This window comes from Hippopotamus amphibius, chromosome 15 (genome assembly GCF_030028045.1).
Source record: "Hippopotamus amphibius kiboko isolate mHipAmp2 chromosome 15, mHipAmp2.hap2, whole genome shotgun sequence".
Lineage (NCBI taxonomy): Eukaryota > Metazoa > Chordata > Mammalia > Artiodactyla > Hippopotamidae > Hippopotamus > Hippopotamus amphibius.
The window spans coordinates 8,943,796-9,015,884 of NC_080200.1; the positions used below are offsets into that span (position 1 = coordinate 8,943,796).

The 72,089-nt window shown below is 40.2% G+C and overlaps 1 protein-coding gene, 1 non-coding gene and 1 pseudogene across 7 annotated transcripts; 2 read left to right on the forward strand and 1 right to left on the reverse strand.

Annotated features, from left to right (window-relative positions):
* Positions 1-15,376: 15,376 nt before the first annotated feature.
* On the reverse strand, positions 15,377-15,483 carry LOC130837589 (U6 spliceosomal RNA). The gene has a single exon (XR_009049362.1). It is a non-coding gene; the product is annotated as a U6 spliceosomal RNA (small nuclear RNA).
* A 6,796-nt stretch (positions 15,484-22,279) lies between these two features.
* LOC130837377 (zinc finger protein 91-like) lies at positions 22,280-46,156 on the forward strand. 6 transcript variants are annotated; one of them, XM_057710261.1, is made up of 7 exons: positions 22,280-22,572; positions 24,528-24,585; positions 38,905-38,993; positions 39,950-40,076; positions 40,681-40,761; positions 41,274-41,356; positions 41,845-46,156. In XM_057710261.1, exons 3-7 carry the CDS (start codon positions 38,961-38,963, stop codon positions 44,209-44,211), a joined length of 2,691 nt encoding a protein of 896 aa, XP_057566244.1. In that variant the 5' UTR covers positions 22,280-22,572; positions 24,528-24,585; positions 38,905-38,960; the 3' UTR covers positions 44,212-46,156. The 6 variants fall into 6 exon arrangements, with proteins under 6 accessions (XP_057566244.1, XP_057566245.1, XP_057566243.1 ...); XM_057710262.1 differs by lacking the exon at positions 24,528-24,585 and having other exon boundaries at positions 22,280-22,577; XM_057710260.1 differs by lacking the exon at positions 24,528-24,585.
* Positions 46,157-51,240: 5,084 nt separating this feature from the next.
* Positions 51,241-52,176, forward strand: LOC130836187 (olfactory receptor 7D4-like; annotated as a pseudogene).
* The last annotated feature ends 19,913 nt before the right edge of the window (positions 52,177-72,089 follow it).

Consider the following 72,089-nt stretch of genomic DNA (forward strand, 5'->3'; position numbering starts at 1 on the left):
AAGAGAATGCAAGCCTCAGGGAATAAATAACTTATGGCCTCTTTCACAAGATCTTGCCATGGGCTGTGCAGACATCTGGGTCAAGGAGATAAGGGAAAACCTAAGGTATGCACTCTGGCTTCTGTACCTTGCTCCTGCATAGATAAGCATAGCTATAGGCTCCCAAAAAGCACGGGAACTGGTTTATAAAAGGAGAAACTTTCCTTTGGTTCGGGGCTCAGTCTCTGGATGTGTATCCACTGGGCCTGTACCAGTACAATAAACATTGCTTCCTGTATTGCAAGCCTCGGTGTCCTGCCTACTTCTACCGATCCCTCCAACACGAGGCCAGCACTAAGTGGAGGATGTAGGGTTGAAGGAGGGAGTCAAAGGGCGGGTTTGGTCCTTTCCGGCCAGGAGTAGCTTAAAGAGGCCTGGTTTATGCTGCTAGCATCAATCGAAGCTCATGGGGTCACCAGACTCCACGAAGACTGAGGTGGGAAAAAGTATGGGGAGCAGCTGTGGGATCTTTACATCCACTCTGCTCCCCTCTTCAAAATCCTCCAAAGCAACCCTTGTGACTTCTCAGAAGGAAAAGAATTTCCACTGTTGGAGTGATGTTTGATTCAGCCCCCAATTGCTCATGTCCTCATGAACTTGGCAATTCCAGCCTATTCAGCTGAGCACTGGGTCAAAGCTGGTTCAAGAGGGCCAGCGTTTCCTTTCCTTTTCTTGTCTTTTTAAAAAAAATTTTATTTATTTATTTATTTATTTATTTATTTATTTATTTATTTATTTATTTATGGCTGCATTTGGTCTTCGTTGCTGCACACGGGCTTTCTCTAGTTGTGGAGAGCAGGGGCTACTCTGTTGCAGTGTGCAGGTTTCTCAGTGAGGTGGCTTCTCGTTGCGGAGCATGGGCTTTAGGCATGTGGGCTTCAATAGTTGTGGCACATGGGCTTAGTTGCTCCTTGGCATGTGGAGTCTTCCCAGAGCAGGGCTTGAACCCATGTCCCCTTCATTGACAGGCGGATTCTTAACCACTGCACCACCTAGGAAGTCCCACAATTTCCTTCTTTTTAAGACTGAATAATAATGTATACTACCAGTATACCACATTCATATGTCAATATATTACCATGCCCAAGCTCACTTTGCTCACCACATGAGAGTCCAATAAATTGGGACACGAGTTGTTTGGGCAAGGAATAACAACTTTAACCAGAAAATTAGGAGACTAAGAAGATGGCCGACTGGTGTCTCAGAAAACCATCTTGTCTCAGTCAGAATTTCAGGCTCAGACACACAGGTTGTCTCCACCTTTTGGCTGTTGTGGATAATGCTGCTGTGAATACAGGTGTACAAATGTCAAGTCCCTGCTTTCAGTTTTTTCGGGCATATGCTTGATCATCTGGTAATTTTGTCTGTATCCCCATTCACTCATAAATCCTATGATATCTTGTCAGGTGTTTTAATTCTACATATTCTTGAAAATTCACCCCCCCCCCAAAAAAAATAGTTTAAACCGTGTTAAGGAACACATAAAATTTACCATCTTAACTGTTTTGACTGTACAATTCAGTAGTGTCAAGTATGTGCCCATTGTGCAAAAGCTCTCTAAATTTTCTTTTGGTTTTCAAAAGTGAAACTCTATACATGAAACAATATATGTCCTTATTGTCTCCTCTTTATAGGCCTTGGTAACCACTATGTTACTTTTTGTCTCTGAATTTAATTTCTCTAGGAACCTCATATAAATGAAATGGTGCAGTATTTGCATTTTTGTTTTTAGATGTAAAAAGTCTCTGGTTTCGGTGTCTAAATGTAGTAATAGCAATTACAGCACCCAATGTAGTTTAAACTTTTCTTTTTATCCCTCTTTGCCCCTAAATATTTATATAGAGGTGCCGTCTGGAATATGGTGTAAAGCAGCGGTCCCCAACCTTTGTGGCACCAGGGACTGTTTTTGTGGAAGACAAATTTTCCAGGGGTGTTGCCATAATAATGGCTACTCTGTGCAACAAGGCTGAATAGAAATATGGAGACAGAGATTTTGGAGGAAGAGAGAGATGGCTTTATTTTTCTGCCAGGCAAAAGGGAAGACATACCAGGCTAGCGCCTCAAGGACAGTGTTCCCCCCCCCCACCCCAACTCCTCAGGAGTCAGGGAAGGTTTTATATGTGGGACTCGCAGTCTGGGTAAATGATAAAGATCCAATAGTGAAGGTCTTGCATTCTTTTCCTTAGTGTTATTTCAAAACAGTCATAGCTGGCATCAGGCCACCTGGTAACTGGGGTTGGGCAGTCTGTTAATTGTCTGTTTCCCTCTGGGGCTGGAGACCCCCTTTCTGAAATGCAGAAAAACAAACAAAAAAACTACAGGGGTGATTTATTACAAGGGTCATAGGGAATGCAGTTGCTGGGACATAGTAATAAGGTTAGGGACTGAGAGGCAGGATGTAATTCACACCGAGTTAAGAGTGATAGGTGCTGAGTGTAATTTACATAGTATCAGGGAGAGAGGTTAGCTTTGCAAAGTACAAACTAGCTACTACAGATCAGCGACAGGTAAAGTAAAACATGGAGTGATTAACTCTTTCAGGCCAGGTTATGTTTCTCCTCTAGCCTGTTCACTGTTCTCTTTGTTTTCCTTGCTCTCAAGAGAAAAAAGAACTCACTTTTATTTGCATTGCAACAGGGGTGGGGGGTGGGTGGGTGAGTGATGGTTCAGGCGTAATGCCAGCGTTGCTTCAGGCTGTAAGACAAGTAAAGGGAAGCGGGCAGATGAAGCTTTCTTCATTCCTCAGCCACTCACATCCTGCAGTGCAGCCCAGTTAGGTGCAGGGTTGGGGACCCCAGCTGTAAAGTGTGCAGCGACCTAGGATTTAGTTACTGTGCCGCCACCCCCCCCCCCTTTTTTTTCACTTCATTTGGTGAACATGGGCACATAGTTGGCTGGTCTGTGCCCGTTTTCTCATACACAAAAAGGGGAAAGTAAATGCATCTTTCCTCTGGTGGGAGGTGGCGCTCTCCCCAGCACTTTTACCTCAGGAACCCCTGTCTTATCCTGACTCTGCCATCCCCTCGACAAGTCCCTACCTTCTGCTGCAGTGCCACCTGCAGGCAATTCCACCCTCAGGCAATTCCACCTTGCAGACGCTTGGCTTGGTGTGGGAAGGTCAGGGTACCACTTCAACTCGTCCTTCCTGCTCACTCTAACCCCGGAGCCGGAATCCCCTCTCCTCTCAGAGACCGGAAAGGGAAGTGTGCGCCATCTTGCCACCTAGCAGCTTCTGTGTGCCTACCTACGGTCCTGACCTCTGGTGAACCTCCCCAGGTTCGGAGGTCAGGCGGGGTCAAAGGGCCGCCGTCCTCGTTTTGCCTGGACGCAGGGCAGCACGGTTGCTACTCCATCAGCGGGTCGTGTTTCGGGCCTTATGCGGCGGCAGTTCTTCTGGTAGCTCCGCGCCCAGACTTCCTCCCTCAGCCGCGTTTGTGCCTAGAATCCTGGTGGCTCTGGCAGCTTGGGCCGTGGCCTCTCCTCAGGGTGCTTGTTCCAGAGGGAGGCCAGTCAGCAGGTGCGATCAAGGAGCGTCTGCTGGGCCTTTTCACCCACACTCTCCCTAAGCAACCTCGAGTCCTTTCTCTAGAAGGGGAAGCATCTCTGTCGTTCTCACGGGGACGCAGGCAGTTTGAGCTGCCAGTGAATTTGTTCCGGTTGTGGGCGCCAGTTATGTTTGGTAAGCTGTATTCAGGTGGCAAGATAAGAAACATTCTTAGATCATGAGGGAAGACATGTATCTGATAGCATTAAATGTGTGATTTGCTGAATGCCTATAAATACAAAATTTACGACTTCGGAAATCGGGGCTACTCAGCTGCCCCTTGGAGTGCTGTAAATCTAGAGCTTCAACAGAAAAGATTCTCTAAGGAGAAAGACTATGGAAAGCTCTTTTTGTTAGTACCAGAAAGGGAATTGAATTTGGTATAATTTAGGAAGAGCTCCTGAGAAGTGGAGTTTCTTTATTAGTTTGAAAATATTCAAACCCAAAGACAATATGAAAATCCAGTACGGTGAACCATTATTAAGCTAGATTCTCCAATTATTAAAATTCTGAGACTTTTCTTTCTCTCCCCACATATAGAGGTTTATATGCTGGAAGTAAGCTGTAGACATCGGGACACTTTATACCTAAATCTTGATAATAAGTACATTGTCTTACAAAACCAACAATCCTTTATCCCACCTTAGAAAATAGGTATAACTTCAATAGGATTATATAATAGGTAGCCTGTATTCAAATCGAATTTCTTCAAGTATTTCCAATATAATTGGTGCTATTACAGTTTACATGTTGCATTAGGTTGTTAGATCCCTTTAGTTATTTAATCTAGAACAATCTGCCCATATCTCTTTTCATACTATTTTTAATGAGTCCAGGGTCTTTGTTTTATAGAAAACACAATATTCTGGTATTTCTGATTCTATTCTCAGGATGTTGTTAATGTGCTCCCTGCCTCCCCCAATTCCTGAAAACTAGAAATTGAATTAGAGGCTAGATATTTACTTAGGATATGTTTTGTAGATGATGCTGTGTGCTTCCTGTTGCTTCTCATCAGGATGCAAATGAATGTTGATTATTCCACTATTAGAGCTATGCTATGTTTGATCACTTAGTTTACAGGATGACCACCAGAACTCTTCATTCCTAAAGTTGCATTTTTCCTTCGTTACTAGTAAGAAGGGGGGAGAGGTGGTACTATGCAAGTATGCTGTTTCCTGATATCCTCTAATCTTTTCCTGCATCATATATTGAGAGTTATAAAGTGGTGATTTTCTGGTTCATTCATTTGTTTGACATTCTTCAGCTAGCAGTTTCTTCTAATCTTTTATGCTTTTTAACCCTTCGTTTTGATGATTATTGTATACTCATGGATTCTCTCTCAAGGTAGTGCTATCAATATATTATCATTCTTTTTGATAGTTCAAGTTTATCTAGGCATAGCTCCTTTAAGTTGTCTCCATTTGATGTGATACTATTGATATTTGAATACTTTATTGATTTCTGGCTCAACAGGGTGTTGCAGGTTCATTTTGTACATTCCTGCCCCACATCTGGATTCAGACATTTTCCCAAAGTACCTGGTTCTTTTCAGAAATCAAGATGTTTGCTCCCTGTGCTAAATTCTATTAAAGTATCATTGCTTCATGGTCCTTCTAGAACTAGAAAACTTTTTTTAAAACCATAAGTTTGTTTTCATATTTCCAATTCAAAGTTAATACTGAGTTTTTTCTCTTAGCTCCTCAGTTTATATTTTTCTCTAAATTGTGGTTGCTGCTAACATTGGTGTATTTCTCAAGAAAACATTATATGAGTCAGGTCTGAGATCTTGGGCTAGCTGTCTACCTTTTTTTTTTTTTTGGCTGTGTTGGGTCTCCGTTGCTGCACATGGGCTTTCTCTAGTTGCAGCGAACGGGGGCTACTCTTTTGTTGTGGTGTGCGGGCTCCTCATTGCTGTGGCTTCCCTTGTTGCAGGGCATGGGCTTTATGTGCGTGGGCTTCAGTAGTTGCAGCACATGGACTCAACAGTTGTGGCTCACGGGCTCTAAAGCGCAGGCTCAATTGCAGCCTCAATAGTTGTGGCACATGGGCTTAGTTGCTCCGAGGCATGTGGGATCTTCCTGGAGCAGGGATCAAACCCATGTCCCCTGCACTGGCAGGCAGATTCTTAACCACTGCTCCACCTAGGAAGCCCCTAGCTGTCTACTTCTGATGTCGGCTTCTTCTCATCCTAGTGTGAGTGTAGTTTCTCCTCAGATGAGTGTCCTTGCCTCTAGGTTGGATTTTGGTGCTGGTGCAAGTCTTTCCTTTGATGAAAACATTTTGTCTTCTTGACCGATGTCTGGAAATTGGTTAGTGGGCTGTGATTTTCTGCGATGATGACTCAAGTCAGTTTTTGGATTACCAGACTTGAGACTTCTTTTTACAAATATTAAGGCAATTTCTAGTTTACAGGTAAGCAAACCCTGGGCCCTGAGCCAAATCTGATGCTCCACCTGTTTTTGTAAAAAAAGTTTTATACAAGCATAACCATATTTATTTGTTTTTATATTGTCTATGGCATGTTTTTGTTTTTGTTTTTTTTTTTGTTTTTTTTTTACACAGCAATGGAATGGTTGAGTGAAGCAACAGAAACTGTTTGCCCCAAGATGCCTAAAATTTACTCTGTGGACTTTTAGAGCCAGATTTTGTGACTTCTGGTCTAATAAACTATGTATCTGTTTCATTCTTGGGATGAATTAGCCTGGGGTCAGTTAGCCAGCACTAAAGATCTCTGCAGGCTAAAGCATTCTGATTCCTGGTTCACTCCCATTGCCCTTGATGGTTCACATGCTCCCCTTGTCTTTGGCAATTAACTGCTACCTGCTTGATATCTGCTACTCAGGGTTCTCCTCATTCCATTGAAATCAGGGAAGTCATCTCAATGGTGGTATCCCGAACACTCATCCCTGTCTATAAAGAATACGCACAGAGCTTTTCAAGTTTGGGGTGCTCCACTTACTAATCTCTTTCTCAGTTACGCCATGAAGAGACACTTCTGTACTCTCAACATGGAAGGAAAGATGGGGGCCATACTTCACACATGACAAAGCCAGTGCAGTATTCCTATCTCATTATGATTCACTCCTTCACATTTTGTTGGGAATTTCCTTTTTCAAGATTTTTTTTTGATGTGGACTGTTTCTTTATATATTTATTTATTTAGGTTGTGTTGGGTCTTCGTTTCTGCACTCAGGCTTTCTCTCATTGTGGTGAGTGGATGCTACTGTTCCTTTCAGTGCACATGCTACTCATTAAGGTGGCTTCTCTTGTTGGTGAGCATGGGCTCTACTTGCGCAGGTTCAGTAGTTGCATCACGCAGTCTCAGTAGTTGTGGCTTGCAGGCTCTAGAGCACGGGTTCAGTAGTTGTGGCACAGGGGCTGAGTTGCTCGGAGGTATGTGGGATCTTTCCCGACCATGGATCGAACCCATGTCCTTTGCATTGACAGGTGGATTCTTAAGCACTTGTCCACCAGGCAAGTCCTGTTGGGAAATTCTGACATATCAACTCATTACTGTAGGTCACAACTGAGTCTAAGTTTCAATCCAAGCAAACAAGCTACTAGAGCTACTCCCAGGCCCATGAGGTATATATCAAATCTAGACGAAGAAGTACACCCGTGTCAATGAATTCACCCACTCTATTGTTATGTACACCTTTCTTGGTCTAACAACGTTAGGATCCATTCCCACACAGATTCCCAAGATTCCTTCTGACACATGTTAACAGGATTAGAATGATTTTGTTGTGTAAGCTGTTTGAGCTTGCATTATATCATACATCTGTCACAGAGCTTGCATCATGTGCTATACCTGTTACAGGTGTACAATATAGGGATTCACAATTTTTAAAGGTTATGCTCCATTTATAGTTATTATAAAACACTGACTACATTCCCCGTGTTGTACAACATATCCTTGCAGCTTATTTTATACCTAATAGTGCATACCACTTACTTCCCTACCCTTATAGTTCTCCTCTCCCCTCTCCCCACTGGTAAACACTACTTGTTCTCTATATGTGTTAGTTTCTGTTTTGCTATATTCACAACTAAAAAAAATTTTTTTTCTTGGCTACACCCTGTGCCATGTGGGGCCTCAGTTCCCCTGCTAGGGATCAAACCAGTGCTCCCTGCATTGGAAGGTAGAATCTTAACCATTGGACCACCAGGGAAGTCCTTGTTTCATTTTTTAGATTCCACATATAAGGGATTTCATACAATATTTGTTTTCCTCTTTCTGACTTATTTCATTTAGCATAATGCTATCCAAGTCCATATCATTCATGCTGATATAAATCACAAAATTTCATACTTTTTATTGGCTAAGTATTTATTCCATATATAATGGAATTATATATTTATTATATATTATATATTTATTCCATATATAATATATATAATGGAACTTAAGGAGGAGCATTTCCTTTCCTTACTTGCTTTCCCATGTGAGCACGTGAGATTTTCAGTTATTAAGCAGAGTAAGACTCATTTCCTCAGAAAATAAAGGGCAAGCTACTTCTCTGATATGGGAGGTTCAGAGAATCTTGTCAGTTCAATATTGGGAGTTTCACCTCGGTCCATCTAGATGTCCCCATTCCAGGTTTCAAGTTCTTGTTCTTCCCTAATCATGCCCTAATTTTCACATGAACAACCAGTTGAGACTGTGACTTTAACTCTGGTTGTAGTTTTACCTGTACAATTAAATTTTGTGTTTCATTTTCAGCAGTGTCGTCGCAGTGGCTACAGGAGATACTGTTCTTTCAGAACTGTTTGGAAAGCTTGGCTGGAAGAAGGAAAAGAATTGACCACAGCTGAGAAAGGAGTTTTCCAAGGTGAGTGTTTGTGAAGAACTTAACTGGAAAGTGACAATTTCAGAATCTTTGGTGCTTGAATGTGGAAAATTTTTAGGATTTACTTTTCTCAGAAGGCCAAAGTCATTGGTCTCTGAGGTTTTCCCTAATACTCAGAGGAACACAGCCAGAATGCCAGGTTCCTGATACCTGGAGGATTTGGGGCCAGACCAATGTTGACTGTGAGAAATAAAATATTGCCTGCCTTATCAGTAAACAAAGGATGTCACAGTCATCAGTGATTGCAGCCACCTCCCATGGTGAGCCTGTATGTCTTGAGGGAATTGGGGAAGGAAACAAAGAATATCTGCCATCTAGTGGCTTTCAGACTGCAACCACCAACAATGGTGAGCCCTGAAGGAACTGTCAACTACAATTGGCACTTGCCATCTACCTCTATGAAGATTAAATCATGTGCTGCTGTAGCTGCTGATGCCAATGTCCCCCTGAAAGATGTTCAGGGTGGAGAACTGAAGCGAGGCACTCTGTGCTCTGTGAAAAACTGGCAGAACAGGTCTTTTGATAGATATTTTCAGGAGCCAACTTTCTGAGCCCAATTCTTGTATCTCCTCAGATCTAGAAAAACACTGAAATCTTTCATGGTGATGACTGCTCCTTGTGACCAGCAGTAATGTTCTGTAAACAATATGTGCTTGATTGCATGTTTTTCCCTTTCACCAAAACCACATATACACTGATCTTCCCCCTTGCCTCTTTGGAACACTTTCTCAGAGCTATCTGGGATGCTGCCTCCCAGGCTGCAGTCCTGATTTTGCCCCAAATGAAACTAAACTTGCAAGTCTCATGTTGTGCATTTTTGTTGACAGTTTTGGCGATCATGAAGGGACCCAGAGTGGACTTTTCTCCTTCAGCTGAGCTTTACAAGGAACTGGAACTTTGGTACCAGCAGACGCCCCTTGAGCCCATCCACCTCCTTGGGGAGTCCAGACAAATTTGGGTAATTCTCTCCTGGTTCTTGGATCTCCCATATTGGTTGATGATCCTGAATTTTATTTGGCGGTGTAGCAGGTACCTACCTCCTCCCAGTTGAAAGATACCAGGGAAATACCCACCTAATGGAAAAATACTGGGTGTTGCTTGGTTGAAGGATAAGGAGGTATACCCACCCAGTTGAAAGATACGGGGAGGGGGGGCTGGTTGAAAGATACCAGGGGAATACTACCCAGGGGAAAGATACTGGGTGGGTCTCAGTTGAAATATACTGAGGAATTCCCACCCAGGTGAAAGATCCTGGGGGGCGCCTGGTTTGATGACACCAGGGTATACCCACCTAGGTGAAAGATCCTGGAGGGGAGGGGGCTTGGTTGAAACATACCAGGGCTTACTCAGTTTAAGACACTGAGTGGTCTGTGCTGAGTGCTTAGGTAAGAGACTGATCTGACCCTTTTCTTCAATTCAGCTGCCTTAATAGAATTTGTCTGGAGAAGAGTGAAGATATTACATGAGAGCTTTGCTCTGAAGACAAGGGACAAGGACTCCTCCTGGCCAGTTCAGCTGTCTCAGGCAACTGAGAAATTTACAGGAGTGGTGGAGGCAGAGTCATATCGTGCAGTGGTCCCATAGGGAAATCCACTCATTAATTAAAACACTTGCTGGCCAGCGGTCACAAAATAAGAATTGGCCATTCAGTGATCAAGCACCCACGGTGGTCTTAAACTGCAGAAGAGAGGAACCAAGACACTTAAGAGGGCGAAACGACTCTAGCGTGATGCGTAGAGGGGTTAAGCCCGCAAACAGCACACTGGTGCACCACACAATTTCACTAGTAAATTTTATCCCTGACAAATTCAACTTAAAAATGGGAAATAGAATCCCTCAAACACAGGAATGAGGGGTGTCAGAAAATCAATCTCTGACTATCACCTCAGCTAGGTTTATGTATGTATAAAATTTATACTTGTAAGTACCTACTTAATTGGGAAACATACTAAAGGAGATCTCAACCTAAAATGACCAAATTGTTTTTTTGTTTTTGATATTCCAAAATTGCTATTTTGTGTGCACAGTTAGAAAAAAGCTGGCTTTAATATCAGACTGAGTGGAATTTTTTACTTTGACTGGTATCTAGAAGCTTCTAAACTAAAAAGGTGGCTAGCACTCTGTCTCTGACTCCATCTCTCCCTCTGTTCCTTCCACATATCCTCTTCTATCTGAATTGCCTCTTTTTCTCTCCCAACTCTTCCATCTCCTGCTACTCCCCAGGAGGATTAAAAAAAAGATCAGAAGTGATTAGTTCCCTTTAAAGAGAAACCTATTACGGGGGAGGTGAACCATCATCAGTGGTTATGTACACACCATGGACCCGAGGAGGATTTAGAGCCTTGGCAAAGAATTTCCCGATCCAAGTCAGGATCCATTGGGAATTGCTAAGGAATTTCAGTTGACCATCCAGACCTACAAGCCTGGTTTTTCAGATCTATATCAATTAATACAGCTGTTAGGTTCTGAAAGCAAAGTAAGGGATTGGGAAAAGAAAGCAGGATGAAAACATCCCTTAATGGATTTTGAACCACAGGCTTGCACTGAATACAAGGAATTAGCTCAGAAATTACTCAAACTTATTCCAGAGCTTTTTCCAAAAAAAGTAGACTGGACAGAGATTAAACAACACAAACAAAGATTGGATGAATAAATTCTGGACTATTAGGAAAGGTTTGAGGAAAAAAAGGAAACTTTAAAGCAACGTTCTGGCTTGACACCTGAATCATTCTCTAGCCACCAAAATGATCCTTTGCTTAACTCCACCTTTTTAGAAGGCTTAGAGGAGGATTTGGCTACTCTAGTCAAAAGACACAATCTAGGTTGCTCCGTGTTACATACAAACACCCTTGGTATATTGGGTGACCAATTTTTCAAAACCATAAAGAGAGAGAGAGAGAGAGAGAAGGGGGTCTCTATAAAAATTATGACCTGGTGTACCCCCCCCCCAAAAAAAATAAAAAATAAAAAATAAAAAAAAATAAAAATTATGAACCTTCAATTGCTCCAATTAAGTACACAATACCAGTCGAAGGTTTAATCAATCCCCATTTAATTCCCAACCGGTAGAAAAAGCTATCTTGAAGAAAAAAAAATTCTCTTCAGAATTCTGACCCTAAGGGAATAAGTCCTACTAGGGAGAACCTGATTTTCTCTCCCTGCACCTTGAGAGCAGAGCTCTCAGGAAAAATTATCTTATCTAAACCAGCTCTAATTCCTGAGATTGAAAAGAAAGAAAGAAAGAAAAAAAAAAAAACTCGAAGAAGACTTTTAAAATTGTTCTTATTTCAACTGTTATTTATAAACAAGTGAGTTATATTATGATATCTGGTTCGTGACTAAGTTTAAAAAATGCAGGTACATCTCTTGTTGTTTATATCTGGATATGTATGTCTCAGTACATGTCTTTGTCTTTGGATAATATTGCTGTGGTTAATTTGTAAATGAGCTTTATTTAATTGGCTTAAAGAAAAGTAAGTACTTACAAATTAAAACAATTCTAAATACAAGAGAAATTAAGCTAGATAAATTTCAGGTTCACATAAACAGGGAAACATCCAGTATTACATTAATATCTGGTATTAATGTTTAAGTTTGTTGATCTAATTACTATAGACATGTTTTTAGTCATCCACATTAATACTTTTATTATGTTTAGGTGTAATATAAGCTAAATAAATCTTGTTCTATCTGTTACAAATCTGTCAGCAAGGAAAGTAACTTTATGTGAAGAAACTTTTAAGGAAAAAAAATGTAAATAAGATAAGAGCTTTTAGAGGAACTCTATTAAGAATAATTATGCTTTAGGAATGCTTATCTAAAATAGTCTCTCCAGATTCTGGTAACTTGACAGTCTGAAATTGTGCTAAATTAAGTGATGGAAGCTTATTAAATAGCCAGGTCATTCCCAAATAAGATAAGATACTGAAACATTAATTACTGAACGCTGGATTCCTGTTACAGAGAAACTAAAGATAGTTTGGACTATTAAGGAATATGTTTGGTTCTATGTTCTCTAAAGTAAGCAAATGTTTTTAGAAATTATCACTGGTATTTATGTTCACCAATCTACAGAATGCTGACAGGTTGTGCAATTTTTTTCAGTCAACTTCTGAAACAGTGGAAATTCTTTTTCTCCTGTAGGAAAGTCAGAAAAAAACTCATTGGAGGCTTTCAAATATTAAAACACAGTGAATGACAACATCCCCAGATGAACCCTTCATCAGACCCTGCGTGTCCAACCACCTGAATACAGTGGCTCAGGTCCAGGCTGACACCAGCAGGGGGTGCCAGACCTCCCTAAGCCAGATAGCCAGTTGTCTAGTTTTGTCTAAGTAGGTTTTAACTTTTGATGTGGTATTAACACACAAACAAAAGCAGTTGTCATTGTTAATGATTTTAGTGTTTCTTTAGGTATGAGAAGAGGGAAGAATTAGGGCTCATAAAAATCCTTACCTGAAAATACCTATCTGAAGACCTGTTCTGCCAGTTTTCCCAGAGCACAGAGTGCCTTATTTCTGATTTCCACCCTGATCTCCTTTCAGGGGGTGTTGAAAGTCAGCAGTTGCATCAGCTCCTGATTTAAGTTTTTGCTGAGGCATAGAGCAAGTGCCAGTTTCCAGTCGGCAGGACCCCTTCATGGCCATAAATTTGACCATGATTTTGGGGGCATTTCATGACCATTTTGTCCTATGGTGGTAGGAATGCTCATTCCCAGGTCTAGCAAAGATTCCACTGATACATCACTCAATGTACAGTTACTGTGTTGCAGAAATCGATCCCGTGAGAAATGAAGCACCACACTTGGAGGGTTGGAGAAATCAGGTTTATTGAGCTGGTGGACCCAGAAGAACTAACTCTCCAAAATTCTGGGCCCCATTCCAGGTGAATTTTCTCCTTATATAGGTTAAGACACATAGCTACAGTTGGCATTAATTGATTGGCTACAGTTGGCATTAATTGATTGGCTACAGTTGGCATTAATTGATTGGCTACTCAGTTTCCATAGGTTATAGGTGATTACAGAGCGCGGTAGTTGTTAGGGGTTACATGCAAAGGGTTTTCAAACAAAGGTGAGCAGGGGCAGAAACAGAACATTCCATACTTATCTGATCATCCTTTAGGTTCCAGTTGATTGTTAAAGTATTTTGTCCTCACTTTAGTGCAGCAAGCAGATTTTACGAAGCAGAGCAGGCATAAAGCTGTGTATGAACTCCAGAGTTTCCTCATCAACTGGACTAGGACTTTTTGAGTACCCAAATCCTCTGAACCACCTGTCTAGTCTCTTATGATCCAGGAAAATATTCCCTCTTGTTGCTTCTTCCCTTATCTAGAGTTACACCATTATGATCATTGATCTCATTTTATCAGAGGCTCAGCCACACATTTGGTAATGTAAGAAATAACAATTTTGTAAAACAGGCAAAAAAAAAAAAAAATAGCCAGCTGTATTAGTAAGGCCATAAGTAAGAATTTAAGAAATTTTATTAGGTGCAGCCCAGTATATTCCCAGGTTGTCTGGCTTAGTCTGGTCTGTACCAATCCTTATCTTAAAGGGAAATTATATATTGGCATTGCCCATAAGGTACCCAGCTTAATATCCTAATGTTGCTAGACTGATTATCCTTAGTATGATTTAATTGTTCCAAACATAGAGGAGATTTTAGACTTTTTCAGTATCTTATTTTATTTGGGAATGACCTAGGTATTCAATAAACTTCTGTCACTTAATTTAGTGCAACTCTGGGATTTCAAGTTCTCAGAATCTGGAGAGACTATTTTAGATAGATAATTGTAAAACATAGTCATTCTTAATAGAGTTTACCTAAAAGGTTTTATCTCATTTACATTTTTTTTCCTTAAAAGTTTCTTCATCTCACCACTGCTCACTTTTTAATCTTTGATGGCCAGCCTCAGAACTGTCATGGCACTGGTGGGTATATCACTTACCTTGTGCACGTATTACATGAGTGTATACTGAGCCTTAAGATCTAGTGAAAGTCGACTCGCCCACCATCTTGGACCTATTTGGTTCTAATCAGTCTATATCATGTCCTTGGGCTATCTCATTTCTTTAAAGTTTGTGCCCTGTCCCCTTCCCTCCTGTTTCATTCCCCACTCAGAGATTTTACTCCCATATTCTTATGGAAAGCAGAGGGGTGATGGTCTATCTTCTGTAACTGCTTCAAGGCCGAGTAGGGGCATTGACCCTGCCTGTCAGGGAGTAAAAATCTCTGGGTGTCTGATCTACTCGCCCCAGGGACAGGACAGCACTTTGTTTTAAGTCTGTATGGGATTTGGAATTCTTGCATAGCCATCAACTCTATGTAGAACTGTTGTAATTGCTTCCATAGCCTTTCTATGAACCTCCTTGATGATGAAGCACTTTTTGTAATAGCATCAGGGTACTAAAGTATTTATAAATGACAAAAGCCTTAAAAGGCATGTTTAAACATCTGATTACAGTGTAATCAATAAAGAAACTTGGTCATAGTAACCAGAATTATGAATGATTACATTTTTATGCTCTTTATAGGAATATAATTCCTTTACGCTGTTGTGCCAGTTTTTGCTGTCCAACAAAGTGAATCAGCTGTATTTATACATATATCCCCATATCCCCTCCCTCCTGTGACTCTTTCCCACCCTCCCTATCCCAGCCCTCTAAGTCATCACCCATCATCAAGTTGATCTCCCTGTGTTATGCAGCAGCTTCCCACTAGCCATCTATTTTACATTTGGTAGTATATATATCTCAGTGCTACTCTCTCACTTCATCCCAGCTTCCCCATCACACCCCCCCATCCCGTGTCCTCAAGTCTGTTCTCTACATCTGCATCTTTATTCTTGCCTTGTCACTGGGTTCATAAGTACCATTTTTTTAGATTGCATATGTGTGAGTTAGCATACAGTATTTGTTTTTCTCTTCCTGGATTTCTTCACTAAAAATATGGAATGCTTCATGAATTTGCATGTCATCCTTGTGCAGGGGCCATGCTAATCTTCTCTGTATCCTTCCAATTTTAGTATATATGCTGCTGAAGTGAGCACTGAATGATTACATTTAACTTAACATACCATACAATCCTAGTTAAATATCTCTTGTTAAGATACCTTAGGGACCCTTATTTAAAGTACCCTAAAGTTAGGTGGAAATCAAAAGAAATAAATTTGACATTTGGAAAGTTTGTCAAAAAGTATTAAAACAGTTGGTCAAATAAGATCAGTCACTGTGAGACAATACTTATTCCTTAACCAAAGTAACACAAGATTTCAAAAGCAAATACAAATTACTTAAAGGCAAAGAAATTCACACCATCTGTTTTCAAAAGCAGCATTTCAAGAATACTGGAGGGATAAATGAATTCCAGTCTTGTTCTAGCCCATTCCTAACAAAATGCATTTATGAAACTCAATTCAGTCCAGTCTTAGAAAATCCTGATCATGCATAACTCTTTTTAGTATTTTTTTCACTTTTCTCACCTTTTATTGAAAACACATAACCTACTATTCTTAAAAGATTTCTTTTTCACATTGAGTTACTTTTCTTGTTGACAAATTTGTGACAGATAGAATAAGGTCTTATTTGACCTCTAATAAACCTATGTACAACCAAAATATTATACTTAACATTGATGACACCAACAACACATCTATATTAGTCAAACCATCAAGCTTAAGCCACCTTTAATACCAGATATCAGCTTAGCATTGAATATTTTCCAGATGACATGAACCTGAAGGTCATTCTGGTCAGATTATTTTCTGTTTCTGAGTATATAAGCACTTAGTTTTTTAAAAAGCCAATCAAGTAGAGCTCTTTTATGAATTACTTTTTGGCAATACCATACACCTACAGCACACATATAGATACATATGAACACACAAACAAACAGAGGCCATGTAGTTTCCATTCCAAAATTTCAGTCCTGAGGCAGGTACAACATAAAAATCATCATTTACAAGGGGTTGTATTCAAATTGGGATTCTAGCAGATGGATGAGTGTTTACAGAAAAGACACTTAGAATTTCTGTTTATCCTTGACAAGTCGAGTTCTAAATTAATTTACCCTCCTTTTAAAATTTGCATTAAAAAGATGGCAGACATAATGGTTCCTGAGAAGACCAGATATGACATTTGCATCTCAAGGGTTCAAGCAAGTTCCTCCCAGGATGACTTTGTTTCCCCTTTGTTTAATATTTACATTTGGTGGGCTTTGGATTATTTTTGGAGCCATATGTCTATATTCATTAGATCAACAGCAAACATTAATACCAGGCATTAATTTGATACTTAATATTTCCCAGCTCACATGAACCTGAAATTCATTTACCTTAACTTCTCTTGTACTTAGAATGTATAAGCACCTACTTTTCTTTAAGCCAATTAAATAGAGCTCATTTACAAATTAACCTCAGCAATATTATCCAAAGACAAAGACATATATCGAGACATACATGCATCCAGACAGACACAACGAGAGATCTCATAGCTTCATTTTCCAAGCATAGTCAGAAATTAGATATCATGACATAAAACTAACAGGAAAGGTCAAGTAGAGGGTCATCTAGAAGATCTGATGAAGAAGGAGACAGGGGGGTTGGGGGAATAAGGCAGCAACAGAAAGACATGTGGCATGACTCCCTCAGATCCAGATTCTAAGGGCCATAAAGGTCTAAACATAAGGAACCTCTGAGTCCTTCCCTTGCTTTTGACAAAAGAGGTCAAATTGGAGCACAAACAGTGCAATTGCCATTTTTCTTGGTCTCTTTTTTAAAATGTTTTCAAGTCTCAAAGTTTTGTTTTATTTATTTACTTATTTTTTATTTATTGGCTGCATTAGGTTTTCTTTGCTGGGCATGGGCTTTCTATATTTGCAGAAAGTGGGGGCTACTCTTCATTGTGGTGCACGGGCTTCTTTTTTTTAAAAAAAATTTATTTATTTATTTATTTAATTGGCTGTGTTGGGTCTTTTTTGCTGTGCGTGAGCTTTCTTTAGTTGCGGTGAGCAGAGGCTACTCTTCGTTTTGGTGCTCAGGCTCCTCATTGCTGTGGCTTCTCTTGCTGTGGAGCACGGGCCCTAGATGACTGGGCTTCAGTAGTTGCAGCACATGGGCTCAATAGTTGTGGCTCACGGGCTCTAAATCGCAGGCTCAGTGGTTGTGGCGCATGGGCTTAGTTGCTCCGCGTCATGTGGGATCTTCCTGGAGCAGGGATCGAACCCATGTCCCCTGCACTGGCAGGTGGATTCTTAACCACTGTGCCACCTAGGAAGACCCAGGGAATGGGCTTCTTATCGCGGTGGCTTTCTTTGTTGTGGAGCACGGGCTCTAGGCATGTGAGCTTCAGTAGTTGCAGCACATGGGCTCAGTAGTTGTGGCTCACGGACTCTTGGGGGCAGGCTCAGTAGTTGTGGCACATAGGCTTAGCTGCTCCATGGCATGTGGGATCTTCCTGGACCAGGGCTTGAACACGTGTCCCCTGCAATGGCAGGAGGATTCTTAACCACTGCACCACCAGGGAAGCCCACTTGATACTCTCTTAATAATTTAAAGAGAATGGTAAAATGAGCAAATGAAATTAGCCTGAGTACTGAACATCAGTAATAATTATATTGTTTGTAGGTGATATTTTGGATACAACAAGGTGATAAGGTGGGACAACAACAACATCGATACAGAGATGTCAAGTCCTACTAGGAAGTCTAATTTGTCAGCAGAAATAGTTAGGGAATCTAGCAGAAAAATGCAGTCACATGAGGAACAAAATACACAACACCTCATGCATAACAAATCTCCTGTGTCTAGTTAATTAATAAGTGATTGGACACAGAAAATCTAAGAAGAGCCTAGACTTGTGGCAAAGATTGGAGAAGAGGTGGAGGATCACTGGAAAATAACTCATTGGAGAGAGGGTCTAGATTCCAAAAAAAAAAAAAGAGAGAGAGAAAGAGAGAGAGAGAGACAGAAACAAACTGGACTGGGTTCAGTAGACACTAAAGTACCTGCAAACTATAGACTTCCCATCATAGACGAAATAAGTATGGGACTGTCCCAGCCTCAGTATTCTACAGGTAAAGGCTAGTACCGATCTTCAGTTATGTTTTCCTTCTTACTCCACCAGCCCTTACTGAGACATTGTCTCTGATGCTTATCAGTGAGGCTTTTTGTTCTCAGTGGTCTGTCCGGGGGAATCCTATTTCAGTTTTCACTGAGGCTGGGAGCAGAGAATTATAGGAAAGGGGTAAGAGGGACATGTTCTTTTTTTTTTTTTTTTTTTGGCACACGGGCTTAGTTGCTCCGTGGCATGTGGGATCTTCCTGGAGCTGGGATCGAACCCGTGACCTCTGCATTGTCAGGCGGATTCTTAACCACTGCGCCACCTAGGAAGCCCGAGGGACATGTTCTTATCAGCTGAATGGTGGATTTCTCAGAGTTCGTCATTAACTAAATTGTTCTAGTGATTTTTCTACCCCTCAAAACCTCAGATCTCTTGAGGTACAAATATTAGAGAATGGAAAATTTTCAGGCAACCTTGTCTATATGTAGGCAACAGTGGGGGAAGAAAGTATGTTCTCCAAGGAGAAATTCTTTCTTGTTTTGAGTTACAAGTGACAAGATATCCTCTAAGGAATGTTTAATTTCTACAAGAACCAAACATGGAAGCCTTTGTAGATATTACGGAGGGCTCCATTTATTACCTCTAAATAGAGGGGAAGGGGCAGCAATTATCCAGGTAGATTCACTTGAAGAGTATTGAGGAAATATATGTGGCAAATATAAATGATATGTAAAGTTTGTCAAGGAAGGGGAGGATGGAGATAAAATGTAGCCTAAAGGGAGTAACTAATATGAGAGTGTTAAACCTAAGATTCGACGTAAGCTATGGCAACACACTGAATTTCAAATTGAATGATGAATTTAGTGCAGGCATTTGAATACACAAGAATTTCTAGGTGCATAATTTACAGGATGTATTACACACTCTAAACCACCAACAATCATAATGCACTGTATCTCCAGTTTACAGGACATGGTTCCAGAAATCAAGGGTTGGAAGCAGAAGTGAACCTGTGTAACATCACTCCCAGTAGCCATGTGGGGAGTTTGTGCTCCAGGTCTCCACACTTCTGGCCTCTGCAGGTTTGGAGGCCTTGACACCTAAGAAGACAACACTTCCAGAGACATGGCAAAAGTCCCTTTGAACTTCAAGCTATGCTACTGCCTGACATTTCAGATTCTTCATGTCAATAACAGGAGCCACCTTCCAGGCAGGGGTAATTGACCCTGGTGATCAGTGTCACTGTATGACCATGGCAGTGGGCACTGGTACCCAACTGAGCTCAGTCAGTGGCTGGAAGCAGGAGCAACCTCAGGGCAAACACAGTGGTGGATACAGATGGTGGTCAGTTATGCTCCCACAACAAGAGTTCTGAGTGGTGTGACCTCGGGTGAGGTGCCCTCCTTTAGATGAGGGCAGTTCTCATAGAGAAGGCTCAGGGCTGTCATATGGCTGCACTCCGTATGTTTGGAAAAATAAGCCTTTAATTCTGAGGGGAAAAGAGAGCATTACAGTACAGGATTGGCTACAGTAAGTCCTATCAGCAGTTTGGATTGTGATCTGCAACAGCATCGACAGGGCCCATGGGAGCTTCTTTGTGATGCGTGGAGGTCAGGAGTTTGGAAGGCCTTTCCTTAGGAAGTAAGGGCCAAACCAAGAACTGAAGCATCATGAGTAAGCCTTAGCCAAGCATAATCTTGTCTTTCTGACTTTCTTCTCTATAAAAATCCAATTCTCTCTACCACTACTGCCATTAGAGAGAACAGCAGACCAACACACGCCACTGCCACGTGAAAGTTATTAGTGGCGTGTTTTTCAGACATTAAACTGAAGGTCAAACTAACATTTTTTTCCTTCTGCAAATAAGTTGTACCGGAGATGTAATACTATAGGTGACATGAACAGATGCACATGTGAAATTGTTCTAGATGGTTATTATTTCCATTATGTTAAAATAGTTTTTGTAACTAGTCTTTAGTTTTTTATTGGTACTTATTTAAAAATGAAGTTTTACCATTTGTTTAAATGTTGTTTTGTTTCTCCCAAAAATATATACACTGTATGAAATTTGGGTCTTTATTTTGTACAAATGTAGGCCCTATGAGTTAATAAATATTTAAAGGTACAAGTCAGTCAGTCACAGCATTGCTATTACTAGCACTGGAAATAAAGTAGTTGCAGCTTCTAGGGCAAAAAAAGGAGAAAAAAAGAAAAAAGAGAAAATGAACTTGAGCACAGAAATGTTTCAGTCTTTATTATTTCTAGTCTTTCCCTGATTCTAAATATCAGCTATATGAATTGAACATTTGCAAGTATAAGAAACTTGAATAATGTATATAATCTACCTGTTCATTTTGGAATGTCTTGTTTTCCATATACATTTTTTTAATTAAAGAATTTTATTGAGATATAATGTATATACAATAAACTGCATATATTTAAAGTGTAAAATTTGATGCTTTTTATTAGTAATGTATATATGGCAATCCCAGTCTCCCAATGGAACCCCACACCAAGTGGAAGAAGTTAACTACATGATGACCAGAGTGTAGCCATGACATAAACTGCCACAATTCTGAGAACTGCCATCAAAGGAAATGGGAAGAAACCTACCCTGGAACTGAAGATTAACTGTATTTAAAACAATCAAGATGACTTTGGTTTGACCAGCACATGACCAATTTCAAGAAGACTGTCAGAGCTGACTGTACTGTTTCTGCATGTAGCCCCCTCTCTTCTATATAAAAGCTCTTGCCACCTGATTGTCATGGGGGTGGGGGGAGTTGACCTTTAGATAGTTGTCTGCCCTCCACCCCAGTTGTTGGCATTCAGAGTAAAACAAACTTTCCTTTCCACCAACCTTGCCTCATCATTGCTTTTTGCGCAGCAAGCAGCCCGACCCAACCCTGCTAGGACCTTAATATTGAACTTCCAGCCTCCAAGATTGTGAGAAAATAAATTTTTATTGTTAAAGTCGCCCAGTCTGGTATTTTGTTATTGCAGAAAGTAATACAGGCAGCAATTCAAAATCCTCTTTCCTCATGTTTTACTTGAGTCATGTCTGCTATAACTATTTCAATGGAAGCAGTGGCAAGCTTTGCCCAGCTCCAGTTGGACAGCACCTTGCCACAGTCTCATGCCAAATACCTCCTGATTTCTGCTCTGAAGCTTCTCTGATACCCACACTATGGGACATTTGAGGGAATCTGGTCTATATTCAGAAATGTGCAAGTCAGAAACATGGTGATGCCAATCTCTCTAGGACCACCTCTGGCCCATACAAAGCATGAGCTGATGTCTCTTCATCTATTGAGTGGAAAGTTCTGAGACACATATGATGTATCTCAGAAGGGTTTGGTGGGATTTAGCACCACTCATCAATAAAGGAATTAAAATTAAAAAAGGGGGGAGGGGGAAATAAAGGTTAAATACGGCACTGAACGGAGGAGATAGACCATCTTATATATTGACAGGCTTATCAATATGCAAGAATCATTCTAAGGGCCACACGAAGTAGACAGTCAGGCAGAAAAAGTTTTGAGGAGCATCTTGAGGGATGAATACCCACCTCCAATCTCTCCTTCTGACCTCTAATTCCCTCCCTGGCCTTAAGCCACCTCCAACTCCGCTTCCTGTTAGGGACCAACCACGCCCTCTGCCCGTAGCCCCACCCACAGGCCTGGTTCCAGGCTCAACTTCCACCAGTAGGCGAGTTTCTGCTTCCGGATCCCGCACGCAACCTATCCCACCGCCCCTCAACTGAAACGTGGGGAAGAACTACAGGTTCCCTTCTGCAAATGTTCAACTTGGGTGACCGCCCACCCTCGGAGCCCGGCCCCCACGGCCGAGGTAGGAAGCGGAAGTGGCGTCTTGGGTCCGCGCCTGGAGGAGAGAGTCGCCTAGGTCATAGTGCGTTGCAGCGTGTCCTTGGTGAGGGCCCCGTTAAGGGAGAGTCTCAGATGCACGGAGAGCCTTTCAGGACAAGTTTGCCAGGCTTTTGAGGCACTTCCTTGGACAGGTCTGGCCCGTCCTCTCATGTCAGCCCGGACCTGAGCCCCCCACCTTCAGCGAGGTCCTAGGTACGGTAAGAGGGGGTCTGCGAGATTTTTGTCGTTCACTGTGCTTCCCTATTTGAAAGCCTTTGTGACTTCAGTCCATGAGGATGTGAATATCCGCTGTTCCAGACAGGCTGCTCAGGCCCCTGTGCCTTCTGGTTATTACGAATGTTTTTATCATGCTGTGTTATGCCGTGTTCCTGTGATTATGAGGGTGTCTGTTCTGGTCGGAGCACCAGGTGGGAAAGAATTTCCAGACAGACAGAATGCAAGGAAGATAGCGTTTATTGGAGAGAAGGGCCGCTGTAAGAACAGCAGGCCGACTTCCTGGTAGCCAGGGAAAGTCGACCCTGTGTATGCCTTGCTTGCCTGTTTATATTGCCGGGGAACCTGCGGTTATCTACTGATTAGGCAGAGTATGTTTACTTTTAGTATGCTGAGTGGGAGAAAAATGGGGCAAATATCTTTTCTTGTATGGGATTGGCAAGGGACATTGCATGCTGTTTGTGAAGGTTTTGGGACATTGCAATTGTTGCATTTTACAGAGTGATAGGAATCCTATAACTCTTTGTTCTGGCAATATTGTCCCTTTGAGTTTATCATGTTCTTTGCTCTTGGAGCACACCACAGTGTCCACTTGAAAATGTAAAAGTTGTGAGGTGAGTTTATTGAGTGTCTTACTGAGGACTGTTGCCCAGGAGTTAGCCTCTGAGATAGCTCTAAGAAATTGTTCTGAAGAGATAAGGGGGGAATGTTAGTATATATGTGATTTTTGAGAAGGGTATGTATAATTGTCCATGGCAAAGTAATCAGTTGATCTAAGAAAGAATTGGAAAATTTTATTTGAGCCAAATTTGAGAATTATAAGCCTGGGAGAGCATCTCAGAATGGTCTGAGAAGGGTTTTGCCTGTTAGAAGTCAAGACTCAGTTTACATAAGTTTTTTGAGACAGAGGGCTGTACATTATTTCTTCTTTTTTTAAAAATTTATTTATTTATTTATTTTATTGGCTGTGTTGGGTCTTTTTTGCTGTGCGCGGGCTTTCTTTTTAGTTGTGGTGAGTGGGGGCTACTCTTCGGTTGTGGTGCGTGGGCTCCTTATTGCCGTGGCTTCTCTTGTTACGGAGCATGGGCTCTAGGCGCGTGGGCTTCAGTAGTTGCAGCACATGGGCTCAATAGTTGTGGCTCACGGGCTCTAAAGCGCAGGCTCAGTAGTTGTGGCACACGGGCTTAGTTGCTCCGTGGCATGTGGGATCTTCCTGGAGCAGGGATCGAACCCGTGTCCCCTGCATTGGCAGGCGGATTCTCAACCACTGCGCCACCTAGGAATCCCTGTACATTATTTCTTTTTCCTGCTGAGTCTCGCAGCCTGTGGGATCTTAGTTCCCTACGCAGGTATCAGACCCACATACCCTGCAGTGTAAGTGCGTAGTCTTAACCCCTGAGTGCCAGGGAACTCCATAAATGATGTATTATTGACAGTTTATGTAATCCAGATTGAAGTGCCATCTGCCATACCATCGGGATGGGTCATGTGATCCTTTACAAGCTCAAAGATTGTTATCTTTTAAGGAGTAGTCTTGATGTTGGAGAATGTTGCTGTTTATGGTTGAGCAGGTATTCCTGTGGATGGGGGAGGTTTGGTCACTGCATAATGCAGGTACAGAATACACAGTGTGGGCAGAGGGGATGCCAAAGAGCAGAGAAGAGTTTTTTATGCTAAATTTTTCTTGTCTTGCCAAAAGTATGAATTTTATTTCACATAATTAAGCATCTTGGCACAAGTTTGCTACTAGTCAGGAGGAAGAGATATTTTAGTCAGTGGCTTTAGTGCGTTTCTAAGTATAGGAAGATGCAAGAATTGGGGTTCATAAAATTTTCTTCTGAAAATACCTAACTATCTGAATACATGTTGGTTCTGCTAGTTTTCCCAGAGCACAGAATGCCTCATTTCTGACCTGTGCTGTGAATTCCTTTTAGGATGTGTGAAGGTCAGCCGCTACACTGGTCCCTGAGTCAATCCTAGTAGAACCAGATGGTGAGCAACATGTTTGTCTGGCAACGGAAAGTTGGTTCACGGGGCCTCCTTTTTCCTTATGCAACATTTCATTTGAGAATTTGTCTTCATCTTTGCATGTTCTTTATTTTTGAATAGTATATACCGGTAGAAAGATGAGATGCTTTCTTGGGTATCAGTGGTGTGCTAATTTCTGTATATAAGTATGAATGTATGTAGACCATAAGTGTTTCATATCAACAAAAGCAAGTATACTTAGCCATCTTGTCATCTGAACGTAGACTGGCACATGCCCACAGAGTTCAAACAGGAGAAAAAGGAGAAAAAGATGGGAGGATTTAGTACATTGGTTCTAGAATAATTGAGATTACCATTAACAGGATGTCTGGACTACATGTGTCTCCCCGCACCCTATTTTTTTTTTCCGTACAATCTTTAACCTACAGAAGATCTGAACATGTGGTACAATGAATGTTCACTGTAGTAGATTCACTTATTTTTATTTAGCATTTTGCTTGTTTGCTCTCTCAAATAAATAAATGCACTGTATGGTGAACTGTTTGAGAGTCAGTAAGTTGAAAATTAATTGCATACGTGATATTTGAGCTTTAAATACTAAGTATTGCATCTTTTAAAGATAAGGATATTGTCCTACTAAAGGCACAATACTGTTTTGCCCACAAAAATTAGAGATAATAGTGTAATCTATTGCCTACTGCATGTAAAAACTAAACTTTTCCATGTTGTTCCAAAATATGATTTTGGTTGTTTTTGGATTTATGACCCAGTCAAGGTTTATATGTAGTGATTGTTTATGTATTTTAGTCTTTTTCATACTAGATCAGTTCATATTGTGTGTCCAATATATTGACTTTTTGAAGAGTCACAACCATTCTTTGAGAAAGTCACACATTTCAGTAGTTCAGGTTTTATTTTCAGGCTGTGTTTAAATGTTTCCTCCATGTCTTGTATCAATATTTCTTGTGAAATGGCAATTGGATCCAGAGCAGAGGTTGGCAGACCTTTTGTCTGAAAAGGTCCAGGTAGGTGTGGAATTACTCAGCTTTGCCTTTGTACTGGGTGAGCCTCCATGGGCAAAGCTGTGTTCCAGAGAAACTTTACTTACAGAAATAAAGGCCTGTGACCAAAATGTGCCAACTCCTGGTGTATAGGAGTTCAACATATGTTCAGGATATATTGAGGGTGATGTGTCCATCAAATTGCATTCTGTCAGGAAGATATAAATGTATGCTATCCTTTGATTTGTAATGAGAAGATTGATTCCTTGCTTATGATAGTGATTACTAGAGCAGTCTGTTTTAAATATACAGTTTTCTCTTTGAGGAAAAAAATCGAGTATGGGATGATACTTTGATACCCAAAATATCTTGTTCCTCAACAATGTAACAATTGACTTAGCATCTGTTAATAACTTGCAGTGAGTAAACTGGTGTATATATTGTGTCACATTTGTGGGGGTGTATTTCCAGGGTGAGCTTCCCAGGTTGTTCTTGTAGGTCAAAGAGAAATATACTTTTGCTGGATATTATCAATTCCCTTCCATAGATCTTTTTCCATTTTTCAGTTGCTGATCCAGTTTTTAAAAGCATATCAAGAATTTCTTATGAAGAAACATAAGGAGACAATTTTATTTAAACTTCATGGCATTTGTTTTCAAAAAGAACATCGTATCCACTTTTCATCTTGAGTAAAAATAACAGAAATCTTTTCCCAGAAGTACAGTGTTTTGGTTTCTATTATATTGTGGCCAGACATTTTATGTGAGCCTGATTTTTTTGTTATGTTGTAATTCTGTTTTTGGTTTCCTCTTTTTGTGTGTACTGTACTGGAACATTTTTGTGGGGAATGGCAAATTGTCTGGCAATCCAGAAATGGTTGTTGAATTCCTTTAATGAGTCAGGCTGTGTGCCAGGGACAGGAAAACAATGGTCATCAAAAGAGATGTAATATTGCCACCATGGGTCTTACTTTGTCTATCTAGGAATTCAGATTGAAGATGAAAACTGGCAGTTTTTTAATATGAACATGAGTGTCTTACTCTGAGGTGTTACTGTGTACTGGGAGGGATTGATATTTAGGTTGTGAAATAAAGCATGAGTAGGATTTATGTAGTGAGGTCATTGAGCTAGAGTGAGGATTTGTAGATTGCGGAGCAAATCACAGGAGACAGGCACTTCATGAGTAAAATATTGCATAGTTGGTAGCTTACTGTTTTTATTTTTTAAATGGAGAAGGTGCTTTGGCAGAAGAAGAAGGGAGAATGGTGGAAGTTAGAGTGGAGAGCATGGAGAGGACTGGGAATGAGATACTCTAGATAGTATTCAAAGTCCAAGGAAACTTCTGAAACATTTTAAGCAGGGAAGTGATTTGATGTCAATTACAACTGAAATAGAATCCAATAACTCCTACTTTGGGAAAGGAATTTTGGAAGGATGAGAGTGAAGGCATGCAGTCAAGATAGAATCTTATGTTAATTAAGTTTTAAAACACAATCATGGTAATACAGATGTCACAATTGTTACAGAAAGAAAATGATGAAATGATTTGAGAGTTTTTGTAGAAGGAGAAAGTGAAAGAATCCGGGCATTTCCTTCCATGTGTTTATTTCCTAGAGGATATACCCCTCAATTCATGCATGCTTGATTAGCGCTTAGTGAAAATATTCAACCTAGGGCTGTTCTTAGGGAACTTGTAATCTATTGGAGGAGGCAACCATCTATCCAAGAAAATAAATGTATTGTTAAGATTTATTAAGTGCTGGAGCTAAAGTAGAGGACCATATTATTTTCTCTGTCTTTATGTGGGAGCAGTTGAAGATAAGAAAAGAGTGATATTTAAGTGATAAAAAGACAAGCATAGGAGTTAACCATGTTGGATGTGAGGGGACTAGGAGGTAGGAAAAGAGTTCTATATTTGGTTGATTACATTTCTGGAGTGAGAGAGGGGAGTGTATCAAGGGTTACTCCCAGATTTGACCGTATAGACATTTTACTTGGTTGGGAAAAATGCTGAGGGAGAATCTAATCTTCAGTGTACAACTGACAGGAGAAGCAAGTAGTGCCTTTCTAAATGCTGTGGATTAGGAGAAAATAAGAGAAAATATGAATGATTTAATTTTATACACAACAAATTCATTCAACAATTTAATAAGAATCAGTGGCTGAGCACTGAAAAATTTCTCTGTGAAAATTCACTTTGTTATTATAATCAGAGCAAGTGCTTATCTTCATAAACATATAGTGGTTTTGAGGTACATTTTCCTACTCCAGAGAGGCCTCTGATTTCCTAAAGGTTCATCCAGAGTAACCAGTCCTGGTTGACTCCTTATAGACACTGATGGATCTAGGCGACTAGGATCACTCCATAGGTAAATGAGGAGCAGATTCCCCTGGCAACGTGGGTTGCCAGAAAGCACTGAAGTGTTCATGTGATTTGGCAATTTCCATATTACCCTGTGTATTTGCCACTTCTTGGTTGCAGTGTACTAGTTGTGACATAGTCAAGTCATTGATGAAGGTTCTGAAGATAAAGTTGGTGAGAATGTGGCGAGTTCCTTGGAAAAGAATTTAAAATTTGCATATATGCCTGCACATGTGTATCAAGATAAAAGTAAAAACTTTTCATTCCAGTATTATCTGAAAGAATCCTAAGTGGGAAACATTTCAAATGTGGATTAACCGAAGAATGGTCAAATTGTGGTATACTTATACTATTTGAAATCTCTGAAGCAAATGGAAGGAAGAAATCAAAGGTTGATGCAACTGTGTGGACAGTCTTCACAAACATAATGTTGAATGAAAGAGGCCAGGCATAAAAGGGATCATAACCCTAATAGAGACATGAAAAGATGCTCAATATCACTAATTATTAGAGAAATGCAAATCAAAACTACAATGAGGTACCACCTCAAACAAGTCAGAATGGCCATCATTAAAAAGTCTACAAGTAGCAAATGCTGGAGAGGGTGTGGAGAAAAGGGAACCCTCCTATGCTGTTGGTGAGAATGTAAATTGGTGCAGCCACTATGGAAAACATTATGGAGGTTCCTCAAAAAACTAAAAATAGAGTTGCCGTATGATCCTGCATCCCACCTCCTGCACATATATCCAACAAGACACATGCACACCTCTGTTCATAACAATAGTATTTACAATAGCCAAGACATGGGAACAGCCTAAGTGTCCATTGACAGATGAATGGTTAAAGAACATGTGTGAGATATATGTATGTGTGTGTATATATATATATATATATAGTGAAATGTTAGCCAAAAAATAGAATGAAACAGTGCCATTGCAACAACATGCATCAACCTAGATATTATCATACTAAGTGAAGTAATTCAGAGAGACAAATACCATATGATATCACTTATATGTGGAATCTATAATATGACACAAATGAATTTTTTTGTGAAACAGAAACAGACTCACAGACATAGAAAACAGATTTGTGGTTACCATGAGATGGAGTGGGAGGGGGAGGGATGGATTGGGAGTTTGGTATTAGCAGCTGCAAACTATTATATATAGAATGGGTAAACAACTAGGTCATACTGCATAGCACAGAGAGCTGTATTCAATATCCTGGAAGGCAGCATAGTGGAAAAGAAAAAAAGAAAAAGAGCATGGCCGTCTGATGCAGACCTCATTAGGGAAGGTGTATTATCTATTGCTGCCTAACATGTTAAAACAAATTTGGAGCCTTAAAACAACACACATTTATTATCTCACAGTTTCTTTGGGTCAGGAGTCCAGATATAACTTAGGGAGGTACTCTTCTCAGGATCTCTCTCCACACTACAGTGAAAGCATTTGTTGAATTGCTTTTTCATCATGCTTAATTAGGGAAACTTAACTAGAACTTAACCAGGGAAGGCAATTGTTCTATAGTCACTTGGGTATCTTGCAAAATTCATTTCCTTACTGCTGTAGAATAACTTTCTGGTGCCAGCTTGAGGCTACCCTTGGCTCATAGAGGCCACAAAACGTTTCTACCCACATGGTCACATACTTCATTAAGCCAGTTAGCAGAGGGTCTAACCTCAGAGAGGTCCTGGATCCTCTCTAGAAGACTTCTGCCTGGGGAAGTCAGCCCTGTAGTATAGTTTCTATATTGGTTACTGATATCAACCTCATTCAGTGTAGGGTACCACTGAGTCCAAATTTCAGCCATTCAACAAAGCAAGCTGTTAGAACCATCTCCAAGGCCATGGGCTAACATATTAATGCAGACTAACAAGTGCACCATGTCAGTTAATCGGCTTTTTAAGATTATATTCCCATCTTCTTTGTCTAAGAACCTTAGAATCTATTCCTATACATGTTCCTTGTTTTCTTCTGACACATATTTGCAGAGTGGATTTCTTTTGTATGTAAGCTATTTTCTCCTGCCGTATGGTGCATATCTGTCCCTTTGGATTTTGCACTACTTGTGAGTCTAGAGAGAACAGCAGTTGATTGTGGTCAGTCTTGAGAATGAGCATTCCTTCCAAGGCATCTGCTCCAAGTGAGATTATCAAGTAGAGAAAGGCTAGTTTCCTCAAAAACCTAAAGACGAGCTACTTCCATGATAAAGGAGGCTCAGGATGTTTTGGGGTTTCAGGATTTTGTGTTTCATCTGAGTCCATGTAGATGTCCCCATGCCAGTTTTCCTGTCTCATTCTTCCCTGATTAGTACCCTCGTTTTCACAGGAAAAAGTTCATGAGACTGACTCTGTTGAATAATTAAAGCTTGCATATGACTTTTAGCAATATCTTCCTTGTGGTACCACATGAAATGAGTTTTTAACCTGTCATAGAATCTCTCTGGTCTCAGAATGTGACTTGAGCTTCAAGGTAGCAGATCTGAACTTGTCATTTCCTGAGCAACTATACTTAAAAGCATCCATCTCTCACCACATGCATTTTAATCATCACTATTGTTGTACCATTAAGTGTAGCATTTGCCTAGTCTCCCAAGGCAAGAGCTGTACCATAATCACCATAGGGGATAGCTTGACAATTCTAATTCTGTGAATGTCTTTTCCAGTGGCAAGATATTGAGCTCTATGCTTAAGTCCAAGGGCTCCACCAAACACATTCCAAATCTTATCTTTACTAGTTTGTCTGCAGGGATCAGTGTACTCACTTCTGTATGAGTTTGTATGAACTTAGGAGGCAGAAATCACACTTAAAGTGGAGAATTGTGATACAAAGATGTAAAGAGAATTCTAACTCATATCCTAGAGTTCATGGAGAGTACCTAAGGAAGGCCAAACTCTAGGGCAGTTATCTCCCCAAGATTGGACTTCAGACCTTGCTGCAGAAGGGGGCATGGCAGGCCGTTTAGTGGTGAAGAAGTTTTCTAGGTTGCCAGGGCCAGAGCTAGTCAACAGTCTCTGAGTAAGGAAGAAGCATTCCTCTGGGATGCAGAAGAGCCATGACTGATAAGAAGATGTAGCGAGGGAATCGGAGTGCCACTGGCAGTGCAAGACCTAGAGCACTAATTGTCCATACAAGGAGGCCGTGGGAAACAAGCTAGGTGTGAGTGCTGAGAAGAAGATGATGTTCCTCCCACTCTTACATTTTATTTTATTTATTTTTGTATTTTTTGCCAAGCTGTGGCTTGAGAGATCTTAGTTCCCAGAGTAGGGATTGAATGAACCTGGGCCTTGGCTGTCAAAGTGCCAACTCCTAACCACTGGACTGCCAAGGAACTTCCTACCCATACATTCTTAGAGTAATTAAATACATTTCTGAAAACTGAAATATGTATTGTGTTGTGTACAGTTATTTAGCTATAATCTAGGTGTGCTTAAAGACAGATATGAAGGATCTCTGGTGTTTTTCGATGACCAACCACTGAGTGACTTCAGTGGGCCTGACTGTGTGCTATTCTTTGTACTGTCAGACATTGACATCCAAAACAGACAGAGTATTACCCATGATGTGCAAAACCCAACAAACAAAAACTCTCCAACAAAATCTGATCCTAAAGTCAGGCAACATTGTCAAAAACCATTGCTGCAAATACTAAGGTCATCATATAAAAGATTCTGTTTCTCCAAAAGTTCAAAAATAAAAAGTATATCCCCTCAGTAATATTGTTGCAAATATCTCAAACACTGATCAACAGGAGATGTAGACAAATCCACGGTTCTATTGGGAGACTTTAATAAGTTTTGCACATACTGTTTTACTAAACATTAGAGGATAATCAAATAGTATATACATTTGAAAATAATGTGGAAACTGCCTAATATACACATATTGCATTGTGTATCTAGTAACTGAGTGAAACAAGAAAGTGCTTGTCTGGGATTGAGGGGGGAGGAATGGACTGGAAGGGGCAAGAAAGCTTTTCAGGGAGATTACTATGTTCAGTACCTTGTATAGAAAGGTGATCCCATGAGTATATGCAATTGTCAAAACTTACCCACCAAATACTTGAGATCTATTTGTATTTGATTGGACATTAATTATATCCAATTATAATAAATGGAAAGTGCCATATTCTATTAGAAACCACCTGACCAAAGACATTTTGGGCTCATTCAGACCAGGGATCTGTAGTGTGAGACCTCTAGTAGTAAGTACATTTATCCTAGGAATCTAAGCACACATTTTTTTAACGACCATTATGTTTTGAATTTTATTCTTTTCAACTGTAGAATAAGGACTGTGGAGGTAGTGAGGATGAATTTGTTTCATTGATAGTTATATCTGTGGAACTTTCATTGTTTGTCATCATTTGAATACCATTTTGTACATTAGCATTTGGTCTGTTGGTCTTTGTTTGATCGATATTTAAGAAAAAGAAATTAACCCTAAACACAGAATGTTATAAGAGAGAGGAACACAAAGGAAGTCTGTGGAAGAAATGAATAAACATAAAAATGAATTTGGTAGAAAGTAGAACTGATGAATAGTTTGAAAAGATTCAAAAAATAGACAGATGTTGGACAATGTATGATAGGACATTGCTCTTTTCTCGAGGCCAGGGTAGAGCACAGACCTGTTTGTTTCCAGCCAAAACCTGTGGGGGCTTCTCAATTCTTTAACATATTCTGAGTTCTTTTATAGAAGCTTTGAAATATTTTTTTTCTTTTTGAGTCAGATGTGAAAGAACCAATGATTATTTTCCTTTTGTTTCATTATTTTGCCTATGGATCAACAGAATATATGTGCTTTCTTTCTCCCTCTCTCTCTGTGTGTGTGTGTGTGTTATTTTCTTACCTTCTTGTTTTCCCATATCAGTGATGTCTTGATGCATCAGTTATTATTGCTTATATTCTCCAGTAGGAATGTTTAATTATAATGCCTAGACATTTTCTTTGTACAGTACTGTTAATAACTTCCTGGTTATTTACTAAAAGAATAAAGATCCCTACTGGCGGCCCAAAGCTTCAAACTTCTCCTGCACCTATGAAGGGAAGCTTAAGTGTGTAGACTGAATAATATATTTCACTTTTCAGGGCTTCCCTGGTGGTCCAGTGGTTAAGACTCCATGCTTCCAACGCAGGGGGCGCAGGTTTGATCCCTGGTCAGAAAACTGAGATCCCATATGTCGTGCCGTGCGGCCTAAAAAAGAAAAAAAAAAAAAAAAAGGTATCGTCTTCCTTACATGTTTGGTGGATTTCTCCTGTGAAGATGTCTGGCCTGGACTTTTGCTTTTTTGGGAGTTTTTGATTTGGTTTCAACACTAGTAATTGGTCTGTTTAGATTATCTATTCATTCCTGATTCAGTTTTGGAAGGTTGCATGATTCTAGGAATATATTTCTTCTAGGTTGTCCAATAGTGTTCTCTCCTTTTTCCCCTACAGTATTTCTTATGATTATTTGTACCTCTGTGATATTAGTTGTAATTTCTCCTCTTTCATTTCTTACTTTGTTTATTTGGGTCCCCTTTTTTCTCAATGAGCTGGACTAAAGCCTTATCAACATTATTTATCTTTTCAAAAGACTTGCTCTTGGTTTCACTCATCTTTTCTAGTTTGGCAGGGGTTGGGGGCACGATCTATTTTATTTCTTTCCTCTCTGATGTTTATTTCCTTCCTTCTGCTAACTTTGGGCTTTCTTTGTTCTTCTTTTTCTAATTCCTCTGGATGTTAAATTAGGTTGTTTATTTGAGATTTTTCTTGTTTCTTGAGGTAGGCCTATACCGTTATAAAGTTCCCTCATAACTGTTTTTGGCTGCGTCCTATAAGTTTGGGGCCATTTTCTTTCTATTTTCATTTGTCCTGAGGTGTTTTCTGGTTTCCTCTTTGAGTTCATCATTGACCCATTGGTTTTGTAGTAGCATGTTGTTTGGTCTCCACATGTTTGTTCCTTTCCCATTTTTCTTTCTGTAATTGATTTTTAGTTTCATACCATTGTGGTCAGAATAAATGCTTTATATAATTTCTATTCTCTTAAATTTGTTGAGCTTACATGTCATCTCTCGGAGAATGTTCCATGTGCACTTGAAAAGAATGTTTATTTTGCTGTTTGGGGATGGACTGTCCTATAGGTATTATAAAGTCCATCTGTCCTAATGTGTCATTTTTAAAAAAATAATATTTATTTATTTTATTTATTTACTTGGCTGTGCAGGGTCTTAGTGGCGGCACTCAGGATCTTTAGTTGTGGCATGTGAGATCTTTAGTTGCGGCACATGGGATCTTTTAGTTGTGTCACGCAGAATCTTTTTTAGTTGTGGCATGCAGAATCTAGTTCCATGACCAGAGATCGAACCTGGGCCCCCTGCATTGGGAGCATGGAGTCTTAGCCACTGGACCACCAGGGAAATCCCTGGCCTAATGTGCCCTTTTTTTTTTTTCCATTAGTAGTGCTGGGTCTTAGTGTGGCAGGTGGATTCCTTAGTTGTGGCTTGTGGGATCCTTAGTTGTGGTTCACCTACTACTTAATTATGGCTGGCCAGCTCCTTACTTGTGGCTTGCTGGCCCCTTAGTTGTGGCATGTGAACTCTCAGTTGCAGCATGCATGTGGGATCTAGTTCTCTGACCAGGGGTTGAACCTGGGCCCCATGCATTGAGAGCTCAGAGTCTTGTTGCCATGAAATCTGTCTAGGGGTGCGGATTTGTGATCTCCGGAAGAACAGAATTTCTCCTGGGATCAGTAACAAGCCACTGCTCAGGTTTAAGTAGCAGAGTAACAGTTTATTAAGGAGAGAAAGTACAATAGCTTCTGGCACAGACACAAGAAAGGGGTGGAGAGACCCACTATGGAGTCGTACATGTGTCTTATATACCCTAAAATGAGATGAGTTAATAATAACCCCCACCTAGTTACCTCTAACAGTAGGACTTTACAACAGCAATGGATTGATTACTAAAAACACTGACTTTAGCCCAAGGATTAAGGATTGATCATTCCCCAGAAGGGTCATAATATTCATCAGAGTTTAGGAATTTCTTAACTCAGTGATTTGTGATGTCCCAAATAATCATTACCCTAGCTTGCAATCAAGATTATAAAAGGGCATTGTAAGAATCAATCTTAGGGCTTCCTAGGTGGCGCAGTGGTTAAGAATCTGCCTGCCAATGCAGGGGACGCGGGTTTGATCCCTGTTCCAGGAAGATGCCACATGCCGCAGAGCAACTAAGCCTGTGAGCCACAACTATTGAGCCTGCACTTTAGAGCCCGTGAGCCACAACTGTTGAGTCCATGTGCTGCAACTACTGAAGCCCACGCACCTAGAGCCCATGTTCCACAACAAGGGAAGCCACGGCAATGAGGAGTCCGTGCACCACAATGAAGAGTAGCCCCCGCTCACCGCAACTAAAAAAAGAAAGCCTGCGCACAGCAAAAAAAGACCCAATACAGCCAATAAAATCAATCAATCAATCAATCAATCTTAAAGAATGAAGGAGCTTTAAATCACATTCTCAAGTTTTTCTGTCCTTCCCCGGGCCGGTCAGGCCCTGAAGCTCTCAGTCTTAACTACTGTGCCACTGTGGAACTGCTAATGTGTCTTTTAAGACCACTGTTTTCTTATTGATTTTCTGTCTGGATGATCTGTCTGCTGATATAAGTTGGTTATAAAAATTCCCTATTATTATTGTATTATTGTCAATCTCTCCCTTTATGTCTGTATTTGCTTTATTTATTTAGATTCTCCATATATGTTTTACATCTTCCTGTACTGATGCCTTTATCATTACACAATGCCCTTTGTTTTTTCTTTTAGATTTTGTTTTAAAGTCTACGTTGTTTGCTATGAGTATTGCTACTCCAGATTTATTTGTTTGTTTGCATTTGCATGGAATTTCTTTTCCCATCCTTAAATTTCAGTCTCTGTGTGTTTAGCTTTACTAATCCTAGTTACCATGGGGTTCATATGTTGACCTGTAACTAGATCTACTTGTTTTAAACCAATAGTGATTTAATTTCAAGCACATTTGAAAAGATCTACATTATTTCCTCCCTTCTTTGGCAGTTTTTGTTTTTGATGGCATATTTCATGTTTATCCCTTAACTGATTGTTGTAATTATTAGTTCTGCTTAATCTTTGTACTAGCTTACTTAAACGGTTGGTCCACAGCCTTTACTATATATTTACCTTTACTAGCGGGACTTTCCTTTCCTATGCATTCTTTCTTCTTCTTGTAGCCTTTTCTTTTCCACTTAGAGAAGACCCTTTAATATTTCTCTTAGGGTTGTTTTAGTATTGATGACCTCTTTTAGATTTTGCTTTCTTGAGAACTTCTTTATCTCTCCTTCAGTTTTGAATGATCACCTTGCTGGATAGAGTATCTTCGGTTGTAGGTGTCTCCCTTTCAGCACTTTCTATGTATCATGCCCTTCTGTCCTGCAAAGTTTTCATAGAAAACTCAGCTGATAGCCTTAAGGGGGTCCCTTGCATATGACTGCTTTTCTCTTGCTGCCTTTAGAATTCTCTCTATAACTTTTGCATTTTAATTGTGATATATTTTCATGTGGATCTCTTTGGGTTCATCTTGTTTGGGACTCTGTGCTTTCTGTACCTGGATGTGTATTTCCTTGTTGACGTTCAGGAAGATGTCAGCCATAATTTCATCAAAAAAAATTTTGACCCCTTTCTGTCTCTTCTGCTTCTGGAAATACTATCATCAGAATGTTAGAATGCTTCTTGTCCAGAGGTTCCTTAAACTGTCCTGATTTTTTTTTTTTTTTTTTTGTCCATGCCACTTGGCTTTCAGGGCCTTAGTTCCTTGCCTGGGAATCAAACCCAGGCCCACATTAGTGAAAGCACTGAGTCCTAATCACTGGACTGCCAGGGAATTCCCAAACTGTCCTTATTTTTTAATTTTGTTTTTCTTTTTGTTTTTTTGATTGGATGATTTCTGTTATTCATCTTCCACATCACTTACGCATTCTCCTATATCACCTAATCTTCTGTTAATCCCTTCTAGTGTGTTTTTAATTTCAGGTATTGTATTCTTCATTTCTGACTGGTTCTTTTTTTTCTAATTAATTAATTTATTTTATTGGCTGTGTTGGGTCTTTTTTGCTGTGCGCGGGCTTTCTTTTTAGTTGCAGTGAGTGGGGGCTACTCTTCGTTGTGGTGCGTGGGCTGCTCATTGCCATGGCTTCTCTTGTTGTGGAGCTTGGGCTCTAGGTGTGTGGGCTTCAGAAGTTGCAGCACATGGGCTCAATAGTTGTGGCTCATGGGCTCTAAAGCACAGGCTCCATAGTTGTAGTGCATGGGTTTAGTTGCTCTGTGGCATGTGGGATCTTCCTGGAGCAGGGATCAAACCCGTGTCCCCTGCATTGGCAGGCAGATTCTCAACCACTGCGCCACCTAGGAAGCCCCGGTTCTTTTTTATACTTTCTAGTTCTTTGTTACATATCGCACTGTGTTCTTCAATTCTTTTCCCAAGTTCAGTTAGCATTCTTGTTACTAATGCTTTAAACTCTTTATTTGGTATATTACTTTTCTCTGTTTAATTGGTTGTTTCATCAAAGGTTTTTTTCTTGTTCTTTTGTTTAAAACAAATTCCTCTGTCTTCTCATTTTGTTTACCTTTCTCTGACTCTGTGAAATTAAGTGAAACAATTACCTACCCCCTCTTGGAAGGTGTGTCCTTGTGTGGGATGGTCCCTATGCTGTCTGTGTGTGCCCCATAGCTTTGTTGGGAGAGCTGGATCTGAAGTGAGCACAGGTTATGTCTTTCCTCAGGGTGTGCTGGCAGGTATCAACTTGTTGGGAAGTGAGGCTGGAGATAGAGGGGCTAGAGCCAGAGCCATGTGTGAGCTTCTTCTATGCTCTGTGGCTATCACTGCCCTGTTGACAGGGGCAGGGGCAGGTCCCAAGGGGCTGGAAGAAGAATGCCTGAGTATTGGGTCTGAGTTGGTTCCATTCCCTCCAAGTGTGCACTCTCCCTCTTCCCAGAAATGGTACCTCTGCCCCAGAGGGAGCAACGCTGGAGCAGGAGGGCTGTTGTGGGCCAGGTGCACACTGAGACTGTCTAGCAAGCCAGTGGGAGGTCCAGATAGCTCACCATCCGCTGCCTTCATGAGTGCCAGCAGTGGCCTCCCTCACTCCATTAAGATGCAGTGCTTGGTCCAATTCTGCTACATCCCCCTGGTGAGCACTCTCCTCGGCAATACAGACTTTTCCCTAGTGGGAAACTGGCCAGAGCTCCAGGCAGTTTCAATCTGCTTCCTCCACCTTGTTCCTGGGAGTAAGCAAACTGCACACTCATCACAAGTGGAGTCTTGGATTCTTACAACTCTCCTGTAAGTCCCACTTGTTTTCAAACCAGCTAAGGGGACTTACCTTCTGGTGTCCAATTTGTGTTTCAAACTTTTGAGCCCATGGTATTCCTCCTCCTCTTTTGTGCCCCTGCTTGTGGAGGGAGATTCCCAACCTGATCGCTTCTCCCCACTTTCCTATATGACTCTGTGTGGATCTTTTTTTTCACAGCCTTGATTGTGGAAGAGTCTTTCTGCCAGTCTTCAGTTTGCTTTTTTTGTTTTCAGTCAGACTTGATCCACATATTCACAGGTAAATGTTTCTTTCTTTCTTTTTTTCTTTCTTTTGGCTGCTCCATAAGCATGTGGGATCTTAGTTCCCAGACCAGGGATTGAACCCACAGCCCCTACAGTGAAATTACCGAGTCCTAACCACTGGACAGCCAAGGAAGTCCCCACATGTAGACAGATTTATTTTTGATGTGTTCCTGAGGGGGAGGTAAGCTCAGCGTTCTCCTACTTCACCATCTTTGCTCTCTGTGTGAGATTTCCTGAGTGTGCAGGAATACTCGGGAATTTTGAGCAAGAGTGGAGTGACTTCCAGGCAGTGAATGTGGGAATTATGGTCACCTCTGGGTTCTCATGCCTTCTTTGTTTTCTCCTAGGTGTTCTTTCTAAGGATTCTTTCTGCCTTCCTGAGGAAAAGATAGATGTATAAAAGATGGTAGTTGAGTGTTTGACAAATTGTCCTCAGGTAAGAAGAAAGTGTATCCTTCTACAAAATGACATACTGTGTCCACTGGATGGACACATTTCCTTCTAGGTAGATCTGTCTCCAGAGCTTCTTAAAGAAATAAAGCTTGTCTGAGTCCCTGTTGAATGTTTTCACAAATTGGAAGCTCTCATGTTGATGAGGGGTTACCCTGATAATATCAGTATTTCAGTAATTACCTCCTGATATAGTGTTATGATTGCAACTGTGTGTTTCTTTTTGTTTTTGTTTTTTTGTTTTTTCCAATTGCATCAAGTCTAAGGTGCTGCATGTGGGATCTTTGTTGTGACATGTGGGATGTTTCATTACAGTGGGTGGGACCTTTCATTGCTGTGCGTGGGCTCTTTGCTGCATTGCGTGGGCTTCTCTCTAGTTGTGGTGTGTGGGATTTTCTCTTCTCTAGTTGTGGCACACCAACTCTAGGGCACGTGAGCTCTGTAGTTGTGGTACGTGGGCTCTGTAGTTTGCAGCACATGGTCTGTATTTGATGTGCGTGGGCTTAGTACTTGTGGCACACAGGCTTAGTTGCCCCCAGGCATGTAGGATCTTAGTTCCCTGACCAGGGATTGAACCTGCTTCCCTGCATTGCAGGACAGATTCTTTACCTTGGACCACTGGGGAAGCCCTGTGACTGCATGGTTTTTATTTTGCCTGTTGTTCTAACATGGTAAGGAATGAGAGTGTGTATTTCTCAGTCAGCTTATTTATTCGTCAGCTTGTACAAGTGTCTGTAATTTGCTTAGGGTTGTGTTACTGGTTCCATATCGATCATGAGTGAGTGTAGATAGGAAGAAGAGAACCTAAGACTGTTGTGTCCTGGGGGAAATGATGAGAGACTTTGAAACCCTCTATTAATATTGGGTCTCCCATCCTCATTCCTCATGGAACATTGGTGGAGGTCTTACTTTACTGAAGCTACTATGTGTGTAATGGTTTAGGGCTCAGTGACCTTCACTGATGTGGCTGTGGACTTCACCCAGGAAGAGTGGACTTTACTGGACCCCTTTCAGAGAAAGTTATACAGAGATGTGATGCTGGAGAACTACAGCAACCTGACCACAGCAGGTACAGCTGCCATCCTCTTATGGAACAGACATGTGCTGTACCTTCTATGTTCCAGAATGTGTGATGTCAATCTGAACACAATGGAAAATAGCAGACACTAGTCTCTACATGAATGAGTTTTAATCCAGCGTGGTTTCTCTAACTGTGGTTTTAGAACTATCAGCGTTACCATCACTCTGTTAGAAATGTGCATTCTCAAGAGTTCACCTTTGTCAGAGTGAATGAAACTCTGGAATTTGTGCTCAGGCATCTGAGTTTTAACAAACACTGGACGTAATTCTGATAGACACCAAAACTTGGCAACCACTAGTTTAGTGGATTCTCCATGAGAACAAACATCTCTGTTAGCACTTACATTATTTCCCATTTTAAGAAAAGTCAAAGTGCTTTGTAAATGTACATACAGGTCTGAACATATGTTTCACAGGCCAGAGATATAGTCTCTTCGAGACACAGAGAGAGGGGATACTTGCCTTTTTATCTCTTTCGAAATAGTTTTACCACATTCATTCTAGTGACCTGATTAGATATAGGACCTGATTCTTGGGAAGGTTTTTTATGTTTGGCAAGACTTTTCCATTAGTATATCTTTCCTCATGAACAGGCTATCAGGCGTTGAAACCCTCTCTGATCTCTTGGTTGGAAAAAGAAGAGTTGAGGACTGTGGAGAGAGGAGTCTTCCAAGGTGAGTGATTGTAAAGAACTTCCCATGTCAATAAAGTTTCAGTGTGTTTTGAATATATAAGGAGGAAACTTGTTAAGATGTGCTTTCCCTCTGAAGGCTGAGGTCATTGGTCTCTAATGCTCTGTGAATTCTTCAGCTTCTCATATGTACTTCCTTTTCATTTACTCAGAATTTCCTATGATCTCACAAAATAACCTTTTGTTTCTTTTTGTTTAGTTTTATCATTTTGATGTATGCTTTTTGTCCAGAACTTTCCTGATAGTATTCTGTCTCTTTTCTTCATATTTAATTTTTATAGACTCGTCTTTTAAATCAAGTACTGAATTTTGACTCTATATGTATATATATATAAAATTGCTTAATTTTTGACCTACTCAAACTCCTCAAATCTGTCTTGCCTTTTAAAAGATGTGTTTAAGTTGTAAACACATACAAATGAGTCTTGTTTTCAACTCCTTTACCATATACTTCTTTTTGCAAAGTCTGAAATTTGTTATTCTCTTTTACTTTAGAATGGGAAATGCAACTTAAAAGCAAAGAGTCACCAATTCAGCAGGATATTTTGGGGCAAGAAACATCAAATAGGATAGAAATGGTAAGATCAGGAAGTTTCCAAAGAAATATTACTTAGTTTCCACATTCAGATAATGGGGTTTTCATTAGAGCATGAGCACAAGTGTTAGATATTTGAGATAAGTGGCATTCACCCTGGAGATAGCAATGTCTGTCAGAGAATTCTGATTATGATAAATTTTGGGATATCCAATCCCTAGTTTGAAACTTGTTGCTTTAAAATTCTCACAAGGCATCATTTGCACTTATATAATTAGACATTGAGTATTCAAAACAATTCAATGAAACTGTATAGAACTCTTTTAAGATTAGCATATATGGCACATGATTCTGGCAGAAGGATTTCATCCTTTAACTTGAAAGAAATCAACAGGGCAGGAAGTATACGAATATAATGGAGATGGTAAAAATCATCATCCTCATTTTAATGATGTTTCTGTTTTGAGATGGGTACTGTCAGTTAATGAGTCTGAGAAATCTTTGAATCATCATCCATCCATTTCTCCACAGGTAAGGAGTGACAACGGACGGGAACTCTATGACTGTGAGCAATATGGGAAAGACTTCAGTGACCACTTGTGCCTTAGGACACAGAAGAGAACTCAAAGTGGAGGACAGACTTTTGAAGATAACCAGTATGGAAAAAGCTTCCTTACCCTACACAACAAATCCTTTACTAGAGAAAAAAGTTCCATTTTTAATCACGGTGGAAAAGCCTTCAGGCTGACTCCGGATATTGTATACCGGAAATCTAGCATACAAGAGAAAGCCTTAGAATGCAGAGACAGTGAAAGAGCCTTTGTTAATGAGTCTTACCTTCAGGCACAAGTGAGAACTCAGAATAAAGAAAAACCCTGTGAACAGAAGGAATGTGGGAGAGCTATTCAGTCAACAAGCCTTCATGCACATGTACCAACTCACACTGCTAACAAATGTTATAGATATGAGGAATCTGGAAAAGTCCCTGCTGCCTCCCTAAGCCTTAGTAGACATATAAAAACACACACTGGAGAGAAGCCTTTTAAATGTGACATATGTGGGAAAACCTTTAGATTGTCTTCATACCTTCTTCTTCATAGTCGAATTCACACTGGAATAAGACCCTACAAATGTAAGGAATGTGGGAAAGCCTTTGGATGGTCCTCACACCTTCGTGTTCACAGTCAAATTCACTCTGGAATAAAACCCTACAAATGTAAGGAATGTGGGAAAGCCTTTCGATTGTCCTCACAGCTTCGTGTTCACAGTCAAATTCACACTGGAATAAAACCCTACAAATGTAAGGAATGTGGGAAAGCCTTTCGATTGTCCTCACAGCTTCATGTTCACAGTCAAATTCACACTGGAATAAAACCCTACAATTGTAAGGAATGTGGGAAAGCCTTTCGATTGTCCTCACATCTTCGTGATCACAGTCAAATTCACACTGGAATAAAACCCTACAAATGTAAGGAATGTGGGAAAGCCTTCAGGTCGTCCTCATACCTTCGTGTTCACAGTCTAATTCACACTGGAATAAAACCCTACAAATGTAAGGAATGTGGGAAAGCCTTTAGATGGTCCTCACACTTTGGTGTTCACAGTCGAATTCACACTGGAATAAAACCTTACAAATGTAAGGAATGTGGAAAAGACTTCAAAGGTTCTGAGCTCTTTAATATTCATATGCGAACCCACACTGGAGAGCAACCGTATAAATGTAAGGAATGTGGGAAGACCTTCACTGGATCCTCAGGTCTTTGTCAACATAGGAAAACTCACACTGCAGAGAAGCCTTTTAAATGTGACACATGTGGGAAAACCTTTGCTCGATCCTCAGGCCTTACTCAACATAGGAAAACTCACACTGGTCAAAAGCCTTTTAAATGTGACACGTGTGGGAAAAACTTCACTTATTCCTCAAACCTTAATCAACATATGAAAACTCACACTGGAGAAAAGCCTTTTAAGTGTGACACATGTGGGAAGAGGTTCACTCAATCCTCAAGCCTTACTCAACATGTGAAAACTCACACTGGAGAAAAGCCTTTTAAGTGTGACACATGTGGGAAAAGCTTCACTCAATCCTCAGGCCTTCCTCGACATATTAAAACTCACACTGGAGAAAAGCCTTTTAAGTGTGACACATGTGGGAAAAGCTTCACTCAATCCTCAGGCCTTACTCAACATATTAAAACTCACACTGGAGAGAAGCCTTTTAAATGTGACACGTGTGGAAAAGCCTTCACTCGTTCCTCAGGCCTTGCTCGACATAAGAAAATTCACACTGGAGAAAATGTTTTTAAGTGTGACACATGTGGGAAAACCTTCGCTCAACCCTCAAGCCTTAGTCAACATATGAAAACTCACACTGGAGAAAAACCTTTTAAGTGTGACACATGTGGGAGACGTTTCACTCACTCCTCAGGCCGTAGTCAACATAGGAAAACTCACATGGGAGAGAAGCCTTTTAAGTGTGACACATGTGGGAAAAGCTTCCTTCACTCCTCAGGCCTAACTCAACATATTAGAATTCACACTGGAGAGAAGCCTTTTAAGTGTGACACATGTGGGAAAAGCTTCACTGGATCTTCAGGCCTTAGTCGACATATAAAAACTCACACTGGAGAGAAGCCTTTTAAGTGTGACACATGTGGAAAAAATTTCACTCAATCCTCAGGCCTTAGTCAACATATGAGAATTCACACTGGCGAGAAGCCTTTTAAATGTGACACATGTGGAAAAACCTTCACTCGATCCTCAGGCCTTATTGAACATATGAATATTCACACTGGAGAGAAGCCTTTTAAGTGTCACACATGTGGAAAAACCTTCACTCAACTCTCAGGCCTTACTAAACATACAAAAACTCACAGTGGAAAGAAGCCTTTTAAGTGAGACATATGGAAAAACCTTTGCTTCTTCATCCCATTTTATTAGACATTTACAGTCTCATACTCGGTAGCAGACTATTAAATGTGACAAATGTGGGAAAGCCTTTGCAAATTCCTCATATCTTACTAGACATTTTAGCACTCATACTGTAGAGGAGCCTTTTAAGTATGACAAATGTGGAAAAACTCACTTGATCCTCAAGCCTTACTGAATATTTGAAAACTCACAGAGGAGAGAAGCCTTTTGAGTGTAATATATGTGGGAAAACATTTCCCACTTTGTCACATGTTATCATCCACAAGCAAATCCACACTGTAGAGAAACCCCATAAATGTAAGGAATATGGGAAAGCATTTCATTATTCCTCAAATCTTTCTAAAAATAAAAAAAAAAATGTTATTTATATATTTTGGCCACACTGTGCAGCATGTGGAATGTTAGTTCTCTGATCAGAGATTGAACCTAGGCCCTCGGCAGTGAGAGCAGGAAGCCATAACAACTGGACCACCAGGGAATTCCTTTTCTAAGCATTTTATTTTTTTATACATTGTTATTGGAGTAAAGTTGGTTTACAAAGTTGTGTTAGTTTCTGCTGTACAACAAAGTGAATCAGCTATATGTATACATATATCCCCATATCCCCTCTCTCTTGAGCCTCCTTCCCACGTCCCCTATCCCACCCCTCTATATTATCACAGAGCAGTGAGCTGATCTCCCTGTGCCATGCAGCAGCTTCCCACTAGCTATCTCTTTTACATTAGTAGTGTATATGTGTGTCAGTGCAACTCTCTCACTATGTTCCAGCCTCCGCTTCCCTTACTATGTCTACAAGTCCGTTCTCTATGTCTGTGTCTTTATTCCTGCCCTACCACTAGGTTCCTCAGTACCATTTTTGTAGATTTCATATGTGTGCATTAGCACATAGTATTTCTTTTTCTCTTTGTGACTTATTTCACTCTGTATGACAGACTCTAGGTCCACCCACCTCACTATAAATAACTCAGTTTCATTCCTTTTCATGGCTGAGTAGTATTCCATTGTATATATGTGCCACGTCTTTATCAATTCATTTGTCGATTGACATTTAGGTTGCTTCCATGTCCTGGTTATTGTAAATAGTGTTGTAATAAACATTGTGGTACATGTATCTTTTTGAATTTTGGTTTTCTCAGGATATATGCCCAGTAGTGGGATTGCTGGGTCATATGGTAGTTCTATTTTTAGTTTTTTAGGAGTCTCCATAGTGTTCTTCTTAGTGGTTGTATCAATTTACATTCCGACTGACAGTGCAGAAGGGTTCCATTTTCTCCACACCCTCTCCAGCATGTATTGTTTCTAAATTTTTTGATGATGACCTTAGATAGATCCTAATTGTCTGAAATAAGACCCAAGGTTCCTACCGAATTTGATGCAGTTGCCTGAGTCTGCAACCTTTTGGCCCTGTTGAGATAACTACTGCAGGTTGAGCTTATTCTGCTGTTTGGCTTCCTAGTGATAGTGTCATCAGTAAGTGCTGAACATGATACATCAAGCAAGTTGAGTCCCAGCTTTTGTTAGTGAGTGATAAAGTGGCATATTCACATGGAAATTCTCCAAAAGCCAAGATAATGTAAGCTGTATATGCTACAACATGGATGAACCTGAAAAACATTTTAAGTGAAAATAATCTGTTAATAAAAGATTGTATGATTTCATTTACATGAAAGTCTAGAAAGTAGAAATCTATAGACAGAAAATAGATTTGTAATTGCTTAGATGCTAAAAGAGGAAGGAAATGGGGGGGGGGGGGTTTGACAGCCACAGGCTGCTTTAGAACCAAAGAAGAGATTCTAAACTTGTGATGGTTATACAGGCCTGTGAATATGTCAATACTAAAGAACATTGAATTGTATGAATTAAAAGGGTGTATTGTATGGTAGGTAAATTATATCTCAATAAAGCAGTTCCAAAAAACACACAAAAGAGAAAGTCATGATTGTATCTATACCATCAGTAGTTATCAGCATAAGTTTAAAGTTTATGAAGCATCTAGTGTGGTAAATTCAACAAACATTAGCTACCATTATATTTTTACCATTAAATATTAAAACTTAATACAAAAGTATAATAATCAAAGGGTATGATGTAGAAATAAGTAAATATATTACTAGGAAGAGGAGTAGTAGCAAATATACAGGAATTCCTAAATACAGGAATGTGTTGTTTCATAAAGTTGGAATTTCAAATCAGAAGGTTAAGTATAGTTTACCAATAAGCATTTCCTACAACAATTGGCCTTCTGGAAGGAAAAAAAGAATTGGATCTGTTACCCCATGCCACATGCCAAAATACATTCTATGAAGATTAAAGATTTCAATGTATATTATTTTATTTGCCCGTGCCAGATGGCTTGTGGGATCTTAGTCACATGACCAGGGAACAAGCCTCACCCTCAGCAGTGAAAGCACAGTGTTCTAACCACTGGACATCCAGGGTATTCCCTATATCAATGTATTTGGAAATGATACATTTAAGAAGAAAATTATCCAGTCTGTATATTATCTAGGATTTGAAGTGTCTTTAATGCAAGGCAGGAAACCCAGAAATTATTTTTTTAAAAAACTCCTTTTATTATTAAAAATTTAAAATATTTTATAGAGAAACAAATGAGATGATAATGTAGTAAAATAGATGTCTAAAACACATCTGATAATTCTCATGAACAGTTCCTGGTAAAATGTGTTAATCAAAATTTTAAAAGACCTGTATTAATTCCACAATGGCCACCCACTGAGAAACACAGCAAATATGATTACCTGAGAAACTTTAGAGCCTTTCCTGTGTGAGTGAAGAATGCCTGGTATCAGTGCTATTTAACAACGTAGTATGGGATGCCCTGAACAGTATGGTAAGTCCAGAAAATTAAATACTTTTTTGAAGATGGAAAAGAAAGGATTTACAGCAAAAATGTCTTTCAAATAGCAAAGGAATCAATGATTAATTTAGCATGGTGTCCAATGTACAAAATAGGGGGATATAAAGACCTAAAGATGAGATTGAATTAAAGAGAGGACATTCTTTCATTTGCTGGTATTACCATGTGGGGTAAGGCTGAAAAGATACTTCATTTATTTATGCCATAGCCCACAGCAGCATGTAGGATCTTAGTTCCCCCACCAAGGATGAAAACTGTGCCCCTTGCAGTGGAAATGGGAAGTCCCAACCACTTGACAACCAGGGAATTCCCAGAAAAGCTTTTGATAAGTATCCCACTCCCAACCATGACCTGGTGTTTCTAGCTTTGCTGAGGCCTCAGTCCTGTCTCCTGGGCCTGTTTCTGTCTCTAGCCCGGGGCGCTTAGTTTACCCCAGGCCCCATCCTCACCTATGAGGGAATTAACTAGAATTTCTCCTTTTGTGGTCAAACTTGGCTGACAGCCCACGCCCTGAAACCGTGCTCCTTTCGACTCCAGGTAAGAAGGGGAAGTGGTGTCACTTGTCGGCCATGATTATTTTTGGCCACTGCCCTGTGAATCTTGAGGACTTAGTCGTGGCCCTGACCAGCTCCATTTGAGTGAGGCCAGTGCTAAGTGGAGGATGCAGGATTGAAGCAGGGAGTCACAGGGTGGGTTTGGTCTGGTCCGGCCAGGGGCAGCTTAAAGAGGCTTGGTTTACACCACTAGTGTCCATCGCAGCTTGTGGGATCATCAGACTCCGTGAAGATTAAGGTTGGAAAATTCCATAGGGAGCATCTGAAGGATCTTTTCATCTTCTGTGTGCCCCTCTTCAAAATCCTCCAAAGCAACCCTTGTGACTTTTCTCCAAAAGGAAAGGATTTCCACTGTTGGAGTGATGTTGATTCAGCCCCCAATTCCTCATGTCCTCATGAACTTGGCAATTCAGGCCTATTCATTTGAGCACTGGGTCAAAGCTGGTTCAAGAGGGCCACTATTTCCTTTTCTTAACAGCATTTTGTCTGAGAGTTTGGGTTTGTCTTTGCATGGCTTCCATTTATTTATTTATTTACTGGCCATGCATGTGGATTCCCCAACCAGGAGTCTAACCCACATCTCCTGCAGTGGAAGCCTGGAGTCATAACCACTGGACCACAAGGGAAGTACTAGCTTTCACATATTTTTGAGACAATATGTTCCAGTAGAAAGATAATTGCAAAAAGCAAACAAAAAACAGAAAAAAACTAAACCAAAAAAGAAAGATACCTTGACAGACAACAAGTTTTTCTGTGAAAGAAAAACAAGAACACACCTCTCTCTTCATCTGAATTTCCTAGGCCAGTACGTCACCATGGAGCTTCAAATAGGGGCCTCCAGGAGAAAAGAATGGAGGCTTTAGTAGCCTGGATCTAGAGTAATTGAATTTATCATTCACAGGATGTTTGGACTAAGTGTATTTTCCCTGCATTTTTCTTTCAGAAAAATCTCAAACCTAAGAAAAATTGGCTATCTGGTACACACATGGTCTGATGTGTACATTTAATATCAGTAATAAAACCCTGAGCACTTTGAGATCTTTTTATTTATGAGCAGGTTTTTATGATAGGGGTTCTGCCAGAGGCATGCCAGCCTAACTGGATGTGAATTTCTTTCACACTAGATTTCTGGTCTGAGAGGCTCCATTAAAGAAAACTAATATTCCCATTCATCTTTTTTTTTTAAATTGTAGAATAAACTTAGTGTACAAATTGCCATTTTTAAGTTTACCTTTCAATGGGATATGCACTTACATAGTTGTGCAACCATCATGACCATCAACCCCCAGAGAACTTTTATCTTCCCAGATTGGAACTATACTCATTAAATCTAATTTTCCATCTGCTCTCCTGTTAATCTTTGTGAACAAACATTCTAATTGTCTGACTCTAGGAAGCAGAATGTAAGCAGAATCACACAGCAACTGTCTTTTTTGTTTCTGCCTTATTCAGCATAATGTCTTCAAAGTTCATCCGTGTTGCAGGATGTGTCACAATTTCCTTTTTTAAAAATAAATTTATTTATTTATTTTATTTGTTTATTGGCTGTGTTGGGTCTTTTTTTGCTGTGCGCAGGCTTTCTTTGGTTGCGGTGAGTGGGGGCTACTCTTTGTTGTGGTGCACCGGCTCCTCACTGCCATGGCTTCTCTTGTTGCGGAGCATGGGCTCTAGGCACGTGGGCTTCAGTAGTTGCAGCACATGGGCTCAATAGTTGTGGCTTATGGGCTCTGAAGCGCAGGCTCAATAGTTGTGGTGTACAGGCTTAGATGCTCCGCAGCATGTGGTATCTTCCTGGGGCAGGGATCGAACCCGTGTCCCCTGCATTAGAAGGTGGATTCTTAACCACTGTGCCACCTAGGAAGCCTCAGAGAGGCTTTTTCTACCCACCTTCCCAGACTAAGTTGGTCCCCAGTTATTTTCTCTCAATTAAATGCATTCTTGGAAGCTGCTTACCCGAGCCTGCCCACTTCCCCTCCTGAGAGTGTTCTATCGCTTAATAAATCCTTGCTTTGCTTATATAAAGGAGTATTAATTGCATTTTCTAGGCTTAATAATGCTGAGCTTGTTTCTGTCATCAAGAATGTAAACATTATATTTATCTTAAATGTGCCTTTTCTCTTTTTTAAGGATTTTTTAAATTTATTTTGTAGAAGCTTTGAATATTTTAAATCAAATCTATCAATCATTTCTTTTACAATTAACTGTGCTGATTTATAATACAACACAATCTGACACTTCCATTGGATTTAATTTTGTGATTTTGTGATTTTCTTTACCCTTCTCAGGTATGTAGTCCACATGGATTTCCCTCTTCTTGGCAGAATCCACCTGGCAGATGGTATCTGAAAGAGGGAGCCATAGGGATCATCATTAACTAAAAGTGCCACATTGAGGCCAAACAGGTAACAGACTGGCTGCCTCTGTATAAGGGGAATAATGCTTAATGACAGTTACAAAAGACAGATTTATTTTTTTGTTAAGAAGCTCACATTTATCATGTGTTGTATGTCACAACAACCACACTAGAATAACTGCATGCATCATTTCATTTAATTCACTCATCAGTCTTACAATACTGGGAATATTTATTACATCCATTGTAGAGGTGAGGTATCTATAGCTAAGAAAGGTTACATAATTTCGCCAAGGTCAAAGTTATGTAGTTACATAAGTTACAAAGTTATATAAGTTGATGAACCAAAATTCTCTTCTACGGATTCTAAGTCAAGATTCCATTATCCGAAAGGCATCTTTATATCATACTTTGGGAAAGTTGTGTATCAAAAATAATTGTCATAAAGGTAATAGGTTAGTAATAATAATACTGGCATCTTACTGTGCACAAAGGCATTTTTAATTCCTCACAAAGAAGTTAATAGCAGTAAGTACATTTTTAGAAAACAAAATAATAAGGCATTTCAGGCCCTTGAGAGAGAACTATCACAACAAGAAGCAGCATGTCATAGAATTAATTTTATCTGAGTGGGAATCCCTGTCTTAATACCTAATATTGAGCTATTTGAATGAAGGAAGTATGGAGATCAAAAAGAAAAGATATTAAATAAATGTCTTCATTCATTTTGCAAGCATCATATCATAAAAGAAATCAATTTATATCCACAGCTTCATATAGAGTTAGAAACAATGAGTAAAAAACAAAGTCCTACTGTATACCATGGGAACTATACTCAATATCTTGAGATAAATAATAATGGAAAAGAATATAAATATGTATACATATATATGTATAACTGATTTGCTTTACTGTACAGAAGAAATTAACATGACATTATGTATCAACTATACTTCAATAAAAAAAAACAGAACCAGTGAGTAGATGATAAAATTTTTTTCTGCTGAATTTTAAAACAGCTAAATAAATATATTTAAAATGAAAAATTTCTACCATTTGGTTACGTCAATCACTGTCATTGGAAGGACTAATAGACAATGAAGGATATCGACTTAAACGTGGAATCATAGAGGTGATGACAAGCTCAGGGGCTACTTGGCTATTATCTGAACACTGCTACTGCCTCCTTCCCCAGCAGACACATCAGCTACATGGGAGCAGGAAACCACACAGTGGTACTGCAGTTCTTCCTTCTGGGCCTCTTAGACGATCCTGAACTGCAGCTCCTCCTCTTTGGCGTGTTACTGTCCATGTACCTGTCACTGTGCTCGAGAACCTTCTCATCATCCTGGCTATCAACTCTGACCTCCCTCCACACTCCCATGTACTTCCTCCTCATCAGCCTGTCCTTTGTTGACATCTGTTTTGTCTCCACAACTATCCTGAAGACTCTAGTACACATCCAGGCACACAGCAAAGACATCTCATACATAGGATGCCTCACTCAAGTGTATTTTTTAATGATTTTTGCTGTAATGGATGGTTTCCTCCTGATTGTGATGGCCTGTGACTGACTTGTCACCATCTGCCACCCCCTACACTACATGGTCATCATGAACCCTCTCCTTTGTTGCCTCCTGGTTCTAATGTGTTGGTTCATCATTTCCTGGGTTGCCCTGCTTCATATTTTACTGTTGAGGCAGCTGACCTTCTGCATTGGCACTGAAATTCCACATTTCTTCTGTGAACTGGTTCAGAATCTCAAGGTGGCCTGCTCCGACACCCTCATCAATAACATCTTCTTGCTTGTGTCGGCTGCCCTGCTGGGTGTATTTTCCCTCACTGGAATCATCTTCTCTTACTCTCGAATTGTCTCCTCTTTAATGAGAATCTCCTCTGCTGTGAGAATATATAAAGCATTTTACACCTGTGGGTCTCACCTCTTTGTTGTATCCTTGTTCTATGGGACAGGTGTAGGGGTCTATCTCACTTCTGCTGTGACCCATTCTCCCCAGAGAAGCTCCATCGCCTCCATAATGTACACCATGGTCATCCCCACGCTGAACCCCTTCATCTACAGCCTGAGGAACAAGGATATGAAGGGGACCCTGGGAAGGCTCCTCAGCCGAGGTGCCCCTTGTCTGTGATGGGCCACTGGCCTCAGAACTAAGTGGACATTGTGGGCTCCAAAGACAAATTTTGTGAATTTAAATCTCCTGATTCTTTTCTCCCTTAAAAGACATGCTTTATTTCTTCCATTCTCAAAGCACCTATGACTTGCTTTTATTTCTCTTTGTATTAGTTTCTGCTCAACAACATCCTCAGTAATTCCTTTTGACACTTCCTTCCTATTTGCAGCACATACATTTCCATTTTGGGTTGGGTTTCTTACAGCCATTCTGGTGATTTCCAACAGTAGATTTGAAGTACTTATACTAAATGTGGCATGGTTTCCCCTCAAATCCTCTCACATGTTCATGTTCGTCATGTTAATTTGTATGTTTGCTTTTCTCTGGAAGAAATAGAATGAAAGTCATACAATAGTCATAACCAAAGTGCTTCATATATCAAGGCTTTTCTTGTTTTCTGTGTATGTTTTATGTTATCTTGACAACATTGTCAAAAGGTATTTTCTCTAATTTATCTCATTTTTCAAACAGATTGGGAATGGGATGGAATCTACCCTGGAAACTTGACACTGTGCCCACATTTCTAACTTTGTTATAAACATTTTCCTGAAAACTGAGATTTTCAGCTTCAAGAGTGGGAATCTAGTTTTGAAATTTAGTTTTTTCACATGATTCACAGTAATATATTGCATAGGATAACTCTGATATATTGCTTCAGCCTTTGCCTTCTTCCTTCCTCCCTCTCTCCCTTCCTTTCCTCTTTCTTTTCTTTTGCTGGACCTTTATTTCCCATCATTGCAATTTTAAGATACATCCCAATATCTTAAACATCTAATAATGAATACAATAGAATAAAACTTGTTTTCTCTCATGGCTTATTTGGGGAGAGGGTACTCTTTGGAGGTGCCAGCAAGTGTGGTAGTTATGCACTTGTGGAAGGTATTCAGAATGTAGTCCACTTTTTGAGAAGAATATTGATAGAACTGAGTCTGCAGTGAAGGATGGAGTGGTAGGTGCTGTTAGCATTTCTCTTACATTCCTTGGGATCCCTTCACCATTCCTACTGCACACCAGCCTGACTGTCAGCACCAGGTGGAACCTACTTTTCCCAATGTGTCATGGCAGACCTGAGGGAGAATTATGCCCCACCAGGGACAGTTCTTGATGGACAGGTGTGGGGTATACCATCTTCTTCATCCGTTAGCTGGGATCATTCTGAAGTTTGGATTTTGTGCCATTTTTCAGAATTTCCCTACAGGATGAAAACTCTGCTCACTCCTGTGGGAGCTGACATAGAGTAAGCCTTACTGGATGTATTTTCTTCCCTGTATCTCTTCTCTCTAAGCCATGTTCCACGGTCCTTGCGCCTTCCAATAGTGTGCTTACACATGAATCCTTGGCTTGGCATCTGCTTCTGGTGAACCAAAGCTGAGACATGTGATAAAGACTGTGAAGAATGCCCAAACAATACACTGAATGGAACTAAGGACTCTGGGGCAAAAACAACAAAAATAAAAACAAAACAAGTTTTGGGTATATACTAAGATCTTCAGATTACTGGGAAATCATAAATTATTAGTGAGGGAAAATATTTTCAGTGTGGCTTTAGTTCTATTTGATTCCAGTAAGTTTAACCCAGTGTATTTATTATCTACTTCATAAAAACTCAACTAGAGAACAAAGAGGTAAACATGATTGCAATACAGAGTGGTAACCATAATAATATTGGTGTGTAATAAAGCATGCTGAAAACAAAGGTAAAACTTTTCAACTCACCTGGAGTAAGTCCAGGAAAAAAATCTTTAAAAAATTTATTTAACAAATTTATTGAGGGATTATTTATATATCCTGAAATTCAGCCATTGAAAACATGTTATCAGTAGTTTTGCTGGGAATTCCCTGGTGGTGCAGTGGTTAAGAAACAGCCTGCCATATGCATAACTAATAAGAAAAAAGATATCAAATCATACACTTTAAATACATGCAGTTTATTGTATATCAATTATATCTCAATAAAAGTTCTTTAAAAAAAGAAAAAAAAAAAAAGAATCTGACTGCCAATGCAGGGGACATGGGTTCGATCCCTGGGCTGGGAAGATCCCACATGCTGCGGAGCAACTAAGCCCCTGCACCACAACTACTGATCCTGCTCTCTAGAGCCCTTGAGCCGCAACTATTGAGCCCATGTGCTACAACTATTGAAGCCCACGCACGCACCTAGAGCCCATGTTCCACAGCAAGAGAAGACACCACAATGAGAAGCCTATGCACTGCAATGAAGAGTAGCCCCCAAAGCCCATGCATAACAATAAAGACCCAACTCAGCCAATAAATAAATAAATAAATTTATAAAAAATAGTTTTGCTAAATTCATAGAGTTAGGAAAACTTCAGCACAATCCATAGAACATTTCTATCACCCTAGAAAATTCCCTTGTGCCCATTTGCAGGTAATATCAACTGCCACCTCAGTCCTAGGCAACGACTTACCTGCTTCTGTCTCTATAAACTGGCCCTTTCTAACTTATACAAATGGAATCATACAATATATGATCTTTTATATCTGGCTTATTTTAGTTAGCATAATGATTTTTCAGGGTTATTCATGTGGAAAACATACATGGGTATTTTGTTGCTTGTAATTGCAGAATGGTATTCTAATGTATGGATGTACCACATTTGTTTTTCCATTTGCCACTGGATGAATATTTGGATATTACCAGTTTGGCGTTAATATGAATAATGCTATTATGAATGTTTGCATGTATGTCTCTGTGCTAAACTGTGCTTTTATTTCTTTGGGGTAGATATCTCAGAGTAATTAGTGGGTCTTATGGCAAATTTATGTTTAATGTCCAAAAAACTGCCAAACTGGTTTTTAAAGTGGCTGTGCTATTTTACAGTGTTGCCAGCAATGAATGAAGGTCTCAGTTTTTCCACATTTTCACCAATACTTGAGATATGGGAAAATACCTAATGGGAGGAGATAGTTGAGCTTGGAGCAACAAATATCCAGTAGAAATTTAACTGGGTAATGGGTTTGGGTAGGAAACAGAGAGGATAGGAAATTGGGGACTAGAGGAAGAAGAAAGCACATACACAGTTGCATGGGGAAATTCAAGAGAAATGCATTTCAGGAGACTATGTGGAACTTATGACTGAGTTATTAGAAGTAAGTACAGCTATGTAGAAGGAAGCCAGACTATTGAGAGTCTAGTTTGCCATATTAAGGATTCTAAAAGCAATTGAGTACCAGCATCATGCTGTAATCACGGGCATAATAAAGAATTGAGGACTGCTATGAGTGGGAGAAACGGGAAGCAGAGTGAAGAGTTATGAGGCTTTTGAAGTAATTCAGGGAAAGATGATGGGACCTGACTGAGCCAGTGGCAATCAGATTTTGGAAGAGAGTGTATTAGTTTCCTGATGCTGCCGTAGCAAATTGCCTTAAGTCTAGTGGCTTAAGATGACACAAATTTATTATCTTACAATTCATGAGATCAGAATTCTACAAAGTATCAGCAAGTTTGCTTTACTGCTGGAGGCATTGGAGGGGAATTTTTTGCTGTTTCCGAATTCTAGAGACCCCCTGCAGTGCTTGACTGGTGATCCTTCCATCTTCAAAGTAAACAATTAGCACCTTGAAATTTCTCTCTTGCCCCAGTGCCTTCCTCTTATAAGGACACTTGCGATTGATTATATTGAGCCTTTAGCTGAGGGCAGTTCTCAGTGAGAGGGCTCAGGGCAGTCATATGGCTGTACTGCCTGCACCTGGAAAAATAAGCCTTTAATTCTGAGGGGAGAGGTGGGCAACACAGAACAGGATTTGCTACAGTCCATCCCATTGGCTGTTTAGACTGTGATCTGCAACAAAATGGACAATGTCCCATGGGAGCTTATCTGTGTTGCATAGGGGTCAGGAATTTGGAAGGGCACTTCTTAGGAAGTGAGGGCCAAACCAAGAACTGAAGCATCATGACTAAGGTTCAGCCAAGCATAATCTTGTCTTTCTGACCTGCCTCTCTATAAAAATCCAACTCTCTCTACCACTGCTGCCATTAACACAGAATACCAGACTAACACATGCCACTGCCAAGTGGAAGTTATTAGTGGGATGTTTCTCAGACACATTAAACTGAACATTTCCAAGGTTAAACTAACATTTTTTTCTTCCCCAAACGAGTTGTATCTGAGAGATAATACCATAGATGCCGTGCACTGATCCACATGTGGAATTGTGCTAGATGGTTAAGTATTATTTCCATTATGTTAAAATAGTTTTCCTGACCAGTCTTTACTTTTTTATTGGCACTTATCTCAAAGTCTAGTTTTACCATTTGTTTATAGGTTGTTTTGTTTCTCCCAACAAGAATGCACACTGTATGAAATTTGGGCCTCCATTTTGTACAAAACTTCATACCAGTACCTATAAGATAGCAGTCAATAAATGTTTAAAGGCATAAGTCAGCCACACCATTTCTATTACTAGAATTAGAAATAAACTAGTTCCAGCTTCTGGGGGAAAAGAAAAAAAAAAAAAAAAGAAAGAAAAAGAAATGAACTTGGGAGCATAGAAATGTTCAGGTTTTTCTCTTTTTCCTAGTCTTTGCCTGATACTAAACATCACCTATGCAAATTGGACATTTATAACTCAGAAATTTATATAATGGATGTAATCCATTTGTTACTTTTTGAATGTCTTGTTTTCTGTATACCTTTTAATGACATGTAAATTTTAGGTAATTTTTCTCTTTAAGAAATGTTCCAGATCTAATAATGGTGTAACTAATGGAATATAAAAGGATACAAAACTATAGTCAAGAAAGCATCAGGTTCCTCTTCTTCAGCATGTTTCTCACATGATTAAGAAAAGGGAATGGGGCTTCCCTGGTGGTGCAGTGGTTAAGAATCCACCTGCCAATGCAGGGGACATGGGTTTGATCCCTGGGCCAGGAAGATCCCACATACTGTGGAGCAACTAAGCTCATGCACCACAACCACTGAGCCTGAGCTCTAGAGCCTGTGAGACAAAACTACTGAAGCCTGCACACCATGCTCCACAACAAGAGAAGCCACGCCAATGAGAAACCCGTGCACTAAAGAGAAAAGTAGCCCCCACCCGCCACAACTTGCCACAACCATGACCCAATGCAGCCAAAAATAAATAAATAAATAAATAAATATAATAATAAAATAAATCTTAAAAAAAAAGGGAAGAGTTACAGAAGGGTATATTACACACATCTTGGGTGGATTGAGTTATGTTCACTCAAAATTCCTATGCTGGTACATGTTTCTTTTTGGATTATGGTTTTTTGTACCATAATATTCATTGCAGCACAGTTTATAATAGCCAGGATGTGGAGGCAACCTAAACGCCCATCAACAGATGAATGGATAAAGAAGATGTGGCACACATATACAAAGGAATATTACTTAGTCATGAAAAAGAATGAAATTGAGTTATTTGTAATGAGGTGGCTAGACTTAGAGTCTGTCATACAGAGCAAAGTAAGCCAGAAAGAGAAAAACAAATACCATATGCTAACTTACATATATGGAATCTAAAAAAAAAAGAAAAAAAGTACTGTTGAACCCAGTGACAGGGCAAGAATAAAGATGCAGATGTAGAAAACGGACCTGGGGACATGGGGTGAGGGTGGGGCAAAGGGGAAGCTGGGACAAAGTGAGAGAGTAGCATAGACATATATACACTACCAAATGTAAAATAGATAGCTCATGGGAAGTTCCTGTATAGCATAAGGAGATAAACTCAATGACGGGTGATGATTTAGAGAGCCATGATTGGGAGGGTGGCTCCTTACCTCAAAAACTGGCACAGCAGTGTAAAGCAATTATATTCCAATAAAGAGCTTTAAAAAAAAAATTCCTGTGCTGATGTCCTAATCCCAGTGCCTCAGATTGTGACTCTATTCAGAGAAAGTGCCTTTAAAGAGATAATTGATTTAAAATGAGGTCATTAGGGTGGGCCTTAATCCAATCTCACTGGTGTCCTTATAAGAAGAGGAGATTAGGAAACAGAGAGAGTACAGGAAACACTTGCACAGATGGATGACCATGTGCAGAGGCAGCAAAAGGGCATCTTCAATCCAAGGAGACAGGCCTCAGAGGAAACCAAGCCTTCTAGGACATTGATCTTAAACTTCCAGCCTCCAGGATTGTGAGAAAATACATTTATATTGCTGAAGTCATCCAGTTTAGGATTTTGTTTTGGTAGCCCCAGCAAACTAATACTGGCACCAATGTAAAAATCCTCTTGTCCCATCTTTTACTCAGGCCACGTCTGCTGTAATTATTTCAATGGAAGCAATGACAAGTTTTGCCCAGCTCCAGTTGGACAGCACCTTGCCACAGGCCCATGCCAAATACCTCCTACTTCCTGCCCTGAAGCTTCTCTGATACCACACTATGGGACATCTGAGGGAATATGGTCTATATTCAGAAGTGTACAACTCAGAAATGTGGGGATGCCAATCCCTCCTGGATCACCCCTGGCCAGTAGCAGATATGAAGTGATGTCTTTTCATCTACTGAGTGGAAAGTTCTGAGACACATATCATGGTGTACCTCAGAAGGGTTTGGTGGGATTGAGCAACAGTTACCCATAAAGGAATAAAAATGATGATGATTACTTGGATTGGTTTGGCTTTCCTTCCTTATCAGGAAAATAAAAATAGGATATATATATATATATATATATATATATATATATATATATATATTTCTCCACTCAAATATATATATATTTCTTCACCCAAGAGAAATGAAAATATATATGCACAAAAGGACATACATGAATTTTCATTGCAGGATTACTCATGTTATGCACAAAGTGGAATCAACCCAAAGTTCATCAATTGATGAATAAATAAAATGACACATTCATAATATGGAATATCATTCTGCAATACAAAGAGATGATATATGCAACATCATATGCAAACCTTGAAAATACAAGTGAAAAAATTATTAATAAAATACATTGTTATATTTACATGAAATGTCTAGGGAAGAGAAATCTATAGACACAGAAAGTAGAATCGTGGCAGCTTGGATTTTATGGGTGTATGAAAATGGGAGTATAACAACTAAAGAGTACTTTATAATGGAATCAAAATTCCATTATATTTTGACTGCTAAATAGTCAAATAACAAAACTATTGTAATCAAAATAGTCTGATACAGGCATAAGTAAATACTGCTGGCAAAGAAGTTTCTAAACCTGGTATAAGTACATATACAAATTTGTTGTGTAATAAATGTGGAATTTCAAGTAAGTATGTCAAGGATAGTTTATTAACAAGTTATACTACAATAAATGGACATTTTTCTGGAGGAAAAACAATTGGATCCACTGTCTCACATCGCATACCAAAAAGCATTCTTTGAGGACTAAAGATTGAGATGTCATTAAAGAGAATTCCCTGGTGGTCCAGTGGTTAGGTCTTGGTGCTTTCATTGCTGGGGCCTGGGTTCAATCCCTGGTTGGGGAAGTAATACCCTGGAAGCAGCATCGTGCAGCCAAAAAAATTAATAAATAAAATAAAATCATTAAAAATAAAAAATTTTAGAAGAAAATTGGGAAATCTGTATGTAATGTAGAGTTTGAAGAGAATTTTTAAGGCAAGGCAGTAAACCCAGAAGTTTAAAAAAAAATCCTCTGGCAACATAAAAATTGAATATTTTCTATGGAACAAATGAAACATTAATGATGCAAATGAATTATCAATTTAATAGATGCATAAGACAGATTTGATAATGTATACGAAAAATTTTGGTAAAATGTGCCCAGAAATAGTATTTTTAAAGACCTTTATGAGCTCCTTTGCAGCCACCCATTGAAATATACAGGAAAGTGATTACTGAGAAAATTCAGAGCTTTCTTGAATGAGTGAAGAATGTCTGGTATGACTGCCGTTTCTCAACTTACTATTGGAGGCCTGGATAGGAAGTTGGCAAAAATAAAAAAAAGAAATACATACTTTAAGAACATAAAGTTTCCAGAAAAATGTCACTACTTTGAATATGCAAAGGAATCAATGATTAGAGTTTAACATGCTGTCCAAAAAAAAAAAAAAAAGCCGAAATAAAGGTTAAATAGAAGATTGATTGGAGGACCTAGCCCATCTCATGGATTGGATGGTTTACCAACATGGGAGAATCCTATTCTAAGGGCTCCTGCAAGTTGAGGACAGTCAGGTAGATAAGCTTTTGAGGAGCATCCTATTGTGTGAGTACCCACCTCCAGCCTCGCAGTTCAGACCTCGAAACCTGGAACTGTGCCTCCTCCCACCTCCAAAACCACTTCCAGGTATGGCCCCACCCTCCTGGTAGCCCTGCCCACAGCCCTAGTTCTAGCCTCAGCCTCGTTTGCTGGGCCTGTTTCTGCTTCCATTTGGCACTCTGAGGCAACCCCATGGCCCCCAGCACCAACGTGGGGAGAAACTATAATTTCCCTTCTGACAGTGGTAGAGCTTGGCTGGCTGCCTGAGTCCCGTAGCCCCACCCCCTATGGCTAGGCAGAATGCGGAAGTGTCGGTAACTGGTCTGGGCGGGTCTTTTTGTCCCCGGGCTCTGGGCCTGATGGAGCAAGTCAAGCTGGTCATCATGAGGTTTAGCCCGTCCTATGTGAGGACCCCTTCGAAGAGCAAGTTAAAGGAGTGTTCAGGATAGGCCTCCGGGTGGGAGGGTCGTCTTAGGGAGGCCTGGCCCCACTTCTGGCGTCTGCTGTGACCTGAGCAACTGTATTCAGGTGGTTGGACATGCAGGGTCTGACTAAGGGCGCATTGGAGTGGGGGAGGGGGGTAGGTTGTCATTCATTGTGCTTTAGTATTTGGATAGCCTCCAATGAGTTTTTTTTCTGACTTTTCTCCAGGAGGAAAAGAATTTCTGCTGTTCCAGTTGTTGACTGAAAAAAATTGCATAAACTGAAAACTGAGCGTTATGTTTTATTCTGTGGATATTCTTAGGACTTAAAGCTCACTAGGCAGCATATCAGGTAACCCTGAGAAAACTGCTCTGAGGAGGCAAGGCATGGGGAGCCATAGATACAGGAGTTTTGCAACAAAGGGGAAGTAATCTGAACTTCAAAAGATTATTGTTGGTCGATAGTTGGAAGATGGCAGAGGAGTAAGACTTGGAGATCACCTTCCTCCCCACAAATACATCAAGAATACATCTACATGTGGAAAAGTTCCTACAGAACACCTTCCAAATGCTGGCAGGGAACCTCAGACTTCCAAAAAGGCAAGGAAATCCCCAAGTAACAGGGAAGCACAAAAGAAAAAAGGGGAAAAAAGAGACAAAGGAATCTCGGGAAGACATGCCCTTCTGGGAGGGAGCTGTGAAGAGGGAAAAGCTCCCACACACTAGGAAGCCCCGTCACTAGCGGGGACAGATGGGGGAGCTTTGGAGCCCCTGGAGGAGACAGCAACAATAGGTGCATGGCCGGCAGAGCAGAAAGATTCCTGCATGGAGGATCCATGTCAAGCAGGACTCCCCAGCCTGAGACACTAGTCTGCTCACTTGCAGTGGTGGATGGGGCCTGGGCACCAAGGCTTGGGCTTCAGAGAACAGACACCAAGGAGATAACTGGGGTTGGCTGTGTGAAAGCAGCCTGGGGGGGCTAGTGCACCACAGCTAGCTGGGAGGGAGTCTGGGGAAAAGCCTGGGCCTGATGGAGAGGCAGAAGAACTTTGTCTCGGGGTGCTCAAGATGAGCTTCCTGCTCCATGAGCTCACAGGCTTCAGAGCAGTGCCTAAGCGAGCACCACCGTGAGCTGTGCCTGCTAAATCAAAACACAGAACCTGCCAATGCAGACACCAAGGGTCCTGTGTGCAAGGCAGGTCATTGGCCACACCCTCTCAGCAGCAGGTGCAGCCCACCACCTCGAAGCATCCTGCATTCAGGACCAACATCCCTGGGAGAACACATGGCACACCTCAGGCTCATGCCGACCTCTGCTGTTGCAAGCACTCCTGCCAATTTCAATTAGACTTCCACATCCCTCCCTCTCCCTGGCCTGAATTTGCAAGTCAGCCCCAATCACCCTCTTATGCCCCCTTTTGCCTGGGCAAGGTACTGACTCGAGAATAGCCCACATGCAGAGACTGTACCAAAACCAAAACTGATCCCTGTGCTCTGTAGAACCAAAGAAGAGAAAGGGAAGCAGCCTCAGGAGGAGCAGATTTAATACCCTCAATTGGCTTGATAGTCCAAGCATCTGTGGATTACCTGAATAGACAAGTGTTTCTATAATAGAGGCTGTAGACTTAGGGGGCACCTGTGGACTGTGGGGGCATGCAGACTAACCAGATCACAGTCTAAGCTCTCCACAGTCCCCACAGCAGGTGCAGAACCTACCTAGAAGTATTGGAGGACTTCCCGGTTTGTTTGACTGGTTTCTGGTTTTATGTATTTGTTAGTATAATTTTTACTGTATGTATTTGTATGTGGGTTTGTTTATTGGTTTGATTACTCTTCTTTGTTTTCTCTCTTTTTCTTTTTATTTATTTCTCTTCTCTTTCTCCTCTTTTAGCAAGTGCAAGTGTGTACATCTCTTTGTGTGATTTTGACTGCTTAGTGTTGCTATTACCACCTGTCTTGGGGTTTTGTCTGTTCTTTTCCTTTCTTCCTTTTTCTTTCTTTTCTCTTCTTCCTCCTTTTTCTCTGTGCTGTTCAGCTTCCAGGTTCTTGGTGCCTGGCCAGGGGTCAGACCTGGACCTCTGAGGCAGGAGAGCTGGGTCTAGGACATTGGACCACCGGAGAACCTCTGACCCCATGGAATAGTAATCAGTAAGAGCTCTCCCAGAGGCCTCATTCTCAACACCAAGATCCAACTCCACCCAAAGGCCAGCAAGCTTCAGTGTTGGGTACTTCAAGCCAAACAACTAGTAGGACAAGAACATAACCCCACCCATTAGCAGAAAGACTGCCTATAGTCATACTAAGCTCACACACACACCAAAACACACAACAGACATGGCCCTGCACATCAATAGGATAAGATCTAGCTCCACACACAAGAACACAGGCACCAGTCCCCCCCACCAGGAAGACTACACAAGCCACTGGACCAACCTCCCCACTGGGGAAAGACAACAGAAGTAAGAAGAACTGTGACCCTGCAGCCTGAGGAAAGATGATCCCAAACACAGTAAGTGAAACAAAATGAGAAAACAGAAAAATGCAGCAGATGAAGGAACAAGGTAAAAACCCACAAGACCAAACAAATGAAGATGCGATAGGCATTCTACCTGAAAAAGAATTCAGAATAATGATAGTAAAGATGATCCAAGATCTCAGAAAAAGTATGGAGGCAAAAATGGAGCAAATGAAAGAAACGTTTAACAAGGAGCTAGGACTAAAGAGCAAGCAAAAAGTAACTGAACTTAAAAATACTCTAGAAGGAATGCAGAGCAGAATAACTGAGACAGAAGAATGGATAAATGACCTGGAAGATAGAATGGTGCAAATGACTGACATGGAGAAGAATAAAGAAAAAAAGGATGAAAAGAATTGGGGACAGTCTCAGAGACCTCTGAGGCAACATTAAATGTGCCAATATTTGAATTATAGGGGTCCCAGAAGAAGATAAAAAGAAAGGATCTGAGAAAATATTTGAAGAGATTATAGGGGAAAACTTCCCTAACATAGGAAAAGAAATAGTCAATCAAGTCCAGGAAGCACAGAGGGTACCATACAGGACAAACCCAAGGAGAAATACACCAAGACACATTAATCAAACTATCAAAAGTTAAATACAAGAAAAAAATATTAAAATTAGCAAGGGAAAAGCAACAAATAACATACAAGGGAACCTCCATAAGGCTAACAGCTGATCTTTCAGCAGAAACTCTACAGGTCAGAAGGGAGTGGCAGGATATACTTAAAGTGATGAAAGGGAAAAATCTACAACGAAGATTACTCTACCCAGCAAGGATCTCATTCAGATTTGAAGGAGAAATTAAAAGCTTTACAGACAAGCAAAAACTAAGAGAATTCAGCACCACCAAACTGTAACAGTGGCCTCCCCAGATGGGACCTAACCTGAAGAATGGTGGGCCCCTCTCCCAAGCAAGCAACCATTATTGAGCAACTGTCAACCAGCGACCATTAGTGGTCCTGCTCAGCCATTGATCAGTGCCACAGAGGGCCCCTCCCCCTTCCCCTCCTATGTATAAGAGGAGCTCAAATTTGGACTGAGGAAAGATGGCTTTTTGAGGTGTTAGTTTGCCATCTTCTTGGTCTGCTGGCTTTCTAAATAAAGTCATATTTCTTGCCTAAGCACCACATCTCCAATTCATTGGCCTGTCTTGCAGTGAGCAGAGCGAGCTTAGACTCAGTAACAAGACCAGCTTTACAAGAAATGCTAAAGGAACTTCTCTAGGCAGGAAACACAAGAGGAGGAAAAGACTTATAAAAGCAAACCCAAAACAATTAAGAAAATGGTAATAGAAACATACGTATTGATAATTACCTTAAATGTGAATGGATTAAATTCTCCAACCATGAGACACACACTGGCTGACTGGATACAAAAGCAAGACCATATATATGTTGTCTACAAGAGACACACTTCAGAACTAGGGACACATACAAACTGAGAGTGAGGGGATGGAAAAAGATATCCCATGCAAATGGAAATCAAAAGAAAGCTGGAGTAGCAATACTCATATCAAACAAAATAGACTTTAAATTAAAGACTATTACAAGAGACAAGGAAGGACACTATATAATGATAAAGGGCTTAATCCAAGAAGAAGATATGACAATTGTAAATATCTATGCACCCAACATAGGAGCACCCCAATACATAAGGCGAATGCTAACAGCCATAAAAGAGGAAATCGATAGTAACACAATAATAGTAGGGGACTTTAACAGCCACTTACACCAATGGACAGATCATCCAAACAGAAATTAAATAAAGAACACAAGCTCTAAATGAGACATTAAACCAGATGGAATTAATTGATATTTATAGGATTTTCCATCCAAAAACAACAGAATACAATTTCTTCTCGAGTGCACATGGAACGTCTCCAGGATAGATCACATCTTGGGTCACAAATCAAGCCTCAATAAATTTAAGAAAATTGAAAGCATATCAAACATATTTTCTGACCACAACACTACGAGACTAGATGCCAATTACAGGAAGAAAAAAAAAGTAAAATATACAAACACATGGAGGCTAAACAACATGCTACTAAATAACCAAAAAAAATCACTGAAGAAATCTCAGAGGAAATCAAAAAATACCTAGAAACAAATGACAATGAAAACATGATGACTCAAAGCCTATGGGATGCAGCAAAGGCAGTTCCAAGAGGGAAGTTCATTGCAATATAATCCTACCTCAAGAAACAAGAAATATCTCAAATAATCAACCTAACCCTGCATCTAAAGCAATTAGAGAAATAAGAACAAAAAATATCCCAAAGTTAGTAGAAGGAAAGAAATTATATAGATCAGATCAGAAATAAATGAAAAAGAAATAAAGGAGAACTTCCTAGGTGGCACAGTGGTTAAGAATCCACCTGCCCAGAAATAGAGACACAGATGTAGAGAACAAACATATGGACACCAAGCAGGGAAAGCAGGGGGATTTAGGGGGGGAATGAATTGGGAGATTGGGATTGCCATATATACATTAGTAATAAGAAAAATATTAAATTGTACACTTTAAATATATGCAGTTTATTGTATGCCAATTGTATCTCAAAAAAAGTCCTTAAAGAAAAAAAAAACAAAAAGAAATAAAAATTGATATATGATTAAAAAAAAAAAAGAATCCACCTGCCAATGCAGGGGACATGGGTTCTGATCTCTGCCCCAGGAAGATATCACCTGCTGCAGAGCAATGAAGCCCATGTGCCACAACTATTGAGCCTGTACTCTATAGAGCCCATGAGCCACAACTGTTGAGCCTGTGTGCCGCAACTACTGAAGCCCATGCACCTAGAGCTTGTGCTCTGCAACAAGAGAAGTCACCACAATGAGGAGCCCGTGCACCACGATGAAGTGTAGCGCCCACTTGCCACAACTAGAGAAAGCCCATGTGCAGCAACAAAGACCCAACACAGCCAACAAATAAATAAATAAAAGAAATAAAGGAAACAATAGCAAAAATCAATAAAACTAAAAGCTGGTTCTTTAAGAAGATAAACAAAATCAATAAACTGTTACCCAGACTCATCAGAAAAAAAAGGAAGACTCAATAGAATTACAAATGAAAAAGCATAAATAACAACTGACACTGCAGAAATACAAAGGATCATGAGAGACTACTAGAAACAACTATATGCAAATAAAATGGACAACCTGGAAGAAATGGACAAATTCGTAGAAAATTACAATCTTCCAAGACTGAACCAGGAAGAAATAGAAAACATGGACAGACCAATCACAAGCACTGAAAACCGAAACTGTGATTAAAAAATCTTCCAGCAGATGCCTTAGAGGACTGGGGCAGGGAGGGTGGGGGGGGACTCGAGGCGGGGGAGTCAAGGAAGGGAGGGAATACGGGGATATGTGTATAAAAACAGATGATTGAACCTGATGTACACCCCCCCCAAAAAAAAAAAAATCTTCCAGCAAACAAAAGCCCAGGGCCAGATTGCTTCACAGGTGAATTTTACCAAACATTTAGAGAAGAGCTAACACCTATCCTTCTCAAACTCTTCCAAAATATAGCAGTTGGAGGAACACTGCCAAACTCATTCTACAAGGCCACCATCACCCCGATACCAAAACAAACAAAGATGTCACAAAAAAAGAAAATTTCAGGCCAATATCACTGATGAACATGGATGCAAAAATTCTCAACAAAATACCAGCAAACAGGACTTCCCTGGTGGTGCAGTGGTTAAGAATCTGCCTGCTAATGCAGGGGGCACAGGTTTGATCCCTGTTCCAGGAAGATCCCACATGCCGTGGAGCAACTAAGCCTGTGCACCACAACTATCGAGCCTGCGCCTTAGAGCCTGTGAGCTACAACTGTTGAGCCCATGTGCTGCAACCACTGAAGTCCACGCACCTAGAGCCCATGCTCCGCAACAAGAGAAGCCATGGCAATAAGAAGCCCGTGCACCACAATGAAGAGTAGCCCCCGCTTTCTGCTAGTAGAGAAAGCCCATGTGCAGCAACAAAGACCCAATACAGCCAATAAAAAAATATATATATATTGTTGGTTTCATCATGTAAGTCACAAGATTCTCCAGACCCTGGGGGACTGGCCAGGTACCCAGGGCTCAAGAAATTCCAAGACCCACTCCCTTTCTTATCATAAGTGCCGTTGGACTTGCTAGCAGCAATTGTTAGGTGTGTAAGCAAGGGCGCAGTCCAGACAAGGACACAGGTTGGTCAGAGGCCTGTTTCTGTCTCTGAGGCCTGAACAATACTACATTACTAACTTCCCCAACACCATGTGCCACAACCACTGAGCCTGTGCTTCAGAGCCCATGAGCAACAATTACTGAGCTTGTGCACCACAACTAATGAAGCACTCGTGCCTAAAGCCAGTGCTCCGCAAGAAGAGTAGCCACCAAAATGAGAAGCCTGAGCACAAGGGAGAGTAGCCCCCACTCTCCACAACTAGAGAAAGCCCGCGTGCAGCAACGAAGACTGAATGCAGCCAAAAACAAAACCAAAAAATTTAAAAAAATTTAAAAAATAATTGGTCCACTTCAAAAAAAATCTTAAAAAAAAACTTACCCCCAAAATGTGGAGTGAATTATAATGACATAGGAATGTTGCACTGGCTTTATCATGTGTGAAGTATGGCCCCCATCCTTCCTTCTATGTTGAGAGTACAGAAATGTCTCTTCATGATGTAACTAAGAAAGAGATTAGTAAGTGGAGCACCCCAAGCCTAAAAACCTCTGTGGGTATTCGTTATACACCAGATATGACTGTTCAGGATACCATTATTGAGATGAATTCCCTGATTTCAATGGAATGATGAGAACCTCAAGTAGCAGATATCAAGCAGGTAGCAGTTAATTGCCAAAGACAAGGTGGGCACATGAACCATCAAGGGCAATCGGAGTGAAGCAGGAATAAGAATGCTTTAGCCTGCAGGGGTCGTTAGTGCTGGCTAACTCACCCCAGGATAATTGGTCCCTAGGAGCGAAGTAAACATGTAGTTTATTAGACCAGAGGTCACCAGACCTGGCTGTAAAGGTCCACAGAGTAAATTCTAGGCATCGTGGGCCAAATAGTCTCTTGATATACTCAACTGTTCCACTGCTGTGTAAAGAAAGCCATAGACAATATAGAAACAAATGAATATGGTTATGTTTGTATAAAATTTTATTTACAAAAACAGGCAGAGGGTCAGATTTGGCTCAGGGTCCAGGGTTTGCTTACCTATAAACTAGAATTTTCCTTAATATTTGTAACAAGCAGTTTCAAGTCTGGTAATCCAAAGACTGAATTGAGTTATCGTAGCAGAAAATCACAGCCCACTAACCAATTTCCAGACATTGGTCAATAAGAAAGAAACTTTTCATCAAAGGAAAGACTTGCACCATCACCCAAATCCATACTAAAACTTCTGTCAAACCCTCCTCAAAGGGACTTGCAGTCATTTGCTAGAGTGACAATGCACTGGGGAAAGGAAATGCTCAGATGAGCTGAGCTGACACTAATTTCTGGAAATCCAAATACCATTGTAGCCCACCATTAGTTAAAGTGCGGGCTCATGGTAGCATTTCTCTTGTGTGGCTGTGGATGGGCCAGGGGTCAGCTAGTGTGGGGGCTGGGGTCCAGAAGAAACCCAGAGGACATAGTTTATTCCTTCATGTTGGCAAAAGGGACTTTGCAGGTGTAATTAACTTAAAGATTTTGAGATGGGAAATTTATCCTGTATTACTTGGGTGGGCTGAATGCAATCACAAGTGTCCTAATAAGAGGAGAGCAGTGGGGCAAGAGAGAGATTTCAAGGTGCTATATTGTTTACTTTGAAGATAGTGGAAGGACCACCAGCCAAGCACTGTGGGGGGCCTCTAGAATTGGGAAAAGGCAAAGAAAGAGATTCTCCTCTAGAGCCTCCAGCATCAGCCCTGAATATACTTTGTAGAATTCTGGCCTCCAGAGCTGTAAGATAATAAATTTGTGTCATCTTAAGCCACTAGACTTATGGCAATTTGCTTACAGTAGCAGCAGGAAACTAATACAGCTCTCTTCTAAAATCTACCTGTCTTACTACCACTGGCTCAGTCAGTTCCCATTCATCTTTCCCTGAACTACTTCATCAGCCTCCCAACTCTTCACTCTGCCTCCCGTTTCTCCCACTCATAACAATCCTGAATTCCTCATATTATGTCCATAATTATAGCATGGATCTTGTGCTCAATTGCTTTTAGAATCCTTAATATGTCAAACCAGACTCTCAATAGTCTGGCTTCCTTCTACATATCTATGCTTACTTCTAATATGTCAGTCATAAGTTCCGTATATCCTCCTGAAATGCTTTACTCTTGAATTTCCCCATGCAAGTATATGTGTGGTTTCTTCTTCCTCTAGTTCCCAATCTCCTATCCTCTCTGCTTCCTACCCAAATCCATTAACCAGTTAAATTTCTACTGATTTTTGTTACTCCAAGCTTAACTATATCCTTCCATTAGAAGTTTTTTCCTGAATCTCAAGTGTTGGTGAAAATATGGAAAAATGGAAACCTTCATTCATTGCTGGTGAGACCGTAAAATAGCACAGCCACTGTGAAAACTATTTTGACATTTTCTTAGACATGAAATATAAATTTATTACCTGCCAGTTACTCTGAGATATCTACCCAAAAGATATAAAAGCACATTTTAGCACAGAGACTCATATGCAAACCTTCATGGTAGCATTCTTCATATTGACCCCAAATTGGAAATATCCAAGTACCCATCAATTGGTAAATGGATAAACAAAACACGGTACACCCATACATTTGAATACTATTCTGCAATTATAAGGAATAACATACTTGCATACACTTTCCACATGAATAACCCTACAAAATCATTATGCTAATTGAAAGAAGCCAGATACAAAGATCATATATGGTATGAATCCATTTTTCTAACATAGCTAAAGAAGGTCAGTTTATAGAGACAGAAGCAGATAAATGGTTGCCTAGGACTGAGGTGGTGGTAGATATTACCTGCAAATGGGCACAAGGGAACTTTATAGGGTGATATATTCTAAAACTGCATTGTGCTGAAGGTTGCATAACTCTATATAAATTTAGCAAGACTACTGATCTTATGCTTTCAATGGCTGAATCTCATGATATATAAATGATCCCTCAATAAATCTGTGTCATAAAGTTTTAAAAGTTTTCCTCTGGAATTATTCAAGGTGAACTGACAAGTTTCACCTTTGTTTTCAGCATGCCTTATTACACATCAATATTTTTATGGTTAACTACTCTATATTGCAATCATGTTTACCTCTTTGGTCCCCAGTTGAGTTTGTATAAAGTAGACAATAAATACATTATGGATTAAATTTAGTGGAATCATATTAAATTAAAGCCCCACTGATTATATTTTTCCTCACTAAGAACTCATGTTTTTCCAGTAATTTGAAGATCTTAGTATTTAATTGATACTTGTTTTATTTTGTTTTTGTTGTTTTGGTCACAAAGTCCTTAGTTCCATTCATGATATTGTTTGGATACTCTCTGCAGTCTTTATCATGTGTCTCAGCTTTGGTTCCCCAGAAGCAGATGCCAAGCCAAGGGCTCACATGCAAGCTCTTCATTTGAAGGAACAGGGACCATGGAACATGGGTTAGAGAGAGGTGAAGTGGCACAAGGCAGAAAATACATGCAATAAAGCTTAAGTGAGGTCCCACAAGAGTGAGCAGAGTTTTCATCCTGTAGGGAAATTCTGGAAAATGACACAAAATCCAAACTTCAGAATGATCCCAGCTAAGAGTTGAAGAAGATGATATACCCCACACCTGTCCATCAAGAAGTGTCTCTGGTGGGGCATAATTCTCCAACAGGTCTGCCATCATGCACTGGGAAATGTAGGTTCCACCTGGTGCTGACAGTGTCAGTCAGGTTGGTGTGCAGTGAGGATGGTGAAAGAATCCCAGGGAATATAGGAGAAATTCTGACAGCTTCAACCATTTCACCCTTTGCTGCAGACTCAGTTCTATCAATATTCTTCTCAAAAAGTGGACTAAGTTCTGAATATATTCCACAAGTGTGTGACTACCACTCCTGCTGCCACCTCTAAAGAATGCCCTGCCCCCAAAATAATCCATATGAGCGAACAACTTTTATTCTTTTGTATTCATTATTAGATGCTTTAGGGTCTTGGGATATATCTTAAAACTGCAGTGATGGGAAATAAATGTTCAATAAGACAAGGAAAGGAAATAGGAATGGAAGGAAGGAGGAAGAAAGGTAAAGAATGAAGCAATATCTCAGAGCTACTCAATTCAATATATTACCTGAACAAACTAACTTTCAAACCTGGATTCACTCTTGAAGTTGAAAATCACATCACTTTTTTTTTTTCAGGAAAAGTATGATAGCAAAGTTAGGAATGTGGGCTCAATGTCAGGTTTCCAGGTTAGAGTCCATTCCAATCTCAATCTCTTTGAAACGTGGGGTAAATGAAACAAATACCTTTTAAAATGTTGTAGATAATACATAAAATACACACGTAAATCAATAAGAGCAGTCCTGGTATGTGAATCAGTTTGGTTATGACTCCTGTATGATTTTCATTCCATTTCTTCCAGAAAAAAATAAACACACAACTGAATTTGGTGAAAAATATCAACATTTGAGAGGATAATTGTGGTGGGAAACCATGCCACATTTGATATAAGTGCTTCAAGTGTAATGTTGGAAATTTCAGGAATGGCTATAAGAAAGCTGGCACAAGATAGAAATGTAGGGTC

What these genes read in the sequence shown, in the direction of transcription:
- LOC130837377 (XM_057710262.1), top strand. Translation starts at nt 38,961, where the DNA reads ATGGTAGTTGAGTGTTTGACAAATTGTCCTCAG. An exon ending in GTTTGACAAATTGTCCTCAG is followed by an intron (nt 38,994 to 39,949) that starts GTAAGAAGAAAG and finishes GTAATGGTTTAG; the next exon opens with GGCTCAGTGACCTTCACTGA. An exon ending in GGAGAGAGGAGTCTTCCAAG is followed by an intron (nt 40,762 to 41,273) that starts GTGAGTGATTGT and finishes CTTTTACTTTAG; the next exon opens with AATGGGAAATGCAACTTAAA.